A 72,089-nucleotide genomic window follows, 5' to 3' on the forward strand; every position below is an offset into this window, starting at 1 on the left:
TCGGGAAGAATCCGGAATTTAAATAATACCGGAATTGAGAAAAATTCCGGATTTCGAAAAAAAATCCGGATTGTTCCGAATTCCGGAATGAAAACGAAATCAGAAATTTCTAAATTCCGAAGTTTTCCGAATTCCGGAATTATTCCAAAATCGGAATTTTCCGAATTCCGGAATTTGTCCGGTTTTACTTTCGGGAGTCCGGAAAATAATAATTCCGGAATTGGCTATCTCTAGTTTATACACAACCTTTCAGAACACTAAGGTAGTAGTGTCTACAAACAAACAGGTAATGCAAAGCATTTTGTATCCTGCAATACGTCATGTATTAAAATCCGACAGCAGTTTCAGTATCTATCCAGAAATTGCATGTATCTAGTTACTGGAAGCTGAGGTATGAAGAATTGTATTGTGTCTTAACTTTTTGTGTCTTATACAACCCTGCAAACCACTGAATATCTAAACGGCTTTCGTTAAATCCAAGTTGTAGTACTCACAGTTACATCCATTTGTGTCTGTATGATCGTGTTACTAAAGCTTACTATATGACAGCGTTAGTAAGTCTTTCTCTGCTCTCCCGTAAAGTTGTGATACGATCTACTACAGAATAAAGAACCAATTATCAATTTAACGAAGTTGTTGTATTACTACACATCTGCTTCTGTTAACTCTGGTCGATCTCGTTGACTCGACATATTTGCTTTTTTATACCCCTTTCTTCGTTTACTGAACTAAACAGTAACTATTCTGAAATATACTACTGCGCATGCCTGGTAGATAAATATTTCTAATGCCAATAGTTTCCAATTTGTCCAAGGAATGTTCTTTTTCTTATTCCCAGCATGACACTTTTATTACATTATATGAAGAGCATGTAGGTCTAAATACCTCATGTATTACATAGAATGTAGATTTAACTCTTCCAGCAAAGAAGAAACATGTGATCATAGTATACAACCCACAGAAGTGATAGCTGGCAATACAGTGGTCGTAATCCCTAACGACACAGAGAGTGAGCAGTGCCCCGCCCGCTGGTCTAGTGGCTAGCACGTGCGCCTTAGGTGCATGGTGTTCCGGGTTCGATTTCCGGCGGGAGAGCATCTATGATTTTTAACTGTCCTCGATGTTTCTGTGTTCGTGTCCCTGTCGTTATAAGTTATTAGAAAAAGCAAGTTAAACGAGTGAAGCAAGTAAAATTAGCAATAAGTAAGTTACTAAAACACATTCGGTGAGTCAGTTAAAAAAGAAGTGGACTATGAACTGGCTGTTCGCGCCGTCCGTGCGAGTTCGAATCTATCTCGGCTTGAGTTTTTATCCACTTGAGAGAAAGTATTGTTTCTTTTTGCTAAGGTTGTCACTCTTTTCGTATTTTTCGCCGTCGTTCACAATTAAGGTAACTGGCTATTCTTATTCTTTCTACGAATGATGGATCTTCTCTTTGGCTTCATGTCAAACATGCATACGTAATGAAAAGACGCTGTCGATAATAATAATAATAATAATAATAATAATAATAATAATAATAATAATAATAATAATAATAGAAATATTACTAGCTAACTCGTGTGTGTATTTCGACAATAAAATTTTATATTATTATGTGGAAATAAGTAAGGCTGGCTGGCGCCCGCCCCCCTAATTTTTTCGATGCGCCTTATGGGTCCACGGTGTCCAACGTTGGTCCCATCTCACTATCACCTCCTGTTCTCTCGATATAAGTTATCGACATTTTGCCTAAAGAGGGCTCTGCTTGGCTCCATGACTACCCACGGCAATGACTCTTCGTTCATTTTTCATTGAAATCGCTTATTTTTCTGAGTACTATGAGTGCATACTGTCCAACGTTGCTCCCATCACTCAACAGTTTCCCGTTCTCTCGATATAAATTGCTAATATTTTGTTTGTAAGGGAGATATGGCGTTACAATCATTACGTTTGAAGAAGAATTGAGGAAGATATTGCCTTGCCACAGACAACATCTATTATTATTATTATTATTATTATTATTATTATTGTTGTTGTTGTTGTTGTTGTTGTTTTACTTACCACTAATGTTGCCTACCTTTATTTGCAATGCAATGTGTTACTAAAAAGCAAATCAAATAACACTCCTCGCCATTCACGCTCTCTCTGTGTTAGAGGAAAGCACATTTATTATATTATTCTTTCAAATAACACGTTTCACAAGTTACTTCACTTTCAATGTGTAATTTCATATCATCACTAGCAATCATCTTGTTCCGATACGAAAATAACACCCTCCTGCAAAAAAAAAAAGGATCACTAGCGAAAAGGGCGTTAACATTCTTTATGCGATTAATCGGGTCCAATATTTCAATAAGTCTCTGCACACAAATATTTCAGTAAAAGAGGAAAAGTTATTCAAACTTTCTGAATACCTATTTGTGGGCGAAATTTGGTTCCCTTGGAAGTTTTTAAGAGTTTAAAGGGCCGCCATTTTGAACATTTTCGTCTGATTATTCTCGTTAAGGAATTGAAGATATTTCAACTATTAATGTTTGTGCTATGTTTCATCTCAATCCGCTGAAAATTAGGTTGGTTACGGCATTCACAAATAGCGTTATATATATACAGATAGATAGATAAACAGACACACAGATGGAGAGAGAAAAAGTGTTTTGCTCCCTTCTCGCACCTGTGGTGCGTCAGAGCTAAACCGGGCCCCTTTGCAAAACGTATTGACCAGCCTAACCTAAACACAAACCCCTTACTTGCTAACGTAGAAACGTGGTCGGAAGGTGTAAGGCATGTAGAAATTGTATTTTTAATAACCATGAGTATGGTTTACTTCCATGTTTTTCTTTTTACTTTTTGCACCTACATCGGAACGTTCAATTTTTATTCTTTACTAATTGCAAATGGCGTTTACATTCAAACTATGAGGAATTTTGGTGGCATTTGTTCGGATATTCTTCTCTTTTGAAATGAAGAAAAGAATAAAAGCAATACGCAAAGACAAAAAGTATTATCAGTACTAAACCTTACCAATAATAATTGCTACGAAAGACTAAATACGATCTCTTTTACCATCTCTCATGAGCTGCATGTATTATAAACAAAAATTTTTAAAAATGTCCTCACCGAAGATTCGAACTGGCGACCTTTGCATTTGTAAGCCAGCACATTAACCACTACACCAAGATCATGGCATGGTGAACGTTTAGTTTTCGGCGTATTTGTTGTATTTGTGTTTTATGTTCCCACTTCAACAATTTTTACTCTTTTTTCTAAGTTTAACAGCTGTTTCTGGCTTTCTCTTTCGGTGTCGTCCTTTATTTACACTATGCACTCTTCGTATTCACAGCTTGTGTCCCTCTGCAATGTCTTATTCAGATTAAACTTTTCTTTTTGCCTCTCATTAAACATTTGATTGATTTAATTCTCATACTCTCCACGGATGGAGAGCAGGAATGCCAGACTCGAAAAACAGGTGTACATTTACTTTCCTGACAGATAATACCAGCAAAATGTCCGGTGAAAAAAACATTGTAAAAAGACTAACCGCGAAAATAAGTGAAAAGTGTCCTGATGTGAATGAACATTTAATTAAAATATATGTAAGAACTACGATGTTCATTCGCATAAAATACATGAATAATAGAAATAAAATTCTAAAATCAACAAATGCCCATAAAAGAAAATCTCGACTAGGCATGCCTCAGCCACAGTGAGGCCTACAACTAAGCAGAAAAAGGCACGTAGGTTTATTATTTAAAATTATTTATTATTGTTTATTTCCTGTGCAAACCTTGTCTTGTGTTGCTTGTGGCTGTACGTTTCGCTTGTCTTCTCCTCTACACATTCTCGCCATCATAGTAGAGATGGGCATAATCGAACGACCGAAGTCGATTCGTTCGATTTTTCTCATAGTTCGAACGAATCGATTATTAGTTCATAGTTTGGACGATTCGTTCAGATGTTCACAAAAGTGTAGTCGACAAAATTTTTTCTACTATTCATGTGTTCGTTCATATAAACGTTCATTCCTAAATGAACAAATCGTTCGAACGGCTTCTTGTAGAAGAAGAAAAAGACATCAACTCTGTAACTGAACTGTGGTTCGCTCAGCACGTTCTCCTTGCATGTGAATAGGCGGAGCTTAGTAGAAGAGGGAGAAAGTCAATGCAATTCTCATTTTGAACACAGCGCGGGGAGTTCTCGATCAGAGGTTTTTTATTTTTCATTTGGTCCTTGTAATCGCGAGCCCGTCTGCCCCTGTCCCTGTCTTTCTGTTATACTTGTTGCCTGCGAAGAGAAACAGGGAGGGAGGGAGACAAGCAAAATAAATGTGAAGAGTGTCATAAATGGGAGAATAAAATACACCATTCTTTAGCAAGCGTTTGCCTCTTCTTATGCTGAAACCAAACCACGCTCAAAACAAAATCATCTACAGTAATGAAATAAAACATTTCTAACTTAGAAGTGAACTCTGTATTAAATAATGTAATGTATAATTTCTAAGTACATGGTTGTATTAATTTACAACGGTGGAAAGTCGAAAGCCATTTTTTTTAAAATTATACTTTAACATTTCTGCAAAACAATTTTAAAAATTTTAAACTACAGTTTGAGCAGCATCGACATTAGTGTTGCCACGAAACGAGATTTTAGGCTGTCTCGGCACTTCTCTTGAAAACGCTGTCTCGTTTCGAAAATTATTGTCTCGTTTTGTGGCACTGGCATCACTAACCTACAAGAAATCATGTTATGGTACTAGAATGCACACAAAACAAAATTTCTTGATTTTATTGTATTTGATAGGTGATAATTTTTGAGATTGACAATTTTCTCGAAAACGATTTTATTATTTTTTTTAAATAAATAACAGTTTGCTGAAGATACTTGAATATCAATTAGCTGTAATGTGAAAATTAATGATGAAGTGGCGCGACAGGATTTCTTTTTGGCAGGGCTCCGAGAATGGTTCGGAGTACGTAATGCAAATGTTTCTGTGTATTTGCTCCTGCAATTATACTGAGTTTCTTAAAAATTATAAGTTCTGAGGGAGGTCCGGACAGACGTATGCCTTAAATTGAAAAAAAAAATAAAAATCTGACTCAATATGTATGGTAAACTTCGGACTCGTGGAAGGAATTGTTATGATTAGTCTTTAAGAATTGTCTGAAACAGTGAGTTTGACGTGTAGGGGTAATGCAACCGATCAATGCCCCCCCCAAAAAAAAAGAAAAGAAAAAGAAAAAAACTCATTTTCTGGGTGTCACCGTGGTAGAGGGATGTTCCCCTATGGTTCGAGAAATCACTGGCTCGATGCCAGGCCATGCGAGTTCGTGGTGGATGACAATGTGTTCGGAGTTATCTCGAGATTCTCCAGTTCTCTCCCACTTCTCATTCCAACTATTTTTTCACTATCATTCACTTGCAGTTTCATCCGTCTCCATAAGTCATCAGCGGCATACCTGTGGGACTAAAACTTAACTTCAAACGCTGTTTTCAACCCAAAGTATATGCGAAATCATAATAATAAATAGCCAGAAAGAATAATAATAATAAAATACCAGCAGATTCGACAAGACTTTTTCAGCGACTCGCTTCTCTTGCATGTAGTCCCACGAATAATCCCTACAACGTGATATATATATATATATATATATATATATATATATATATATATATATATATATATATATATATATATATATTGAATTTAACAAAAGAAAAAATCAAATTTGATGAATCGATGACATCACGGGCAACCCACATCGCCAGTGGAGTAACTTGAAGCTTCAGTGTCCCACAATCATTATTTATGCACACTTAACTTCCTAAATATTTTCTTTATATTTTGATCCCCTGGAGCTCTGCATTACGGGGGCGCTATTTACGCCTATGCATATCGCAATGACAAGGAACGGACATGAACATGTCACCCGGACATCCGAATCAAACCTAGACCATTCGATAAACATAACAAAGATATGGTCATGCACAAAAAATTAGATGCCATAAACAACAGAGTAAGTCCCTGGGGCCCATTAACACTGTTAGTATAAAGAAAAATGTAGACTCCCAGTGAAATAGCTATTGCATCAACACTATTCATTGGAAAGTCATGGCTTATAGTTCATTTTCTTCAGCATGAAACAAGCTTTATAGAGGTGCTATGTATTAGGGCCCATAACGTACCTGAACAAGGAAAATTTGGAGAATGTCGGGAAAATACCCTCTAGAAATCCCTCCCATCAACTTTGAACCCCGTTTGGAGTGACCCCGGGTAAAAGCACACAATCCAAATGTATCTCGGAAAATACTTTAGGAGCAGTGGCGTAGCAGCTGCCCCCGCAATCCCCGCATTGCGGGGGGCCCCGAAGTCTTGCGATGAATAAAGATTTAAAGAAGTAGAACTTCAACCTTACTTCTATCGGCTTTACAACTAGGGTCCCTTCTCTATACTTTGCAGGGGGGCCCACAAAACCGTGCTACGCCACTGTTTAGGAGATAAGAAATATGTGTACCAAGTTTTGTATTGATAGACAGAATAAGTATAAGGGGTAAGCTTGTATTGGTATAGAAGTTTTTCTGTCATATCTATTCCGCCTATCAATACAAAGCTATGTACACACATTTCTTATCTCCTATAGTATTTTTGAGGTACATCTGGATTGTGTGCTTTTACCCAGAGCCACTCCAGAGGGGTCTTAAGTTGATGGTAGGGATTTCTGGAGGGATTTTCCCGACATTCTCCAAATTTTACCTATTCAAGTACGTTATGGGTCACAATACATAGCACATCTGAAAAGCTTGTTTCATGCTTAAGAGAATGAACTATAAACCATGACTTTCCAATGAACAGTGTTGATGCGATAGGTACTTCACTGCGAAGCTTTACTCCATTGTCCATGAGATCTATTTTTTTGTGAATGAACATATCTTTGTTATATTTATCGAATGGATTAAATTTGGTTCCGGATGACACGTTCATATCCGTTGCTTGTGACATATTTTGTATGTGTGTGAAAGTCTATTTTATATTGCTAATGACGATGTACCTCATTAATATGAATATAGGGTCTAATAGTTCTAGGAAAAGATTTGCATGTTCGGGAAAACAATGAAACAGGTCTCTTTTTTCTAATAAAAATAGCATAGTCCCTTTGGCAGAAGAAGGAAAGGCAGAGGTAGAACGAGCGATCACTTACTTCATCTTCATTGAAGAAAACTTTCTACACAGCACCAACTTCATTCTTTCAATTGTGTCATTATTTTGTTCACGGTGGGTTGAAAGGAGAAGGAAAAAAAAAAAAACGAACAAGGGTTCTCTTCTTCGGCAATAACAGTTTCTTTACCTCTCTCCCTCTTCCACTCATGCCTGGAAATCTGAAAATGGCGCGAACATTTATCAGAAGTAATAAATCCCAATACGGAAGAGCCTACTGGCATAAAGTTGACTCAGAGCGCATGCGCCAGTATCTGTAATCAACTTTAGCCTGACTGGAATATGAACGAATAATCCAGCAGTCGACACAAGAGTCTTTTCCGACGGCATTCTCAAAATGAACAATTTGTTCGAACGATCTGACGAATAGTCGACTGGTCGTTCGACTATACTGATCGTTCGATCATGCACATCTCTACATCATAGCTGCTCCTGCAGTGACGTCATTTCTCCAGCCAATCAGCGTCCCTTTACCGATATAACCCAACCTTATACATTCTATTAACTTTGAATCACTTTACGAAAGAAATACGCAACCGCAGGAGAAGAAGATTGGAAAAATAAAGTTACTTTTCTGAAAGTTTTCGTAAATCATTTCATTAAAACACTGGCAAACAATATAAGGGAAGTATAAGAACAGTGTTAAATTCCTATATAATTAGAATTCACAATGGCTGGTGAGGCGTCTGTTAAGTTGGAATTGATGTGTAAAGAAGAAATTGTTTATGACTTACCTACGGAAGATCCACTCGAAGGGAAAGGTTGGACATACGAACTGATGACTGACAACAAAGAGTTAATATTATCTAGAACGGAAGGAGAGCAAACAATGGACAAGGGTACAGCTATGTATTCTTTGGATGTGAAAGTGACCGTTGATATGCTGAAATCAGAATTTGCAGAATCAGATCCTGCATTAAAAAGTAATATAGAAACGCAAAGAAAAATAGTGGTTCAGGAGACTTGCGCGTCGTACTCTAATGACTCCCAACAATTAACCACAAAAAATTTAAATTCATTTTGGCCAGAAAGGTAATGTTCAATTTTTCATATACTAATTGGTTCAGATTGATAATACGGTTACATGGGTTTGGAAAATTGGTTAAAAGAAATGCTTCACAAGAAGTATTTAATATGGGTGATATCTCGAAGTAAGTAAGGCGAGCTATACACTACGAGATCAATCCTAGAAAATATCTTAGGATTTATCTTAGGAAAAATGTTATGACGTATCTGGTAGGAAATCCTACCCTTTTTGTGCCATACACGTAAAGAGTTTTCCTGTCTGACCGAATGACGTTATCAACATTGTGAAATAGTTCTATTTAATAGAAGTACAAAGTTGAAGAATTACTATGCTAACCATACTGAACATCCCACTGTATTAATACCAGGCGCTATATTATTAAATTGGATAACTCTAAAAGAAAAATGTCAGAAGGGTGCTGGTACACTTTTGGCGCACCACATTTTAAAAGATTTACAAATTAAATTTAATACTTTGCATGAAAAGACATATTTATAAGGATTAAGTTTCTGCAAACAACAGAATTAAATACAAAGTAATACAGCTGTATTTTATGTTTACAATTATAGGGTTGCTAGTGTGAAATCATTATAAATGTTTTAACGACGTATTGGTTAGAGACAATGTTTAGCAGAAAGGATCCAGCTAATTTTTCTAAGAAATGTTACAATTTCGGTAGCTTCTATTTACATTAATTTAGTTTAGGCTGGTTCAGGTTAATTACGGTTATGTTACGTTAGATTGTATTAGTATATGGCTCCAGTTAATTTTCAAAAAGTAATAGAATTTCGCTTACTTCTATTAATATTACGTTAGTTTAAGTTAGTTAATTTCATTAGGTTAGATTTTGTTAGGTTGTTTTAGGTCTAAGTACTTGAATCTTCCATTTCTCCTGTAAATTTTGTATGTTTTGCCTACTTCTGAATCCCTTCTGCGAAACATTTACCTAAGTGAGTGCATATGAAAGATGAGCGGTGATACTATTTTTCACTTTATTTCTGTATAGTTTACAGAAACTATAGTTTATGTTTACAAGTGGAGGGGTACTACCACGATACCATGACAATTGCTATTCAAACTCGTATCATTGCCGAAACCCACTCGTTTTCAATATTTTCACTGACGCGCCTTCTTCCTTCGATCGCACCCCCTGACTGATGCTCGGGCCCGGCTTGGCCCTGATCTGACTCGGTTAGATATGAAAGATGACTCGGTTAGATATGATATCCCGCATTCTTACTTTCCGGAGGCCACCTAGCACAACTTGGTTTGCGTATCTTGCACTATAGTTTTTCTATTATATATCCGGCTCCCGTATTTGTACGCAAATCGTAAAGGAATTGTAGTTTATCATCTATTGCTTTTGGTGGCCCCCTTGAGGGACTTTATCTATGCTATGTGAATAATTTTAATGTTGGTCAACGCAAATTATTTAGGAAACAGTAAGGCACGCTATATACTATAGGATGGGTCCTAGGAAATCTCTTACGATTTGTCCTAGAGTCAAAATCTCAACGTGTATGGCATCAGATCGCATGTCATTTCCTGTGTTCTGAACGATCCTATGAGATTTCTCTTGTTTAGAGCACACACTATTTCGGAAAGAAAATTCGTAAGATTTCGATTTAAGCGACATCAGGTGAGAGAAAGTGAAAACATAATTGATGAAGTATCTTCTGATCGTGCAGGTTTACTTTAGGTGTACCACTCGAAATAATTGTTGAAAAATTATATTTTATCACTGTTTACTAAATGATTTGCGTTGGCAGACATGAAAATTATTCACATAGCATAGATAAAATTCCTCAAGTGGACCATGAAAAGCAATTGTTGTTAAACTACAATTTTTCTGCGATTTGCGTACAAATACGGGGTCCGGATATATAGTATAAAAACTATAGTGCTAAAAACGCAAACCAAGTTTTGCTAGGTGGCCTCTGGAAAGTACGAATGCTATCTAACCCTAGTCAGAACAGGGCGAAGCCGGGGCCCGAGCGTCAGTCAAGGGATGTGAGCGAAGGAAGCAGGCGCGTCAGTGAATGTAGTGAAAACGAGTGGGTTTCGGCAATTATACGAGTTTGAATAGCGATTGTCACGGTATCGTGGTAATAGCGCTCCACTTGTAAACATAAACTATAGATTCTGTAAACTATACAGAAATAAACCGATGGTGGAAAATAGTATCACCGGTGATCTTTCATATGTACTCAGATAGGTAAATGTTTCGCAGAAGGTGTCCAGAAGTAGGCAAAAGATACAAAATTTATAGGAGAAATGAAAGATGGAAGTACTTAGACCTAAAACAACCTAACCAAGTCTAACCTAATGAAATTAACAAATTTAAACTAACCTAATATCAATAGAAGTAAGCAAAATTCTATTACTTTTTGAAAATTAGCTGGAGCCATTTACTAATAAACTCTAACGTAACATAACCGTAACTAACCTGAACCAGCCTAAACTAAACTAATGTAAATAGAAACTACCGAAATTGTAACATTTCTTAGAAAAATTAGCTGGACCCTTTCTGCTAAACATTGTCTCTAACCTATTTTATCCGTCGTCGTTAAACATTTATAATGATTTTACACTAGTAACCCTACAATTGTAAACATAAAATGCAGCTGTATTACTTTGTATTTAATTATGTTGTTTGCAGAAATTTGAACCTTATAAATGTCTTTTCATGCAAAGTATTAAATTGTATTTGTAAATCTTTTAAATTTTATTTGTAAATGTGGTGCGCCAAAAGTATACCAGCACCCTTCTGACATTTTTTTAGAAGTATCCCATTTAACAATATTGCGCCATTTATTAGTATAAGTGGGATGTGCAGTATGGTTAGCATAGTAATTCTTCAACTTTGTACTTTTATTAAATAGAACTATTTCACAATGTTGATAAACGTCATTCGGTCAGACAGGAAAACTTTTCACGTGTATGGCACAAAAATGTGTAGGATTTCCTACAAGATATGTCATAACATTTTTCCTAAGATAAATCCTAAGATATTTCCTAGGATTGATCTCGTACTGTATAGCACCCCTTATAAACTATAATTTTTCAACAATTATTTCGAGTGGTACACCTAAAGTAAACCTGCACGATCATAAGATACCTCATCAGTTGTGTTTTCACTTTCTCTCACCTGATGTCGCTTAAATCGAAATCTTACGAATTTTCTTTCCAAAACAACTTGCTCTAAACAAGATAAATCTCATAGGATCCTTTAGAACAGGAAATTGCATGCGATCTGATGCCATACACGTTGAGATTTTGAGTCTAGGACGAATCGTAAGGGATTTCTTAGGATCTATCCTACAGTATATAGCTCCTATATCCTACAGTATACAGCCTAAATCTACAATTTGGAAATGGCGTGGCACACATACAGTAGCTGTATACCAAATAATAACAAGAAATCGATTTTTTTGTCAAGATATAAAGGAATATATATTTTTAAGATATATACTACTACTCATACAAATCTTATGTAGTTTATATCTTCTTAAAAAAAAAAAGATTCTTTTATTATTGATTACACATTACTCACTAATTGTTGCACATATTTAAAATATAGGTGCTCGACGATATTGTTTTATTTATATAGAGACTTTTGTAAAATATGAAATCGCGAGAATGATACTCATCCTAAAATTTTCCAAATTAAACGTGGAATGTATTGTGTTGGAAAAAATACTATGAACGTTTGTAATTTTACTCAGGATTTAGCTCATTTGGGTCTAGCCTCATTTCTCCGGAGGGCTTAGAACGACATTAGCAAAATACAAAATAAAGAATATTTTTACCAGCAATGGTTGTTCATTAATTGTAGAGGTCCATACACAAATCCATTGCATAGCTGCACTAATTTCTTTCAAAAAAAAGTCGACTTTTTATATTCTCAGAAATCATTTCTAGGGTATGGACCTCCATTTCTCAATATAGGATCATTTTAGGGGCTTAGTAAACGTACATGATATATGAATTATTGTACAAACAACTATAACGAGCATGCGCTAGATGGACAGTAAATAGAAGATTGCTATGCAGATTAGGCATTACGCAGAATGTTGGTAAACTAGGATAGCGCAAAATACTGTATTTAGGATAAACTTACATGGCTTGCGTGTTGAGTGTGTACTTGAACGTTCCTAAGTTTTTTATAGGTAACATTCTGAAATGCGTTCTTTGCTTGCGTATTTGTGTTCCGAAATACCACAATACATTAGGGACGTAATTTCTTAATTATGTGGATTCCTTCATTCCCAAACATTTTTCTAGTCCTGTGTCATGATTTGACACATTGAATTTTGATACTCCATTTCGTTTACAGTGGTTACTAGATACCGTAACACGCGGTTAATCTGCACATCGGTCGTTAGTTTGCACGAAATATGAAAAATATTTCATGGTCCTCTGTCGATACAACCATGAACTGTAAACAGGAAGTTTCAAATAAGCTGTAAGATAGAACATGTAACTGTATTTTGGCTATAATGTTGGGGGTTAGCATCAGTTGTAATTACCAGGAGGGTTTGTTGCAGTGGTATGGAAATCAGTTACTGTAAAAACAGCCTAAATTTAAAAGAATTTCCGTCAAAGTTAAGTTAGTTTCGTAGAATACTAGTGCGTATAATTCGACTTTGATGCAATTGTTGAAATTGAAATGTGAAACGTTTCTTATGTGGGGTTCCTTTCAACAACATCAAAAAGAGTATGTTGAACATACGTTTCTGTGCAATGTTTTCATTTAGTATTTAAACATTTTACACTCTACACAAAACTGCATTCATTTTATTAACATTGATATTATATTGATGGTATCTGTATCAGTACTTACTTTGAATTATCGATATTTGTCAAGGAAATTATGTATTTTCTGGTACCAACTCTGAAACCTCATTCTAATAGTTTAAAATATGTCCCTCAAAAGTGCCAGCTGACGAACAGAAAAAATCAGTTTTGTAAACTGATTTGATTTGGTTATTCCTTTTGTCCAAGAATATGATCCGAACACTAATCAGTTTAAGATTTACGGGGTTTGTAACTTTCAGGCTGAAACCCAGCCAAAATTGCATGATTTTTTTAAACCACAAGTCTGCAATTAGACTCAAACAGTGACTTTAATCGGTTCTTTCAGGTTTAGTCACTTCCTGGAACTGTTTCTGCGTGAGTCACTTGTTGGAATTGTTAGTGCCTTTGGTGTGACGTCTTAGTACAGAGATTGGTGGTAGTTCATATTTTTTCCACTGTCTCTCTGTACACTCATATGGCAGTTTGTTACTGTGACGTCACATATTCTGTCTGCTTGTATGTGTGTGCTGTTGCTAGTGGAATGCGGTGAGCGTGTTATTGAATTTTTGTTTCAGAGAATTTGAACTTGTCGTTTTAAATAAGTTTGTATTTGATTCGGATACTAACTCATATCGCTTTTCAGCACTGTGGTTTAATTGAGTTAGAGAAAGCCTGTGATGGTTGTGGTCGACGCTGAAGATATTCCCGACGTATGGTAAAAGTGGGCGTTTATTGGTTAGTCTTGTTTGGTATAATAACAAGTTTGCTCGCTTTAATAAATCGACGTCTGTGCAGAAACGAACATTTTTCAGTAATATGTAGTTGAGTATTGCGCATGCGTTCCTGCCATTTTACTTTTTCGGGAATCAGAAACTATGAGTTCATTACTCATGAGTGTTCTCGTATGGCCAAACGGCGAGTGCTTTCGTTTTTTAATTGATATTATTTTTATTCTTGATTTGCTTTGCATTTGAGTATTTGGCAAAGTATTTATTTTTCTGCTGGTTGTTCCATTATCTTGGGGAAATGTAATTTATTTTTCCTTGTCATGCTTCACTGATTTATAATTAGTGATAAGTGTTTTTTTAATTTATGTCCTTCTTACGTTAACTTTATAGTAGTGGTTCGACTAAATATTTTTTGGATGTTTTTATGGTACTTGAGTAGTGTGTGGGTGGGGTGGTAATCCCCATATAGATATCAATATTGATAGTCACCACTTCACCTGGATTGATTAAGAATGGTGTTTAGTAACATTTTGGCCCTTGTCTTTATAGTATAATTCTTAGCATTGTACATTATTTTGACTCGGACAGTAACTATAACCGATTCAACTGATCAGGTTCCGGGAGCAAACTGGAGCATTTTGGGAATCATTCCTAAATTGCTTCCGACACCGGATCAGATAAATCGTTGCAGTCACTGTTTGAGTCAAAGTAAAGGTTTGCCTAAAAATCTATTGCTAGTGATTCCTACGTGTATAAGCTGCAAGCCCAGTCCCCAAATATCTAGTGATTTTTTAAAAATAATTTTTAAATGAAGCGCCTCATACTACTTTTCTGGATCTGCCACTGTTCATTATTTGTTTTCTAACAAGCAACCCGTTCCAGCATCTACCTAAATATGAAATTTACCTAAACTGAAAACACAGGAGGCTCCAGTGGTAATAATTTCCTGTCTAAGCGGTATTTTGCACTGGTGCAAATTAACCCTTAGTAAAGGCTTAAACGCCTTCTCTCAGTTTTACTTTTTTTATGACTTTAGAACGTTTCACATTTCAATTTCAACTACTGCATCAAAGTCCCATTCTACATGGTAGTATTCTACGGAACTAATTTAACTTCGACGGAAATTCTAAAGATGATATCTGTTAAATTTTATCATCCTTTACAGTGACTTTGTAGCCTTTACCTCTACTAGAACAAACTTCCCCGGTAATTTGAACTGAATTAACCGCAAACATTATAGCCGAAATACAGTTACATGTTCTATCTTACGGCGGCAATTGAAACTTCCTCTCTACTGTTCATGGTTTTACCGACAGAGTACTGTGAATCTCTTTTCAAATTTTGTGCAAAGTAACCCCGTCTTATGTTACTTCAAGGTAGTTTTATGCAAGATATCATAGTTTTGATTAAACGGTAGGTTATATATCATTATTTTGTTTACCTTAACTTGGGAAAAGGAAGTGTTAAAGATGTTATTAACTAACTCTTTATCTTTCGCTGTCATCACGTTAGGAGGATGAAGCTCAATTCGTATACTAATTTATAACAGCTAGTTAATATACACTTTTAACTAACATTATGGAGTAGGGTACTCTAGACGTGAAAGACCCCAAAATATTAGGAAGAGTAGAGATGAGAAAATGATCAAATAGGGCCGCTATCACTATCGAATCCATAGTCTTCTAGCACAGTAGATGTTTCTCATTGGTATTTATTTTGTTTAATTTTTATAATAATAGTTATTATTATAATTATGATAAAGAATTAGAAATGTACCGGAAAAGACATTAAAATCGCAAGATTGTTGCTCCTCTTATTTATTCTTATCAGTTTCTTATTTCAAAATTATTTGTATGCACATTTTTTGCCTGAAGTTAGTGCTATTTCGCCTGGCGCATGGTAAAATACAAGTTTGTACAGTACTATAATATGAATTTTTACCTAATACTACGGAAAAAATTCGTAATGTGTATCATTTGTTTAACATAACATAAAAAAGATATAGCAAAAAATATATATTAATAATCATAACCTATTGAGTAATCGTGGACAATACATAATGATTCCGTTATGTATAAAAATATTTATAATAATCTTTAAAACATTCAACACTCGAAATCGAAAATGACATCAATAATCATTACATTTTGGAAACACGTCTCAAATAAATAAAAAAGTAAGAAATTGTTTCTGATTCATATCTAGGCCCATTCTTTCTGTAAGGCCCTCGAAAATTTTAGTCATTTCACTTGTCTTTTAAATGTTGTGATTTCAAATTACAACCCCTATGGTGAAAAGCAGACCGGACGCCATTAATAGTTCCAAATTCTAAATATGTTACAAATGAAATGATTGGGTATAATTGTATACCTCTTACCTAGGACATTATTGTCCGTTCCTAGATTGTAGAAAATGATAACTAATTATTTCACTCATCGGGTAGCGATAACGTGAATTGAATTGAAACACCTCCACCTGAGTTCCTCAGAGCGCGTAAATGAGAAGTCAAAATTTAGAGTAGGAAAAAATAGAATAAATTGATGACTTTAGTTTCTCTTATCTACGGAGATAATTGTATGTTTTATATTGTATCATATAGCAACAAATGTGTTTCCCTGAGTTATTACGGATAAGACAATTAAAAATTATATCCTTTGTAGTCCACGTACTTTTAAACCACTAAAAACTTTAAATTTACATGTAAATGGATATTCTATACTTGACTCTACTACTGATATAAACATATTAAATTTTACATGTTATAAACAAATTAGGTTGGGTAACTGCCAGAAGACACATGTCCCACAATTTTGTCAACATTTAGGCATAAATATGTATGTTCACAATATTTGCAAGAAAAATTCTTATCTTTATAATTTTGCATGTAATATTGCCACACGACATTTTTTTCTGCCCATTTCTCGAAATGTCATGCTTTAATTCACATGTAAGTGAAGTCCGAATACCTCTTCAAAAATTCAAGCCAGAGACAGGAGACAGACGTCTATTACTAACATTATTTCAGGGTTTATTAATAGTGCTATACCTCTATTTCTACGTAATTCTACATTATTTTACAAAATGTTTCCTTTTCATCATTTGAAAATTAGTAGTTTGCTATTTTGGCTATTGTTTATCTTTGGTGGACCATCATATGCGCTTACTTTTCGCAATATTCTATTCTGATACGGTTGTTTTATGGCTTCATATGTTAAATTACGTTACCAACATTAAATTCAGACGGCATTGCCGAGCGAGCTTTAGCGAGTGAAGTCGGGATAGAGCCCCGCAGGGCTCTTTGTTTTCTATCTTCGTTACCAGCAATTCATTTCCTTTTCTCACATAAATCATTTCCTCTTACACTTACGGTTTGTGCAAATTCCCTACCGCCCTAGAAAATTGTTTTCGATACTTTCTTGAGTACTTCAACATCACTATCAACTCTTTTGTTCCGTAAATTGTACTACGTTTTGCTAGTTTTTGGCCCCTATACTAAACAATTAGCCTACTTCTTAGTTCAAATGGAAATGGAACCTAAGAAAATCATATTATTAGTTATATAATGTACAGTCAAATAATTTTAGATTTTTTAACGAGCTAATTCTTTAAAAACTAGAAGTAAGTCATAATATATTAAAATAAAGTAATTAGTCATATTGTTCTTATAATTTAGAAGATAAAGTAAAGAAATGGAAATAAATACCTTCCCGGGATTTATAGGCCAGGAAGATAACCCTGGAATATTCAGGGTCTCAAATAAGAAAGTAAGAAATTGTTTGATTCATATCTAGGCCCATTCTTTCTGTAAGGCCCTCGAAAATTTTAGTCATTTCACTTGTCTTTTAAATGGTGTGATTTCAAACTATAACCCCTATGGTGAAAAGCAAAACGCACGCCATTAATAGATCCAAATTCTAAACATGTTACAAATAAAACGATTGGGTATAATTGTATAGCTCTTACCTAGGATATTATTATCCCTTCCTAGATTGTAGAAAATGATAACTAATTATTTCACTCATCGGGTAGCGATAATGTGATTTGAAGTGAAAGAACTCCAACTTAGTCCCTCAGAGCGCGTAAATGAGGTCAAAATTTAGAGTAGGTATAAAAATAGAAGAAATGGATGATTTTATTTTCTGTTATCTACAGACATAATTGTATGTTTTATATTGTATCATATAGCAACAAATGTGTTTCCCTCAGTTATTACGGATAAGAGAATTTCAAATTATATCCTTTGTGTTGAGAAGCGGAAAAAGTATTATTACCAACCACAAGTTTGATAATATTTCAAGAAAAACGATTGGAAATATTTTCCTGACTTCGGATTTCCTTGTTTCAGATTTGTACCTTTTACTTTTCAGCTATTCTACAACCAACTTTACGGAATAAATAATTTATTTATTTTCATTTTCATTTTTAGTAGTTAACTGTAACAAATTAGGAGTGTGATTTCTACAATTTAGAAATTTGTAAGAATATCTTTAGCTGGAAACTACAAAGAAATTTTCAACTCGTTCTATTTCAAGCGCTTTCCAATTCGATTTTTTTTTTTTTTTTGTGGTGCTCTGAGCCTATCGTAGAGGTATATATTTGACATACTGCTGCTCCTAGTATAAGAGCCAAGTAACTCGTCAGTATTTTTTTCAAATGAAGAAGGAAGTATTAATGTCCGTACTGACAAACAATGAAAGAAATTTTGATCGTAGCATTAAACTTGTTTCAAACTTGATCAGAACGGCTCCTACTCTGCAGATGGTATAATTTGAGACCGTTTCGTTTCTTTTAGGCGAGTGAAATGAATTGAGATCTTATTCGAGAATATAGACGAATGTAAGAATAACCCAGGAACGAACTTTGAAAAATTTCCCAACCATTCTATTTGAAACATATTGCGAAATTTATCAGCTATTTCCAGTTATTTTGCTTCTAATTGCAGAGAATGGGATTTAAGATCAAGATATTTCTTATTATTTGATTGAAATAAATTTTGTTACTCTACTTTTAGATTTTAGGCAAGTGAGAATGGCCCAAGATACAAGTCCTGCAGAATTTTGTATTTTTTATTTAAGAAAAGCTTTGGAATAGAAGATTAAGAATAGATTTATCATTACAAAATAACTATGCAAAGTGTGTTTTTTGACAAAATAGAATCTTAGTACCTTTAAAAATGTGCCCAACGTCGGCTTCTTCTTTTTAGTTTTCCTCTAAAGGGAAGTGGTCATTATGACTGCTAATCGATTTCTGAGTAACGTTAGTTTCAGTTTTTGTTAAGGGGCAGCAGCATTTTATCAGATAATGTTCTCGCAATACTTTTGAGAACTGTATTTTATAATGGACTTTTCGTTCTTATATATAGAACTCCTGTAGCCTGACATCATCATTATTATTTAAATTCATTTCAGAACGATGTTAAGTCAAATTTCGTTTTGGATTAATGAGATGTACTCATAAAATGCCAGCGAAGCGTTATTTATTTATTTATTTATAAATTAGCCCTGTACAGTCCAGATTAGGAATATAATTGTAAATACGAAATTATTAAGTACATCCCGCCTTTCGAACAAAATATTTTAGTAGCATAGAAAAATATACTGTCTAAGCTGAATTTCATTCTGGGTTGCAGGTTTACATTAGGAAAGCACGATCATGGTTATGAATCCAAGGTTTTATGAGAGAAATATATAAATTGCTTTAAGAAAAACTATTGTCCACTTTTATTATATTTCTTACACGGGGGAATATATTCCATGATCCAATCGAAAGCGCAGGAACGTGAGAGTACAAGGAACCAAGACTGACGAGAAGGTTATGGTGCTAATGGTTTATAGTTTACTTGTGTATCAGTTTTTTTTATGTATTTTGTGTTTCCACGTATATTTCCCTTTTTTTTAATATGAACCTTTTCTCAATTTTTAAAAGTCTTTTTTCACACTATTTTCGATTGAATTCCACCAAGATATGAGTTTTCTACCATTTTGTCAGTACTTGCGTGTATTGATAGCTTTTATCATACTTCATACTGCCTTTTTGGACAGTTCCATATTTTTTCACTTTAAGATGTAAACGCTGAGCTATTCCATATAAAATCAGGCAGTTTACGAGTGAAGTTTCAAAATTTAGAGTTAAATTTTACATTTCAAGTAGTATTACCAGTTGGCGAAAAAAAGTGGAAGGCTGAGATTTTTTCGAAGTCAGTTTTGAAATTAAAGATACTGATAATTTACCAGCAAAATATTCCATGCTTGACATTTGTTTGATTAGCACTTGCAGAGAGCTCAAAGCTCATAGGATACTAGCAAGTAGCAACATAGCACTTGCAACATAGATATTTTCTATTTTGTATGCAAGTAGTATGAGAATCGTCAAAGTAATTTAAATGATATTTTTATAACTTGTTTATGGTAATGAACAATTTGTTAATCAAGTATTTTATATTTTAACTGAGTGTGACGTGAAAAGTCACGAAATATCAAAACTGTATGCAAGGTGGCAATAATATCATGATAGGACAGCTTATGATTTGGGTACTACTTTCGTAATGTCATCATTAGCACAGGTGCGGAACTATTTCCAAACAAGCAAACGGAGTGAAATGAATTGTATATACTCAGTCAGAAATGTCCAGTATATACTGTATTCGCATCAATAGTAATTGTATTTAAGCGCAGAACTAAACTTTAACAAACTTGAAACCAGAAACTTAATGAAACGACATAATGATCTTACCTTCCTCCAGACACTATTATGTTTGGACCTTGAATTTACCAGGAAACCATTGCCTCCAAGAGGCTTAGAAACACACAAATCTTGAGAGATAAGGTTGGTAGCTACTCTTTACATTTCTTATATGGTACAGCTTCTATACACTATTCATACAGTATACGGTACAGCTTCTACACAATATTCATCTTACCTTCTTCTTTCAAAAAAAAAAAAAAAAAAAAAAAAAAACAGCGAAATGATAGCTATTTCACAATAAGTTACTAGGTTCGGAAACACACCTGCTCGAAACACAGGTACCATAGTGAGTCATCAAAATTGGCAGAAGGCAATTTTATATACACATCCAGGATAACAATGCTACCAACTTGAAATGTGCAAAATATAGCTACAGAACCAAATATTTAAACATGTACAAATTTTAGCATGAATTCCAAATTGAAAAGTTGAATATAATTCAAAGATAGAGTAGTCACATAGATTGATTATTTTATATCTGTGGAATCAAACTTCAGAAAAACGATCATGTGGCATTTCATTATATTTGACCCAGAACTCGTTGATTGTAGGGAGCGTAAACCCATGGCCGATAGGTTAGTTCGGCGTTTGGTCTACCATGCAGTAACATGTTAGTCATATTTGATGTTTAATCTTCTAGTATAAAAATTACAGGATGCATGATCTGTAACAATTTCCATCGTTTCTTTGTGTAATTCTCTTTTACCTTTCTTAATTTTAATAGTCGGAATGTATTATTTCAATTTTTCCTTTTATGGTTAATTTTCACCATGTTCTGCATTTTCTTTTGATAATTGTTTTTAGCTACATTACTAATCGGAATTTTTAGAATTAATTCTTAAATGTTCACCTATTTCTTTTTAATCCAATTTTTTATTACTTGTCCTAGTCAGCTAACCATTAACATTTAAGGAGGCTGGCGTTCTAAGAAATAGTAGCTCCTTAATCCAGGTGAATTGTTTCAGTGTATGTCTTATAGCTGGACACCGACCATGACACGCAAGGATATTTCTCCAATTGGAGCAAGAAAGAATTAATATTTCGGCATCACTTAGAGAAGCACTAGATAGATAGGATAAATTACATTTACGTTGAGTTCTAAGAGATGAAAATTAATGCAAACAAAATGAATATAATAATGTGCATCATGTTGAGACAGAGAAAGATGGACAAAACAACAACATTTTAACTCTTAAGCATTCACAGTCTGGATTTCTCTCCTGTCCCATCTTTCTGTTTGGGTTTTTCTTTTTCCTTACGGAATAAATCGCTTTTAGAATCAATAGCGAACATAATTTACAATGCTTAATTCATTGAAAAACAAACTGTAGGCGAATGGAACGGAGAATATTTAGAATGAGTCTCACAAGCTGTCCAAATAGAGGAACAATCTAAGGCGTATGTTCAAAACAGCCATATAACTGCACACTGCCATATAGTTGCCCACGGTTCCATTTCAATTTTTAATTTTATTTACGGTTTTTAGATGTCTATGGCTAAACATATGGCTTCAGAAAGAAAACCTTGGATCTGTAGATCAAGATCAGGCAAATGTTAATCCACAATCTTCAGAACTTACTGTTGCGTCTACATATATGTAGGATTAATCGAGGTCTTGCATTGAGAAAAGCTAATCTATCCGATAGAAGCACTTCAAATTTGGTATTGGCGCACAATGTTGCGTATAACATGGACCGAAAAAAAAAATAAATGAGCAAGGACTAAGGGACGCTAATGAAGGACAACAGATCATGAAAATAATAGTAAAAAAAAAAAAAAAAAGGAAAAGCATGCTTTTCTACCTTATTCGGCACTCCGATTTTATCACCATGCTGATAGCGGGAAATGCAATAGGAATTCCGGGAGAACGAAGACCAAGGATATAGTATGTAGACAGTTACGAAGAAGAGACGTTATCAAATTTTAAAACTGATCTTCCATGGTAGAAAAAAAAATTCATAATTTCCATGTTTCCCACCTACCTATGGTAGGGGGAACAGGAAGGAACCGATGATTTGAAGAGTGATCTCCCAAATTTACGATATTCACACTACTTGCTTAAGGATGATTAGAAAGTTGATTTCATAAATCTACGAAGCCAGTTCTACCTCTACAAGGAGGTGTCTTCACCAATAATCCATGCGGGAACGACATTTCGTAGCTTTGTTAGGTAATGTTCGTGCAATGTAAATAAAACTACGAAAATAATATGCGCAAGCTCTCGCAGGAATACATCGGAACTATGTCGTGTTATTTTTAAAATGACACGCGTTCAAATATCGCGTGGTACAAGCTATATTTTACTCTCAAAACATATTGTTTTGTTATTAATAACTTTTTTTCTGCATTTCTTGTAGATATCTTAATTTTTTTTACCAGTGGTTAGTGGAGGCTAGTTTTGGTCAAATATCTTTACAGTTCTATTTCTTTCTTTTGACTCCATGGGTTATACCTGTGGCCGTGAAATCGTGTTTTTTGTCGTTGTTAGAATCTTGTAAATATAATCGTAACGTTCATATTGATTTTCACCTTTTCCCAAACGTTTTCACATCCCTCTCTCTCTCTCTCTCTCTCTCTCTCTCTCTCTCTCTCTCTCTGTCACTTGTTTATTCCGTTTATCCCAGCTTTGATCAAATTGAGCTCAGATATTAAAAAACAAATTATCTTGCGGTGCAAATCACAAAACCTGGTTAAACTGTATAGAAAATTAATAATACTGAATGTAATTCATAAAAATTAAAAGAACATCAAAAGGTTAAAAATGCACAAGTAACTTTTACTGTATATGTTTACGACCGCTTCGACTTCTTTATTTCCACCTTTATCTTATTTTTTCTTTTAATACAGATGGCCGTATGGCACAATTGATAAATTAAGATTTCACGTACTCACAATAATCTTCGACCGGTCAACTCCTTCAGGGGCGTTGCAGTTATAACAATCTCAGACGTTCCACGTCGGATAATCCCAAGGATCGTCTGGAGTCCTCTGCTGATAGTAATAACCGATCGTCCAAGCCGGCACAATTATTCCTTCCTTTTCAATGATTTGGAGCCAGAGTTTGCCTCACAAAACTGAAATTAGAAACGAATGTTAAGGTGCTAACACATATGTACTAGTCACTTCACTACTGATTTCTGCACAATATTAGAAAAAATATTTTACACGAAGGAGTATGCAAATATCGTACAATCACTGATGATAAACTAAAAAAAAATCGGCTCTCACGTATGCAAACGGCAATTTAGCTTGCGAAGCTCAATCCGTACAAGTGGAGAACTCACAAGAGTATAACGTGTGTTTACTTTAGAACAATGCACCCCACTCGCCTTCGTGTGTGCCCTTCCGAGCGACGACCAGGTGTTCGTGCAAAGCACTCAAGGTTCTTTTAGCAAACCAAAGCTTGTATATGGTCAGCCGGGAATATCCCGATTTTCACTCCTAGCATCGGGACCGGAATTATCGTCCTATTAGCTTTTAGTTATAGCAATGCGTAGATGGAGGGTGATTGTCACGAAAGTCAGATATAAAGAAACAGTCACCAGAAATGCAGCTCTCACGTGTTCAGTGTCCTCCTCCATATTCGAAGCTTCGTTAATAAATTTTAAAATTAACATATTCCAAAACTGGTGTCGAATCTGGCGTAATATCACGACTTTTTTTTTTTAACTGTATACATCTCAAATACGGAAGTAGTTCAAATTTACTATTATATCCAATTTCATTATTTATTTTATTAGAGGAAGAGTGCTAAAATCTATCACGTTGCAGTCGTTTGTAATCGATTCTGCATTCAAATAGTATGTTCATTTTTTCCGTTGAAATTCAATTCCAACTGGACATGGTTAAAATTATCCGTCTCCGGTTTCAACATTTATCGCTATAAAACGAAAATAATAACAGGTATGTAGCAGCTGTTGTTTTGTAAGTGATTAGTAATCCTGTTATCGGATTTTCATGGAGAAAAACTGTATAAGCTGTCGAGCAGCTCTTCTGCGATCGGGTCAGCTTCCCAACGATACGTTCTGTCTTCTTCCTTAGCTTTCTATTGAGATTAGAAGTGCTTCAAATTAACAAGTTTTTTCAACATTTATCTCTATAGAAATGAAAGAATAACGGATAACTAGTAATAGATATTTGAGATAGATCTAGCGTCCAAGGAACAGATTCCTTCTTCGATCTTGTTAATACATGGGAACATATTGTTACAGATGTACTACCTCATGTTTGAATATTGAATTCGCATAATTTGGAAGTCGATTGTGAAACGATATTCACTTGTTTAATTTGGATATTGTATAAAATGTTTAATAAACCCCACCAGGTTGATACTTTTAACCATGCATAAAAAAGTTGTAGCTACGTAACAGATATTTGGCAGAAGTTACGTGAATGATTAATAAAAAAGTGTGACACCTTCACACTTTCTTTTTTACTGGCATGAATTTTAACCTTTATCCTGATTTGAAATATTATTTTAGTACTAGGCACTGCTGTTATTTGTTCGTTTTCGAGCCAATATTGTATGTTTTAACCAGTACAAGATTTTACCATTCCGACATTTACGTTGGTAAATTCACACATTCCGCTAACACCGTATCAGTTGTTCATAAACACAGATATTTTACGAATTTTGTAACTTTTTGAACTTCTTCATTATAGTTACCTTAGTGTAAACATAATGTTCAGCCGGCATTGTATATGTTGGTGATTCTACCTACCTGCACAATTGTGTATGTCAGTGCTGAAAGAGTTAAAGATGGTTATTAACAATCGGGAAAAAGACGTTAAATTTTGAATAACTTACGTAGCGTGAGATGAACAAAAAGAAATTTTACGTGCTATATATTTAGTTAACAATTACAATAAGAAACATCACATTTTTACACAAATAATGAAATCGATATGTCTACGATAGGCGGGTCACGTCGCTTGCGTCACTAATATGCTTGTGAACTGTAAAATTTTTGTGAAATTTTGGTGTGTCAAAAAGGAAAAGATAATACTATAGGATACGATACTCTAAGAGTGGGCAATAATGATGGAAGTTGGCATGGTTTTGTATAGTATGATACCCAGTCGAGAAGTTAAATTTATGAGGAGTGGGACTTCGGGTTTGGTTAATCACTGGGTGAATGAGTTTCGCATATTCTTGAATTTATAGTAAAAGTTAAAGTGAAATATATATTTTACTTTTTAAGCTATTACTGCTAATAGTACACATTGAAAATTACTATGAAAACTTCAAATGAAGGTCACATTTCTTGCAATTGAGTTACTCTTTCGGCCTTCATTTACAATTTCGCGAACGTATGTTCAGTATGTTGTACTTTTTTGTAACCAGCGAAACAAACACCTGATCACGAGGGTGCTACCTCTGCAACAAAGTGTGCAGAAAACCAATGCTTAACTTCAACTTTGAAATTTCACAGATAGTACAGTAAATACAACCAGAACCAAGCTTACGCTTATTGTCCCTGGTTCAGGATTTGTGCAGGAACTTGATTTTAACTCGTACTTTATTGAGATGCGGACTTGTTTCAACACGCATTTATGCGAATAAAACAAATTTTGACTGAAATAGTATAAACAAAATGTATACTTTCTTCGAAATGCGATGGTAAAGTCGGGAAAAGATTTTCTTAAAAATTTATTTCATATGCTAATTATTATTATTATTTTGTTGTTTTTACGTTGTAAGTGTTTATAAATGTCTAGTGTTCGTTACAACATTAGTCATATAGTATTACGTGATTCTATTCCACCAAGTGTATGTTTAAAGAAGTTATATTATGTAAGATGCCGTTAAAGGTACGTAGATATACTTTGTAAAGAGTGTCCGTAAGTGTTCTTCCCTGGGTATTGTATTGTAGTAGCGCGGGAATGAAACAAGAAATATTACTGTGAATTATCGAGGAAAAAATTGTGATTCTTCGATATTTTTTCCCAAGTAGGTAGAAATACTTCTCCATATAAGTAAATTGCTCCATATAAGTAAAGAAAAACGTTCGTAAATGATAAAGGCGTTGTTTGAATGAGAAATGATGAAAATACTTTGTTTCGGAGTAATTTTTTAAAGTCGTATACAACAAGCCTTTTTGCTGTTTTTGGCGTTGCTCTTGTTAAAACATCTAAAGAAGTCTATAAGTTGATTTGAAGTTCACAGCTTAATTTCACAACATCCCCTTGAAATTGTAGTTTTTCTACGTTTTTTTATTCTAGCAAAATTGTGATCACTTGAGTGCATCAGACAAAGCGTGATGAAGTTCTGTAAATTGCATATTCATTTTATATCATATGGTAAATTTATGTATTATGAGATCTGCGCAAAATTGTCCGTTTTCATCTCGTAAGTTGTATATAACATGCTCACTGGTATAGAGTAAAGATTTTTCATGATAAATTTCACCTCCCAAGCATAATACACTCATCAGATACTGTGCTTTTAGCTTAAGATTTATAGCTTTTCTTTTATTCGTAGGATATTCATTCTAGAGTCAGTAACGTAAGAAAAAATAAAAAGTTTTCTAAATGAGATACATCATACATGTCTGGCTAATTCCAGACATGTAAAATTTAATTTCAATCTATTCAGCCATTTCTGTTGTTAATACCAGATTAGGTTGATGTCAATTTTTTTGTACTGAGGTATAATATGCAGATTGTTCGTCTTCTCATTCTTGAATGTTGTAATTCCGAGAACATTGCTGCTCGCTACAATTTTTTAAAAGTAAGAAAGCTATTGTGCCAACTGTCCTTTCTCTAACAGGAGAGACCAGTTAGATTATAAGAATTGACGTACGAATTTAATCCTCTTCCCGTCTTTATGATTCCCATTTGAATGAACGTAACGTAATAAAATGCCACTTAAATGTAGACGCTCAACATATTAAATTATTTATTTCAAACCGTTCAGCAGCCTGTATTTTATAATGTGATGCATAACAAATTTCTTCAATTTTTCGCTATTCAGAGTGTAGCATTTATCTTCGTACGCCCTATTTACTTTTAAAGTGAAAAACAATAACGACTTGAGTGTTTCACGATGCTAATAACACTCGAGAGGAATTGTTTGCAAAAACCCTGTAATAACAAGATTCCAAACCCAATATATATTTCGATTTGTGCGAATGACATTACACCAGGTTATGATAAATTTAAATTCTATCTTTACACCACAAAGATAAAAGGACTATTAATAATTTAGGAGTAACGAAGGTTTTAATGGTTGTCCACATGATCTTAACGTGGAATTCTGGAATCGTTATATCATGTATTTCAAATAAGTAGATAAAAATTACAAGAAATTGAAAACTCTATGCTTCTCAAAAGTTTTTATTTAATAAGAACGTATCAGATGTAACTACGTTGCTACATATCAATATACGCAAAATTTTACTATCTCAAGCTATCAGACTTTATAAAATCGCAACTAGAAATTTGTATAGTTAAGGAAATCACGTATCTTGTGCAAAATTTTAAAAGTTGTTATATTGTCCCTTTGTTTCTTTGTAATCATAGCGACAGTTTTTTGTAGCTGCAATTGCAACAAGTTCTTCCGATTTTTAAATTTTCTGACACAAAAAGTAATGATATATAATTAATGTTAGTGACAACGGGTCTCTATTTTCACTTATAATAATGAAATGTTTATTCCACATAGCACAAAATAAGTATTTTGGTATGTACCAGGTTAACTCTGATATCGTATATATCGTGACGGACATAAGTCTTTGACCACGTAATGGCGACTGCTTTGAAACAAATGCAGCTTATGAGAATTAGGTCTTTCATATCTGTATTTTCATGTGCACAAGAAACATACTTCTGGGTTATGATCGCAATGGTTCATGGTGAGTGGTGGATCGTAGTGTGTCATGATGGTGGTGGGTCGCAGTGGGTGATATGCTGTTGACCCACGACCGACTGACCAACCGATTCAATAAACAACTCCAACTGTGGCACTTCCCGGAATATCCGTACAGATTCTGGAAAAGTTCCAAACAATATGTAATGGTTACATTTTAGGTTAAGATATTGCTAGTCTACTGTTTCATCTTTGAATAGAATTGCGATTCGCCGTGGCTTTTTTCTACATATTTTTTCGTGAGAAAACGTTAATGAGCAATAGAAAATACAACTTTTTCGATTCGGATCGGTTTGGGTTAACAGCTTGAAATTAAAATCCTTTAATGTCCAACGATTATGCCTGTTAGGTTAAGGAAGACTATGATTAAAGCAAGTGAATTATGATAGACAAATTGGTGAAATGAGAAAGTGGGAGTAGCCCGAGAAAACCCACGAGCACGATGTCAGTCTCAACCTTGCTTGCCTTGCGAACGAACCACGCATCCTACACATCAGATTGTTTATTAGACTGGGTCTCACTTTCGATTCCCGATGGGAAAGCCTTTTAAATATTAAATGTTCTCGATGTATCTGTGTTCGTGTCCAGGTCGTTCAAAGTTATTGGAAACACCTGGAAAACAAGAATAACCAAATACAATAGAGATAAGTTACGGAGATACTTTGGGTCTTTTTTAAATTTAATCTTGAATTCACTGTACTACACTATGTTATCTTGAGCAAAATCAGTGATTAATGTTTAATAAAAAATTGGAATCGTAAACGTTTGCAATTCGCTACATAGCAACTCTTACATAAAAGAGCAATTCGCAACTCTTACTTAAAAGAGCGGTCTTAGGGTAGTGGCTTGATCATTCGCTTTGTGTGTTAGAGGTCCGCGGTTCGATTCTCTTCGAAGATATTCAGAAAAAAATATAATTTAGAATGTTAGTATTTCTGATGTATAATAAAATGAAGAATTGTCAATTTCTCTTGTTCTTACAAGTTAGAGTTGAAACGACTTCTTTCACAGGGAAAACTAATTACATGACGTCACAATCTCGATTCCTACTGTCTGAAAACTTCGCTTGTTTCGAAAACAATTCATGAATACAAATGGGTCATCCTTCAGGTCTATGAGTCAGAAAATTGCCTGAATTGTTACTAACTGTTCTTCTACTCTCACTAGAATCAATAATAATGTTTTCCTTCTCCACTTTCAACACGTTCCATATATTCGTTCAAGAAAAATTGATAAATAGTAACTATTGTTTTTGGTATGTTTTGATGATATTTCAATATAACGCAACCATAATCCAACGTCTTTTACCCAAATAAAGGGTGTTACTTCGAAAGGGTATCGTGAAGACAAATCCTACTTAGATTCTGTTAAGGCATCCGAAGTTTCGAATTTCATATTGTCCAGTAGCTGACACCTTTTTCCTCTCTTTGCAAAGTATCTCTTATAACTCAATTCCTCCTTATAGTGTGTCCAAAGAATTTATTTTCATTTTCGTAATTTCAGTATGCTTATTTGCATCGCAGTAGGACGCAATATTGAGGTATCAAATATTCAGTAATAATAATAATAAAAATATAGATAAGAAATTCCGTACGAGGACACATTGTACTAAGCCTGTAAAATCACCCGTAGCGTTAGCCGGAAGTTACAATGTAGTCGGGATTAAAGAGAAGTGTTAGGACTATCAGGACATACCCTCCCCATACGTCCCTACAACTAGCTAAATGTTATAACGGAAAGTTTCGAGACAAATTTCGTGTAGAAAGTAGGGATTCTGAATTCACAAGACCCGTAAGAAAATTTGTTTTTAAGTAATGGTTAGGCCGGCTAAGCTACAGAAGACGTCGATGATGAGAACGAAAGAAGTATTCGAATAAAGAAAGTGGGAAGAAGCGGAACACGGAAAAAACCGAAACACACTGTGTTTGTTCAGCACAATACTCACTAGGCGGGAGTTGGGTGAAACAGGTTGAACCATTAAATTTAGAACACTTCAGCAATAATAATAATAATAATAATGGTATTAAATGTTTTAAAGTTGCTCTAAAATTTGGCAAAACTTACTTAAACATAGAGGTTTCGGGGAAGGGGTTCCGTACCTTCGTGAGACATTTCTCCAGCTACTCAAATTTAATCGAAAATTTTCCGCTAAAGTTTCCTGTAGAAAATATTCTATTGTACGTTTTGAGGAAAATAACTGTAATAAAAAGAACTGAATATCATTGAACACTAAGGGTTATAATAAACTAACATGTGCAGTTTGCACATGTAATTCTATAAGCTTTGCTACAAAAATATATACACCGACCATAATTTAGTGTGCACTGAAATACAAGGTAACAAAATAATATATAAGATTCAGTCTACAGAGCAATTGTTACCTAAAGAGCAGCATATACTCTTTCGAGAATCGAGATGAGACGAGCAATGTTTACGATACTTTTCGTCTCGTCTCGATTCTCATCTCCAAAGCGTGACGATATTTTGAGTTAGCCTTGTCCCGTCTCGAATTAAAATGTTAAGCCTCATCCCGATTTTGTTCGGTATGTTTTAGAATCGAGATGAGAAATTCCCCTTTTAATGGGCAACATTACACAAAACCGAAATATTTTTTTTTTTGGCTAATGTCACGTTCTGCTTCTAATGGTATGACCCGTGCGATAATAAGTTTTTCTTGTTTAAATATTTCACGAGATAATTATTATTATTACTAGTATTATTCCTGAAAATTTGATAGTTCAAGCATTGAAACAAACGAGTATTCAAATATTTGAATGCAATAAAACGTGTGTCATTGCCGATCAATCGCAATCAAAGTTCCTAAAGTAGAGAAAAAAGTGTACTGGACGTGTATTTGGTGGAAGAACCTCCAGATTACTGATCAAGCTTCTAGACCACTAAACCACGAACACTATTCTGTAAACGATTCGTCTTTAGTCTGGTTACGTTAAGTCTCTCTGCCTCAGCTTGTAAAGTTGTATGTTACTTTTTTCTTCGTTTCAGAACGCCTTTGTTTTCCACTTATGATGATATAAGTGAACAAACTTCGGTACAGTTTTTAATAATAAGTTGAGTTGTTCTTAAACCTTTGGTTCCCAACTTTGTTTTTTCTTCACACGAAACTGCAGATATGACAGATTTAATTCTGATACTCTCCATTTGTTTCAAAGGAGTCGCCATTACATGATCAAAGACTTATGACCGCCACGATATAAATTATTGTTCAATTTGATATAATGAAAAAAACTACAGCCTCTTATTTTGAAAGTAGAGAGATATGGAGACTTCTCAGTCGTACTCCATTTCATATTTGTACAATATTTCATGTAATAAAACAAATTGAGCGTAATTTTATCATGAAATATAGCGAATGAATACTTTTTTTTGGCTACTTAATCATTATCTCCAATCACATTTCGTTGTTTGTTGAATACGTTACAGGCCCGATAACGTATTTGCTTCCCACGGAGAAGAGAATACGTTTACTATATTAAAGAAAGCCATTTCTCATTCAGATGAAGAATCTCATACTTCGACGCAGTTTGGCAAAAAATTTCATCGATCACGTTTGTCAAGACGTATGCTGACACAGGAAAGTGAAAAGCGTCATACGTACCAAAACAGTGATAAACGCTTTAGTCAAAGTTCAAATTTGTCAAGCGGTAAGATAGTTCATACAGGTGAGAAAACCCACATCTGCGGAGTATGTGGAAAGGAATTTCGTGTATGCTCAAGTTTGGCAAAGCCCATGTTAATCCACACGCGAGAAATTCATCACACATGCGAAGTGTGTGGTCATAGATTTAAACATCGTTCAAGTTTGGTTACACACATGTTAATCCACACAGGAGAAAAAGCTCACATTTGCCAAGAGTGTGGTAAGTCATTTACTCGACGTTCAAGTTTGACTACACACATGTTAATCCACACAGGAGAAAAACCTTACAGCTGCCAAGAGTGTTTTAAGGCATTTAATCAACGTTCAACTTTGGCTAAACACATGTTAATCCACACAGGAGAAAAACATCACACTTGCCAAGAGTGTGGTAAGGCATTTAGTCGACGTTCAAGGTTGACTACACACATGTTAATCCACACAGGAGAAAAACCTTACAGCTGCCAAGAGTGTTTTAAGGCATTTAATCAACGTTCAACTTTGGCTAAACACATGTTAATCCACACAGGAGAAAAACATCACACTTGCCAAGAGTGTGGTAGGGCATTTAATCGACGTTCAAGTTTGGCTACACACATGCTAATCCACACAGGAGAAAAACATCACACTTGCCAAGAGTGTGGTAAGGCATTTAATCGACGTTCAAATTTGGCTACACACATGTTAATCCACACAGGAGAAGAACATTACAAATGCCAAGAGTGTGCTAAGGCATGTAGTCTACGTTCAAATTTGGCTAGACACATTTTAATCCACACAGGAGAAAAAGATCACATTTGCCAAGAGTGTGGTAAGGCATTTAGTCGACGTTCAAATTTGGTTAGACACATGTTAATCCACACAGCACAATAATCACAAGTGCGAAGAGTGTAGAAAGGCATTTACTGGCAGTTCACATTTGGCAAATGAAAATATTAAAACACATTTCAATAACCTAAAACATGCAAATGGTGGTGCATAGGATTTAGTTTGGAATCATCTTTGGCAAAACATGTAACTAGACATATGATATAGAAAGAGATTTGACGCACTCACAAGATGTTAAGTTTTGAGAAAAAAATCTTAAATTCACGATAGATATCTTACAAATCAGGTTTGCAATAATATTAAATATTAAAGGAAACAATAAGTCCTTCAAATGATATACCTCCCCTTTGTAAAGGAATGTGTTTTGGTAGACAAGTTTTAAGTTCGTAATTTTGGGGCAGATATTACGGCAAATTGGTTCCGCATCTACCATACGAGCTGCGCTTCTGCCTTCCCCTCACAGGGATTGCAGCATAGTGAAAAAGAGGCTGACGCCATGGAAGATTCGAGTGACGATTCCTCAATTGAATGCTTATCTGAAAATAATGACTCCAAATATACCCCTTCTTAAGTCTTCATATATGTAATGGAGTTAAGGGTAACAAGTTTAAGCGACATCGATAATAAGGGGCACCTTCCTCATCAGCTACAAGTGAATATCCAGCGGATAAACATGTTCCATGTCTATTCCAACACTAGGACCTTCTGGACCATCTGCGATTTGGCCGCATCTCGCTGGCCGATACATAGTTGCGCATGTCCGTTTTCACCGCATTATTTCGCAAGATATTTTTTCATGCTTACTGACGGAAACTGGGCAAATCGAAGAAAAGTAGTTGTCAAAAATCAAGTCCTCCTCCCTTCCACATGGGTCAAATTGATCAGACGAACTTCGCGCAAAAATCGTATTAAGGTTGTATGTGTCAAAAGAAGACTCACTAATAATAGTGAACATGATTTCACTCCAGTTGTTAACGTCTTTGATTTTAAAGCAACTTTAACGGCATTCTTATCTAAAGTGTTAATGACGTTAACGGAATTCGTTGTGTATGTTCGGAAAGAGTTTGTGTACCAAAATTTCGGTACACAGTATCTTCCACTCTTTTTCGCTCACTGTCGTTTCTGAAGCGCGAGATGATGTAAAGTGAATGTGCATGTGGGTTGTTAAAAATAAAGTTCCTAGCTATGTGTCGTATTCCTTACCTATTCTTTATTGTGTACTCAGAAGTTGTTGAGTATACTGACTTACCAACTTTTCACTCGTTTTATAAGAAAAGTTCTTAAATCAGGTGTAAACTTTATTCAAGAACGTTGTTTACCTTATAAGTATCTGGTACTGTAAGACATCGCATACCTGTCAAAACGAACCAGCACACAATTTTAGATTATTGAATTGATATATCGCTATTAAACATATTTCTATAAAATTTAAAGCGTGATCCTGTAAAATCTAGCAATAATGAGTTAGCAACTTCTGTTTCTAGTGCGTCATTTGATTCGCGTTCAAGCTTGGCAAGACAAATTTTAATATACACAAGTGGAAAACTTTACAGATACGACGAGTTTAGAAAAGTATTTGGTGTATGTTCAAGTTTGGCAGGACATTTTAATACACAGATGAAAATTTCACACGCATGGTAACACACAGTTGAAAAGAAGATATATATATATATATATATATATATATATATATATATATATGGAGCTCACATTTTGCAATACATATGTTAAAACACACAGGAGAAAACATATTAAAAACAAAAGTGTTCTAAGTGTGTAGAAATGACATAATTAAAGTTTATATTTCGCAACAGATATATTAATACAGATGGGGAGGATCTGCTCGTGTGAAGACTATGAAGAATGGTATAATCGAAGTTCAATTGTGGGGGAAACATGCTATCTCATACAGGTAAAAGATGGCTATGCGAATTGTGAAAACCGTTTACATGAAGTCCACATTTTGTTAGTAAAAGATATTGTAAGATATGTGAAACGATTTACTGAAAAATAATGTTTGTACATAAAATGGTATTGTCAAGTTACACACGTGATAAAGTATACAAATGCGAAACATCTTAGTTGTCAAATTTCGCGATAAAATTCGTTAAACACCTCGTTCCTTACCTTGATCCGCTCGCGTACTGCCAATTCACGTTTCCGCTCGCGACGACGTCAATTCGGCCGTCATCGATTAATCACATTTTTCAGCACTGTGCATGATGCAAAGGGTATGTTTTGGCGCATTTAGATTTAGTAAATTAAGACAAATAATTGTTGACAAAAAGTATACTTTTAATTTAAATTAAATTACAACACTGCTAAATATGAGTGAACACACTGAACAAAACACAAAAGAACAGAATACAACCTAATCAACATCCATGTCACTGAAGTAGCTGTGATAATGTTGATATTTATTGCAGGGAGCAGTAATCATTGAATGCTTCTTGCACATGTGTTTCCACAATATGTAGATTCAAGGCGGGTTAAAAGTTAATCAACATCCACGTCACTGCCCTCTTTCTGAGATTGCTGGCATGTATTGAAAGTAGTAGTAATTGTTGACTGCCTCCTGAACACGTTTTCCCCACAATCATTACATTCAAGGCAAGTTCTGTTTTCCCTTGATCCGGAGATGTAGCAAATATCTCTTCGGATTGGTTAGACCGGTTCGTCATCTGTAGTTTGAATTCTGTATAATGCCAAGAACAGCAGTTTTTTTTTTTTTTTAAATTGAGATTTCAGAACGAGCTTTCAGGTTTTCATTTATTAGTTCTAATGCTAACTCATACAGATATGGTCTTCTTTTATTATTTTTGATGTTAGGGATGTTAAAAATGAAACAGCGACTGAAAAATAATGAAAGTTTTACTTACATTTTATGTAAATGGAAACAAACAAAAATCACGTTTTGGCTCTCTCTCACGGCAGATGGGCCGTCCACCCTCCAATACCAACTTTAAGATTGTACTGAACCGGAAGTAATGTCTTTGATAATTTTCTCGTACAGGGCTGATATGTTTTAGAGTAGCGAGATATTGCTTTAGGATGACACATAACTCTCTAATTCAGATTTATAAATGGGAGAAACGTGTTGTTTTCCAAGAACAGGAAAAACAGGTTTCCCTGAAACATCTATAAAAATGAGCGAAAGTGGAAAAGAAATAACAGATGACGTCGAACGCAGAAATGTTTAGCTTATATTGTCCTGGCCAGAGGTTCTCAGGCCGGAGAGAAAATAAAAGTAACTCATCCTTTGGAGGAGTGATAGATAAATGAGATAAAGTAGACGAGCAAGCGGATTGAACAGGGAAGTATGTTGACTATGCAGTTTAGAATTTATTACAAAATAATTCATTAAAATTTTCTATTCTTCCCTCAACCTCTGCACCTGTTGCATCATTGTACATTACAAGAGGTATCCTACAAGTTTTAGACCTAATACCAAAATTGTTTAATGTTGATGCTGGTGTCTGATTTTTTTAAAAAATATAGTCTAGGTATTTGCTGCATCTCAATATCTTTTTTATATGAAGTCCTATATCAGAAATTCTTTTAAAGATATGTGTTCATTTGGAAATGCATACCATAGTTCCTAAAGCTTTTTCTTATTTCGGAATGTGTGGCGACTCGGTTCGCCGTGCCTTGTTGGAAATTTCATTGTTTTTACTATTTTGAACAGTACAAAGTATTTATTGTTGCATTAAAAACGTCGGCGAAAGAACCCACTGTCTCGTCTATTGTTCCATCTAGTTAAAGTGTCCACTGTAACACCATAGTACTTTACAAATTTCATCCAAAGGCGCCTACTTCAGGCAGGCACAAACTTTCTTTTTGAGTTGGATTGCTGGCTTCTGGGATTGGGAGTAAGACATGGAACGGGGAAATCGCGGTCTGGGAGAAGCAACTCTTTATATGAAATGACACATTCTGTCGGAAAAATAGAGATGACATAACCTAAGCTGTTATTTTTACGCGCGTTATGAACATTGTATTATCCCAAATCGATTCCTTGAATAGAATTGTCGACAAAAAGATGTCATTTGTGTCTGATGTTATCCCATGTTTACTGTCGATCGATATCTAAGCCCAAGTTATAGTCACCAAAATGAGCAACTGTGTCACCCTATGATGGCAACTGGAAGTGATTCGTGGCATTTTTCAAGTAAACTTTGAGGACTGTTTCCATATGGTCTGCAGAAACACCCGACGAAGTTTGTGTTTTTGGACAGACTTACCTCAGCTCAAATAATTTCACACTTACGTACGAGATGATTCTGTGCTCTGCTGCCCCATTTATACTACGAACACTCCGCCCCTATGGTCTTGTGGTCGTTTATGTATTTAGAGAATTGGTTGAGAAACGACATTCCACTGTTCCTTACCGATTCTTTCAAACATGTTTCACTCACCACTAAACATCCATATCCCGGCAACAAACTAATATTCATAGCACAGTCCGTAAAATTGTTTTTAACGCTTTGTGTATTTTGGTATTATACTTTAAACGTGGTTTTCTGTTCACTGCACTTTTGATAAGATTCTTCTGTACATCACCACATTAAGCACAGAATATGGAGCACCTGATTTGGCACACTTCTCTAGCGTGCGATCACGTTGTCCAAGTCACTCTCACTTTTTTCTTGGCATCTGTGTTGAACACTGTAAATTATATTAATTGAGTGTTATGTAGCAATAAGAGTTAACGGTATTTCACTGCATTTCCAGCTGGAGATGCTGTCAAACGCAGACTCTAGCCGTAAGCTTAATACTGGATTCACAATGGAAATGATAAAGCACAGAGAAAACACAAAAAATTTTTGCGAAACAGGAGCACGAACCTCTATTTTCTACAGTTTGATGCCATCTTTTTGAACTTTATTCATAGACGATCCTAAGTACATTCAAAGTTTTCTTAGTGCCGAACACAGATTTCCGGTGTGGATAGCCGCATCATCCAAAATCTATCAAAAACTTTTGATCCTCTAACCATAAGTTTTCCACATAGGTTTCCTTGTCCGATTACCTAGCCCCACTCTGGAGTTATACCAACGCATAACTTTCCCCATATTACAGTACCATATCGAAAAAACAATCTAACCTATATCAACAAACGCTTCCAAGCTCAGCATCCTTTATTCATGCAGTATCTAGTATCTCACTTTAGACCCCACACCAAATCGCTATCAGCATATCCCTTTTCCCTAATGTTTACGCTCTGTCAGTACACCTTACCCTCCTGAGATTCATCGTTCTTAACCCTACAGTTGTAATGTGGAAAAAAAATTCATGAATGATAACATTTTGCCACCTGGACCGAGAAACAGTTTTTGCCTGATAAGATGTGAACTAGGATTTAAATTTTTATTATATTTACAATATTAAATACAAAATACACCAGACAGTGGATACACTTTAAGCGAAACTGTACATTCATTTCATTGAAGCAATATCTTTCTTGTTATAATAAGCTCGATAACTATGTGACTATTTTATTGCTTAAATACCGGCACTCAAAATAAAATATTTATTAACTAGAAAGAAGTAAACCAGTATTTCTCCTAATAGCGGTGTATTACACATAGGGAAATTCACGTTTCAATTCTACAGCAGTCTCCACACATCATTTTTGCGTGCCTTAGGCAAATCCACTTACAACACTTTGGCAAAAGTATCTCCTCTTTCTGTGTTTACACATGTAACGTCGTCGTCGTTTTCCTAGTTGAGGAGGTACAGGAGCATCTTCTTCTAGAATCAATCCAGAAAACCTTGCCTCCGATTTTCGAAGCTCTGTGGGATTTCATTTACTCAGTGCTCTCTTTTTCATCAAACTTTTCCCAGTTCCTTTAAGTATTTTCGCTCTTAGGTATATTCGCTCTTTTTGCTGAATGTATAACTTTACCATTGATCGCTTCTACATTTAAGAAGTCATAAAATAACGCCATTGGGCATCGTCTAGTGTTTCTGTCTTCGTCATATTCAGTACGTATCTGGTCTATTGTGTCCACCCACCTTTAGTTTCATTGTAAAGTGTGACGATCTCTGGCTTCCCCTTATCTCCGGTACTCTCGTCTAATTTGCTGTGATTATGCATACTTGAGCTGAGCACTACACACCGATATTTCTTAGGTGCGTAGGAAACAATGGTGCAGTTCTAATGAAAACCAAACACACTCCTGTATTCTTTTTTTTTGGCATTCACAAAGATGGGGGCAACTCTTCCTTGTTTTTAGGATTTGTCGCTATAATTGTTAACTTATTGTCCCATTCCATTGATTTAACTAAATTGTAGCTTGTAAACCAATAATTGTCAAAGGTCACGTTGCGAGATGAACCATAAATCGGTTCTCACAATCTCTTCACTACTTCCTCAGGTTTGTTATCTATCTGGAACGAACCTTCTGGTTCTGTCCCCACATACGCTTCCATATTTGTTGTGTAGTATAAAGTTTCCCCAACAAGGCTAAACATTTTAATTCCATATTTTGCGAGTCTTTTGGCTATATAATACGAAATCCACATCTTCCCCGGAAACAGACAAGTGTCTCGTCCAAAGTTGCTAAGATACCAATTAAGAAAACTGTTGTTGCAGTTGTTCAAAAATAATTAAAAGAAAAGTCACGAATTGGGGCTAATCTGGGCTGAAGGTTATATCTGGTTATTTTATTCATTAGCATCTTCCACTCTTTGATCCAACGTATCCACTTGTCATCATTCACTTGTCTGATTAAAATACCCATGTGTTGTCTTGTGCTTCGCACCTCCCCACATTCTCCATCCTCGCTATCACTTTACAAATTTTTCATTTTCTCTAGTTGTATTTTATTTATATTGAATTAATCTGTCTATATTAAGTTGTGTGTTATATATGTTTACTTCCTTTATAATGCTAAGGATCAAAGTTCCTTATGCCCAATTTTTTGTTTTTCTTTTTGATTTTTGTTAGATGTTATACCGTATAATTGTAAAATTTCGATACAACACAGACCAGCACTTACACTTTGCACGTAATTTCCTTTTCAGCACTCACGTTACAGAGGGCGTAACCTTCTCATAGGTTGCTATCCATTTTGACTGGCCGGTAGAAAGTAGTTCATTCGCAAACTTTCCCAGCTGGATTACATGTAGTGAGGCGTAGTTGCCAAGTCTAGGCTGTGTTTATTGCACTCGTGTGGGTGCACGGTGTTGCTGACACATTAACAGGCGAGAGGTTGCAAGAAATTGAGAGCTTTCACGAGCGGAAGCTAGCTCGAGTATACAAGTAGTATGATTCTTGATCATCATTATGACCGTTTTCATTCTTATACTGATCTCATCTCATAGTTTTGGATATTGCTTCAGTTCGGTTATTTTATCCCATATGATAATTGACGATGGACAGTCTTTTACGCGTCCTTTGAAGATAAACAGGAAGCGGAGAAATCGACGAGACAGAGCATACACTGTACCAAGTTATCAGAGTTCTCATTCTCCTATCAGTGCCAACCACCAAGCATCATCAACGAGTTCACCACCATTTAAGCATACAAATGCACATAGCATCTCGAGCTCTGACTCTCACTCCGACCGGCTTATCGTTCTCTGCACCATGTCTACAGCTTCCTACTGCAAAACTACAATCCAAAGTACTTGAGTTCGAAGTTTTACTTCTGTAACTTCTCCAGTATCGGCAACGCGAACATATTTCGCAAATGGTAGGAAAAAAAATGGATTTTCATCATTAAATCACAGTCGGCTAACTTCGCAAAATAATTCTTGACAATACATTTTGAAATGTTCAGAAAAACTGTAATTTTAACTTCTCTTAACAACATCCGACACTAGCAACCTCAGCCACATACCATGTCAATAGTAGTACGAGGGGTCCCTCCATCTATAACACATGACGATATATAAGCTGAACTACTGAAGTGAGATGTAGCTTTAAAAATGCATCCGTATTCGGAACAATCAGGGACCAACGAACATAGTTCGAATTATGAGAACATCACAGGATACTATCAACGACCGTTTGCATAAACAAATCTTCGTTTTCAAGAAGAGACGCCGATCTGAACCATCCTGCTCATTACGACCACTTCCTCTCCGAGGTAAACGCTGTCAAGAATACAAAGAACGTCCTATTAACAGGTGTATCCTATGAACTTGTTATCCTACTAAGAAGTACACACTTTTTCTCTTCCTATCAAAAGCTGTCCGAATCTCTAACCTACAACACTTGGTATCAATTCCCGCCTCCGACATACAGCTAGAAGTGTAAGTCTTGGCTTGCTCCAGAAGAATTGAAGCCGAAACTTGTAGTACCACTATTGACTCATTATGTTAAAATCGAAAAGGTAAGACTTCACGAGAGACTAATAAATTTCTTTATATTCATAAACTATTAACATTTGTCACCGACACTCCTCAAACGTTCATCTTTTGTACAACCATTAATATTACAACATGTTCAACACACAGCTCGCAACATTCTTCACCTTGATCTTCATGCCACTTACAATGGTTCGTACGTGCACTTTCATGTATCTTCACTCGAAACAATTATTTTACCTCATAGTGATCATATACCTAGGTATTTTACTATGACTTTTATTTCTATTTCTCAACATTCTCTTGTACTTACCTCATATACTCATATTTGAACAACTATTACACGAGGAACAATTTCACACATTACTTATCAGTAAAACGCATCTCACTCCTAAACTTAGTTAAAAATTTACCTGCTATCAACTCATTCGACACGATAAGAAGCTTCCGGGTTGACGCGCCACCAGCGGCGTGGCATAGTATTTTATCCTTACACATGCTATAGTATTGACTCCCCACCCAATTTTCCAGAACATCTAATCATAACTATTTATTACAAATCTTTATGTGTCACAATGACAGTCATCTATGTTCGACCAGGTCGTCCTATTCGTCTCCCATTCCAATATATGTCTAATGATTTCCGACATTGCTGATATCTTCTGATATTAACATCCATAGCCGCTCAGACCGAGAGAAACAGCTTTTAACAATTTTATTACTGCCTCCACTACAGGCTTCATTCACCCATTACCAGAACCAATCCGTTCCTGATCTAACACTACTCCTGACATAATGATCACTTCATTTCTCGCCCACAGTATTTTTATTTACATCCTAGATCTCCTGGGTAGTGAACTTGCCCATTACACTCACTCTAGAAGTTTTCACTACTTCCTCCTCTGTCTCACAACCCCCTTTTCTCATACTTCGCTACTAAACTTACTAAACTCATACACTCTCATCGTCGTATCCCTCTTTTACTGAAAATGAATTTAACCCTTCGAATACCAAGACAGGGTCAATTTGGCCCATATGTTCTTTTATAAAGAAATGCTATAATATCAAAGAGAGGTAGTGGGCTAATATTTTAGGTATTCCTCCATTAACAACCATTTTTACTTTTGGAAATCGAAAATCATATAAACACAAAATACCCAAAAAATGACAGAAAAGGTAGCTAGGTCATTTTGACCTAGCCTGGGTACCCTGTGGTACGGCACACAAAAATAATATATTTTATTATTATTATTATTATTATTATTATTATTATGCTTATTGAAACGGTATTTTTTCTTTTACCTGCAACAATCACTTCCTCGTTCTACCGAGCTTTGATTGGGGTGAGATTAGTAGAAAGTTTTATCAAATACTTTTTTCCACTCTTTCCCCCCATCCCATCCGCACTACACATTTCTTTCTCAGCAATTGTTATATTTTTGTTCAGTTCACTAAAATATCTGGTTTTATTTTTAGCAAGACATGTGATTCTTCACACTTCAAAAGCCTGTAAAATGTCACAAGCTTGTTTGCAAAGCGCATTGCACCAGCAAACCGCTTGCACGGACTGTCAGATGTAATTAAAATACAATGTGCGACAGAATTTATTCCTAATAAAGACAGTGTATTTTTGTGTATACATTTCTAATTTTACAGTACTATAATTCAGGTATTGTTTGAAAAATCACGAGCCGCCACTTACAGTGTATACAGCGTATGTAATTTACTGGAATATAAAGAACGATCAGGTACATTGCCCTTTTCATTGTACGTTAGAAATTTTAACTCCCTGAATGAAACTTGACATTTTTTTTTAACAAGAAGCAGGAATGGGTCAAAATTACCCACGCTTAGTACTTTACCTAACATTGTAGGCTTGGTACTCTAAGAGTTAATCAACGCTAATCTCTACCAGCATTCATTCAACTCGCAACCGAGCAGTTCATCCCTCAAACTGCATATATATCACCTCATCATCCTAAAATTCCTCCGCGCTAATTTCGTCTAGTTAATCACTCACCTCGAAACTATACAGAATATGTTTGCTCAGGTAACCGCGAAGCTCTTGAGCATCGTAGAGCCCTCCACCGAACAGTGTGTAATTATCTTAGAGTATACAAATTACGACAGTGGATTAAAACCTGAGACACAATTTCTGACATATCACACCCTTCGCAATATTAGATGCGTTTCAACGCATTAGCTAGTAAACCTCTTATCCTCTCTTACACCAAGATCACACATTGCACAGAGACCAAGAAAAAGCTAAAACCTTTGCTTCCTAATTATAGGAGATTTTCACACTCCTATCATTCACTTAGCATTTTATTTATCTTCCTGTAGACGATTTCAACTTCAATTCACCACATATTCATCTTCAACCCAACATGGCGCACAACATATCTACTCACAAAGCACTCACTGCCTCCATTTCTACCACACAAATCACTAATGTAATCTATCATAAACGTTATAATGCCCCTGGAATCAATAACATCTATCGACATGTAAGACAATCCACCAATACTGCTCAATCATCTTGGTCATATTTATTCCACGGAACAATTATGTACCAGCTCATTACAAAATAATCCAAATTTCTCTTGTTCCTTAAAATCAAGAACACAGTCTGATACAGCTCAACAGAATCTTCACCAAAATCCTAGGAAAAAATATCGTCAAATGACTTCATGCTCATCTTTCTCATTACCATCTTTACCACACCATCAAGCAGGCTCCCGCCCACAAATCAGCATCAACGATCAGCTTCTGCGTCTCCTCAACTGCATCCGTAAGCAGCATAATACCATCTAGCTATCCTGTCAGGTACTCTTTGATTTAGAGAAGGCATTTTATGTGGTGTAGTGTTAGGGTTCGCTTCTAAAACTCCTACATTTTCGCCTTCTTATCGCATATATCCGTTTTATTTACAATTTCTTGTTTGGCCACCGTACTTACGAATACATTAATCAACAGTTATATCAAACTATATTTATGCACACAGGCGTATCTATGGCTCTTTACGATTACCCTTATTCCCTTATTATATCTACTTTATGTTGTTGACATGCCTCTTCCCCCACAAAATGTTCAGTTATTTAAATACGCTGATGATACAGCTTTTCTTGCAATTTGCCGTATTACACACTAAGTAAACAACGCCTTACAACCAACAACACACACTTTTGTTCTGCGGTGCAATAAACGGCGATTGAAATCCAATGCTGCCAAAACCCAAAACTACAGTATTTCTGCCTCCTAAGAAACGCTCCAGATTTCACAGTAATACACACTTACTTCCATCACTGTTAACGACAACCGTCTTAGAATCTCCAAAACCGTTAATACTTAGGACTGGCCATAGATAGACACCTAAGATAGAAGACTAATGTCCAGGACATCAACAAAAAGGCATACAATTGACTCAATCTATTAAAACGAATTAGTGGCATAACCAGGAGTATTTATGCAAAGCTACTCTTAAACACTTATATAGTCTTCCTTCGACCTGTGCTTAGTTATGGCCATACCGCTAGGACTCGGCAGCTACCCCCTTTGATCAAAAACTTAAGGTTCTCGAACATCACACACTCAGAATTCCATACCACATCAAACCCCCGAGCTCTGCTCCAAAGCTCTATGCTGGCGTGACTTTTCCGTACATTTGGTTCTATGTAGAAGAATTTTGCCGCAAATACTTCCGGAACGCTCAATCCCCATCATCCACTCCTCTTCGATTCCATCAACGACCATATCTACTTTTATATCGTTCACAGCATCAGTCATTCTACCTCTTCCTCCTCTTTTCAATGTATCATTATTCCTTACCACCGAATCATCAAGATCTTCCGCTCATCAGAAAGTTTCTTCTCTATCACCCTCCACACAATATCATACATATTCTACACAATAATTCCTTTGTCACTAACAGAGCTTCCCATCCCTTTGAATAATGCTTGAAGCAGTCCCCAAGGGAGAAGAATAGCCTATATCCGTCACAATACAATATCCCATTTGTCTCGTCCAAATGCACCTCATCTCATAGATATTTCACTCATCAACGCAATATCATGAAATGTAAATCCAAATACTTTAATCATGATGACTATAATTCATTGTACAATTTCTTTTCTCCACTGTCATTATGATTACGATTGTAAAGACCGTAATGTCCTATTTGCTTACGTTATTTAGGACATAAAGTTATTAAAAATGTTGGAAATCCTTTAGACCATGTCTAACTCCTTTCTCGCACTACCCTTGATTTCTCTTTCTCAATGGAGGGCATAACCCTCGAGCGGGTGGTTAGCTAAAACTAACGCGCCATACCTTTACGTTATAATTTCACTTATAATGTTATTTCTAAAGGGTGTTTTATAGGTAATTTATGTCTTGAAGCAGCGTAGAGATCTTTGTTTTATAACTTTATCAAAAGACAAAGGCACTGTGAGACCGAAAGTAAACTTTTGCCCAAATATGTACCCCATTGGCACTTTCAGATAATGATTTTTTAATAAAGCTCCGTACCAGGATAGTGCTATATCTCTATTGTGATTTGTGTTAAGCCATAGTGGTTGCTAGCAGATGTGGTGGCAACACTTAAAAAGCATTGCTACCAGGTTCTGAATGTGCACAAGTTTTAAGAAGTAAAGTCAAATTTTCCTTCATCGCTGATAACTATCATGTGAGATTTATATTATAAAAATATTTGACAATATGAAGAGGTAGTAGAGGATTTAATATAAGAGTAGAGAGTTAGGTATTGAAAGTATATTTAGAACATTTTTGTATGATTCTAATACCAGAGTTCGTAGCTTTATAGTGACAGTAGTAAAAGTGGGTATACACGGAGGATTACGACATGATGAATTGAGGAGGATTGGGACACTGCCCTACTCCTTTCTACTCACAAGTGTGAAAACATTAGGTAGCTTTATTATAATTCCTGTGTTTCCACTTGGCTAACGCTATATTTATTTAGTATTTTTCACATCAGTGTTTCAGAAAAATGTCACGCAACTGGAAGAAAATATGTTATCAACGAGATTGAAAACTGGGCTGTATCATACTTTCTAATTATTTATCAATATGTTTGTGTATATATTTTTATTACTTACAGTTCAACTTCATTTCAACACCTACGCTACTAGGCTATATGGAAGTAGATCTACAAACAACAGTACCTGCCACCGGAAATCGAACCCGGCTCCTGCAAGAACAGCAAAGTTCTAAGCACTTAGCCACAAAGAGTCCCATCAATATATGTTTGATTTTGTCAACAACATATTTCCATCCTTTATTTCTTTGCTTAATGATTTAATAATAATAATAATAATAATAATAATAATAATAATAATAATAATAATTCCTCTAAAGACGATAAAGAGGAGCACGCCAGCATTTTTTTAAAAAAATTAATATGTAAACCAAAAATTTCAGTAGATTTATAGCACGTATGGTTTTAGTAAAGAGGTTCGAGTCGAGATGGTATATTATTCTCGGAACACAATTGATTACAGAAAATAGCTTCTTCCTATTTATTACCGTTTTTACCTGATAGTGATCAACGTTTAAACCGGAAGTAATTGATTTATGCCACTTCTGGTTTGAACAAAGTGTTAAGAGAGAGTAAGTGAACTATTCTTAGAGCGCTAAGTCGAATCTTAGGAAATCGCTTCTCGCTTTTTTTTATTGATTTTCCTCTGTGTAGATTAATATTCAAACCGGAAGTCGTGCTGGAATTTTACCACTTCCGGTTTTAATACAGTATTAAGGATGGACATGGAAATTACTCTTGGAACGCTTAATCGATTGAAGAAACCCCTTCTCGCTATCTTATACGGCTTTCACTCTATAATGGCAACATTAAAACCGGAAATGGTTGATTTCTACCACGTTCCGTTCATGAATTGCCTCCATTAACTAACTTGGACCAGATACCATAATAGCTCAACATATCTGTTGCAAAAACATAATATAAAAAAATGGAATTTGTTCAAGATTTATCGTGCGAGTAACGGACGGACGTACTAATAGTACAATATTATAAGTTCCGGTACGTGATAATAATAATAATAATAATAATAATAATAATAATAATAATATTAATACTAATAATAATAATAGATCCGGAAATGATTCTTTTGGCATTAGAGGTCTGGCTGAAAACCTGATGATCAATATAAGTGACTAATATTAAAATAACAAAACATAATAAACGACTAGGCAATGTTGGGTTTACCACCAGACCCGGGATTGCGGCGCAGTTTGAACGAAAATTTAATAAGCAAGAAATTATAACGAAGAAAAGTGCAAAAGTTGAATAATAATAACAATAATAACTGAAGTCAAATTAAACAGTCTCAAAATAATAATTGATTTAGTAAGTCTATTGGCTTCAATCATTGGTCGTCGAAGGTAAATGGAATTTTAATGTTGTACTTGCAGTGGACAGTATCGAAGAGTCGGTTGAGTATGATGTACTTCACTTCCTCCGCACCCCTTCTGCGGATATGCCCCTCAACACATTGTCATAATATCAATCTAGATAAATTTCAACAATCCGATTATTTTAGTCATTTTAATGAAGTTTTTAGTGTTTTCAAAGTATTCCGGATGAAAATTCAAAACGAATTCATTTCATTATTGCACCAACGCATATTGTAAAACTCAAACTCATAATTCTCTGTAACTTTATTTAAAACAACAAAAAAGATCAAGAATTTGTAGCAATTTAAGTCTTCCTTCACAGCATATGCAAAATTAAAATTCATTAAAATTCATACAAATACGAAATAAAGGAATGCATAAAATGAGCTTTTCTTATCATTATTGCTGTCTACTGTGTTAAAAATTTCCGCTGTTGGGGAGCGGATAAAAATCTTCGTCTAAATCAAGTGTGCTTGTTTCGTCTGATTTTTTTTCTTTTTACTTACATTGACAGTCACTGCAGTGTCCCCATTCGAAAGCCAGAATTTAAAGTAATGTTTTCCTCGAGTGATGGAGCCAGAGTTACTCAAGATAGTTGGACGAGAGCGGTCAGTGACGGCAACTGCAGTTGCTTCGTGGTGCTCCACGGCGACGTGCCACTCAGTGTCTTCGTCTGAAAATGACATTAGGGACACACCTGGTATAACTTCGGTGCGGAAGATGACGTAAACCTACGAACAAATCAATGAAAAACTAACCTGTGCTAGTTCAGCTGTGAAGGTATTCTCCAACTAACCTAGAAGTCAGTATAGGGACGACTATTTCTCCAAAGGCTAGAGAACAACCTATTATTCAAGCTCAAATTTCACTTTCACCTTCGAAATTTATTACTCTCCCCTCCAATTGGAATTCTGTTCTCCAAATTTATAACTTTGTCCCCTCTCTAAATGTTCTTTTCTCCTCCAAATTTATCCTTCACTAGGATTGCCAGATTTTGTAAACGAAAAACCGGGACACCAATCTCAGGCTATATATAAGGTCAGAGTTCCTACTCATTTAGTCAGAATCAATTAATTACCTGTGGTTTTCAGGTTACTCACAATTTTCCACTTCATTCTATACGCAGTTAACACAAATGAAGCTAAACAAGGGATGTATAAAAATGTAAAAAGGTAACACAAGAAGAGCTGCTTGGCGTCCCTTATTCCAAATTCTGATTTATTGTGTTTAACATGTCCTAAATATTGGGCCAATTACGATTCACCCTTCCACTTATGATTGAAGAGTGTTCTGTCATAGAATTTATTTGTTCAGAGAAAAAATTAGCCTACGTGCTGTATGTATTTTATACAAGTGATGCTGTCATAAGTGTTTACTAGCTGGCTACCTTATTTGTTGATTGAAGTACTTGATGGTGCTGCCCTCTACGATCTTTCGTGGTTGTGTAGCAAACCTTCCCTCTTTACTTGGAAGAACCATGTAAGGAGCGAATGACTACCTTTATATTTCTTAGTAGTCACATTATCATATAGAGCAAGTTATTATTAGATATTATTATTTTGTGCCTCGATACAAAGTTCGTATAGTGTGAAATTAAAGTGAAATGAAAATTGAATGAAATTTGTGTAATGAAGAACAACAGAAATTTTGTGGTGGAAAAGTTCTATCAATCCAGTTTGACCAGAAAGGCGTATATTTGAAAAATGAAATGAAATGAAATCTTTGAGTTTTACGTCCCACGGTTATGCCGGTTAGGCTAAAGGAGACGGTGAATATGAGAAATGAATGAAATGGTGGAATGAAGAAAGTGGGAGGAGACGGGAGAACCCCGAGAAAACCCACGCACACGGTGTTTGTCCACCATTAAGTTCACTTAGCGGGGGCTGGGATCGAACCCGGGACCCCAAGCACCAGAGGTGAACGCTCTACCACTGAGCCACCGCGGCCCCGGCGGATATTTGAATTGGACTACCTATTTGTTAAGTTAGCTGAACTTTGGTATGTATGTTTTTCGTTATTCTTTGCATGGAAAAGAACACTGATTTTACAATTGGGGAAAAAATTTCCACGAATGAGAATATGCTCTAGAGACTTTAAAATTACCCATTATTATTATATTCTCGCGGATAGTCGAATTTGTTTGAAAGTGAAACTCAATCTATATTTTATTCTTTTTTCGTTAAATTAACATTCACTCGAGGACAACCCCCACGCCTGTACATGAATCTCGTCTAGTTCCGAGGTATGATAAAGCGAATTCGCCTCATTTCCGGGAAGACCTAGAACATTCTATTTCTAGCATAAAGCCTCCAACTACTGAAACTGAACTTGTTTCCTGTCTTTCTATTATTACTACAGCAATTCAAACCAGTGTCCATCAGCACATTCCGACGCAGCAAGTACAGCCTTATAAACCGGCCCTACCACAATCATATCTTACGCTCATCCAGAAAGCCCGACATCATCTTCGGGATTATTATCGGACCAGGAATGAGGCATGCCTTCAGCAGCATCTCCAATGGCAATGAGCTGTTCATAGCTACCTTGTTGCATATAAATGCCGCAATTGGATCAAAACATGTAACACCTTATCCGAGGAAGCGCATCCATGTCGTTACTGGAAGCGATTTAATCAACTGACTGACAAGAACACCACAATAACCTACCCGTTAGTTGCAGATGGCATTCCTCTGTTCTCCGACGAAGAAAAGCAAACGCCTTTCCGTTACAGCTCTAGATAGTTTTTACACCAGCATCAGCCTCTAAACGCTATGAACGAAAAGGCCTCTCTTGCATTCCCGCTTTAAAACCTTCAACAAGTCATGCCATTGATCCGGAGCATCCACTCACTGCACCCATTACTACAAATGAACCCCATACTGCACTGAAGAGGAAGAAGAACACAGCGCCTGGGATTGACAATATCTCTTACTGACACATAAAAGAAGCTCCATACTCATTTCTGCTCATCCTGGCAACAATATATACTTTCATATTTCAAACTGATTTCTACCTCCCTGACTGGAAAGTTTCAAAAGTTTGTGTTTCATAAACCAAATAAACCTTTACATTCTGTTTCTTTATATAGACCAATCCAACTCACCTCTGTATTCAGCAAGCTCTTGGAAAAAAATTCTTGCCTGCCGACTTCATAAATACCTTGAAACTACTAGACTCCTACCTATTCGTCAAGCAGGATTTCGGCCTAGATTCTCCGTCCATGATCATCTCCTACGTCTCAGCACCATAATTACAAATCAGTTTAACAAAGGCTCTCCTTCTTGCCTCATTCTAATGGACTTGGAGAAGGCTTTTGATAAAGTTTGTCACTACGGTCTAATTCAAAAACTGCAGCCATTTAAACTTCCCATCTGCTATTTAAGGATAATCTACTCTTTCATTACAAATCGGATTGTGTATGTCGCAGTTGGTAATACACTCTCTTTTCCTGCATTTCCACTTACTGGAGTTCCACAGGGATCTGCACTCAGCCCATTATTATATATTCTTTACACTTCTGACATTACTTCAGTACCACGTAACGTTTTCACTTTCCAATATGCAGAGATACAGCTTTTATTACACTTGGCAACACTGTCCAGCATGTTAGCTGTGCTCTACGAACAACTCTCGATAACTTCATCAAGTGGTGCCAGAGATGGCATTTAACTATCAACAACGAGAAAACGCAAGCACTGGTCTTCCTACCACCTAACAGACGTTCGAGAGTCTACGGAATCCGACACCCTTGCAAGTAACTGTCGATGCGCATCTTGTACGCCCTACCAACACTGCTACGTACTGGGACGTCGTCTTCGATTCACAACTGATTTGGAATGCACACTTGCAAAAACTGAGATCAAAGAATACTATTCGATTAAATCTTTTACGTCGTCTTACAGGCACATCTTGGGGCCTCAAACCCGACCCTGTCTTACTCCATACTTATAAGATGTTTCTCCGACCTATTCTCACTTTCGGACATACGGCTTGGTGCAATGCTTCTACTTCCTTCTACGAAAGACTTAACATATTGGAGCGTCATGCTATTCGACTAGCTCTTCGAATTAAACTTCCGAATTCTACGTGGCTCACGTATGAATATATCGATTTTCGAAGATCACAGACCATATTACACAACTTCGTAATCGGTACATTACATCTCGCATTGAAACGAGCCATCCACTATTCTTGGATATTCTTCGAACTGATGCTCTCACAGATGCCGCATATAGTTACAAGCATACCCCCATTGAATATACTCATTTCCTTATATGTCTGCCATGCAAACCTCACAGTAGCAGAACGCGACACTTACGCCATTTATATCATTCATGCTCATATTCTTCATGTTTTTCCATCTTAACAAAGAGATCCTCACAACTTACACGGGCTTCCCCTTGTGATCATTAGTCCCGAGTCGCCCCGGGACAAGATTTAACCTGCATCTGTCTGACTAATTTCTATCTGTTTGTGATGTGACGGCACTTCATCTCATCTTTCATTTCCATTATTGTACATTTTCACTCAAGCACTATCTCACAATATATATATTTGGTATTCTTGCATATTTGCGCCCATTTTGCTCTCAATTACATTTCGCTCTTCACATGATAACCTGTATTTATTATTTTTTTTCCTTATTTATTTTATTTATCCTTCATTGTATATTCACATGTCGTATTTTCATTTTACTAACTTCTTTTGTGTACGTTATCATAAAGATATAAAGGAAAATAAAATGTAAAAAATAAAAAATAAAATAAAAAGGATCCTACACCCCATTCCAAAACTGATGCACAAATACCGATGTTAATAAGAAACTTAACTTAGCCCATTCCTTTCTTTTCAAAATTACATTTGTACAGAAAATCACATGCCACAGAGAGGGCGTAACCCTCTGAGAGGCAGGAGAAGTATATAATTTTCTAGAAACATATTGCATACATATAAGTCAATTTTCCTATCCTCCTTTAAAAAATTATGATGTTATCAAAAACTAAAAGAAATTATTTGGTTAGAATTTATTGTTTTTCTGTTTCTGAAATATTTAAATAAAATTTGTTATTTTTGTTTAGTTGAAAAAAAATCACATGTTTGCTTTTGCATCTAGTCCTTCTGAGAATACACCACTAAACATCGTATCCAAGCGGTTCTTTATAAACTTTCATAAGAACCTGCAACAAGAGATACTTTTTTTTTTCTGTTTCGTCATCGCCTGAGTCACTAACACTATCTTAAAAGAAATACAAATTTAATATTTAGCAACAAAGAAGATACATTTACGCTAAATTCAGAACGATAAACAAAAAGTGAATGTATTTAAAGTTATACAGAGGCTCTCCAAAAGTTCGGTAGTAATAAATCCGGTATCAAAATTAAACAAGATACATACCTTTATGTGTTTTACTGCCATTTATTGTGCTAGAGTAAGTTGTTAAGGAACTTTAACCTGAAAATTACTGAAAATAAGTTTCACTCTACACCGAGAAAGAAATTCATTTCATTTCACTTGCAAAGGTATGTATACACTGGCAGGGGCGGACTGGCAACCATAGGGCCCACCCTGCTAAACTGAAAGGAGGGCCCACTGTATAAAAATGTAAAAAATGAACTTGGCATTCTTCATATTTATTACATATAAAAGTCCATCTTCGAACCCGTATGAGTATCCCATATATTCATACGAAAGCAAAACATTAATTACAAAAAATCTGAAGTAGGAACATTTTAATAGTAACTCATACAGTGTGTAATTGGCATTATCATTTTTTATTGTAAACACACACAATATCGGAATTGGTGCTTTCAGTTATTTATATAGTGCTATTGTTTTTTTATGTAATGAATTTAAACCATTTATTTAAACAAATGAGTGTCATGTTTTAGAAAACCCAAAATATATACATGCGCAATAAGTAAAAACTAATCTCAAGTCAACTTTGAAAAACTAAATAATTAAAGCACTGACAGAAATAATGTAAGTTTCTTTCCTCATAAATCAGTTCTAATATCAAATTGGTTGAAATTTTCTACTGAATTGCATACTGTAACCTTATATAATATAATATTAATATGAACGCCAGAAATGTATTCTAATATTAATATCTTCATTATGCCACAGTTACACTCACAATTTCAAATATCTACCTAATTCTTTGGAGCCAGATACAAGATCGTCAATCACTTTGTCGTAATCAAACGTATATGATCTTTCTATGTATAAAAGAATAAAGTCTTCCAACAAATCTTGTCCAAGCGATGAACGTAACGGATTTTTGATCACTTTCATAATCGAGAAAATTTATGTTCAGGAATGCGATGATTCATCGTTGCACAGCCCGATTTACACATGACGGAAAAAGTTTTTCAATGGAATAAGGGCATGTAGCCTATTCAGGGCCGGCGGAGAATGAACAACAGATTTTTTAAAAATATAAGCTAGTTAATTTTGACATGATTTTACCCATGTCTGCTGGAAATCCCAAAATAAAGACTGGTGTTTCAGAAAATGCCATTAGATTAAAAAAAAAAAAAAAAAGCAGTAGAGGAGATATAGACATTTGGGAAACGTTAATTAATTTTGAGGCAATTTTTATTGTGTTTTCATGGAAAATAACATATCTGAAACTTTTTTTTTAAGTAACCAAACCTGCAACCACCCTACTCCCCTCCCCCTTGATGCGTAAAAAATATCACTTACTTCAGTCGGGAGTCTGCTCGCGAATGTGCCGCAATCTCTCTCTGTACCTGTCTTTTTGGCGAGAAAAAAATGTTGTAACCCACATACACAATCTCGTCTAAATATTGCTGTATAATCTCGAGGAAGTACGCCCCGCTCTTAGCAGACAACTGCTCCTTCCCAAGCGTGTCAGGTGAGACAACAGACATGGCGTCAGTGTTGGAAACTTGAAAAAGCTGTAACTTTGTGGCCTCAATGCAACACAAAGAATGTGATTGGGGGTAAATTTGCGATAGATTTCAAAACGCAAGATTTTCCTTGACATAAGTAAGTCATAATATCATATCTTCATGTCGCAGAAAGATTAGATACCGTCTATCGTCTAGTATAGTCCGCCCATTCTTCAGCTGACCCCAACTTCTCTTTTCATATGAATACCTACTTTGCACGTCACAAATAATTTTTACATTTTACTACACTTTTATTTTAAATTAACTTTAAATAACTAAAGGGAAGTTAACATTTACACGATATACACACTGATTTGACTGGCAGCATAAGTGTTCAGCATTTTAAAAGTTACACCAACGCTTACTGAGCCCAGTGCCGGCAGCTAGTGCTCTCAAACGGGTCAGGTCAGGCTTCATCGGGTCAGGGCTCGAGTCGAACCTCCTTGAATCAGGTCGGGTCAGGGCTGCTCTAGCCACGGGTCGGCTCGGGTCAACCTTCTTATGCGTCGTTTCGACTAAAACCTATTCGGGTCATGAGTCGGGTCGGGTCGACGTTCAACTTGACCCGGCCCTCTCGACCCGAGAAGGATTTGGCCGAAACGGCGCATAAGAAAGTTGACCCGAGCCAACCCATGGCTAGAGCAGCCCTAACCCTAGCATAGGTGACCTGACCCGACTCGTGTCTCAAGCAGGCTTGACTCGACCTCTGGCTCATGAAAGCCTGATCTGATCCGTTTGAAAGCACCACGCGGCAGCAAACAGTTCAGTTAATTTCGTGTTCGCCTGTTAAAGTTGTGTAATTTCAAGTAAAAATAGCCATAAAAGATAAGCTACAATTGACTGAAATCATCCAAAGACGTGGTGTATACATTATAATTTATAAACACCTTAGACAGAAAAAAAAATACCTGGCAACTGTCCTGCAGTACTCGAATGAGTCACATCACGCTCATTTGTTTCTTGGGGCTTCACAGATTCAAATAGTCTACGTTGTTTTGGGTCAGATGCATCTTTTTGTAAATCACATCTTCGTTTGTGTTCTCGCTTTTTAGCACCACTTTAAACTTTTTCTTTACAGTAATCTTACAATCACTCCTACCATCCATACTGACACAACCACATCTGTCTTTCACGACAAACGACACGTAACTGGTGTTCCAATAATTGAATTGCTGCAATCGGACTTGCTCTTCGATTTAATATGAAAATAAAACACGAGCCGAGGGCAGCATCTTCATAGTATATTGTTTGAGGTTTGTATAAAACAATCGTTGATGGTGGCGACTAATTTCTTTTCGCTTTACCGCACTGAAAAAAAAAAAAAAACGAAGCCTGATCCTATTTCTTTCTTCGAAGCTTGTTCTGAGGACAATGCAGTTCAAAAGCGTTCCGGCTCCACCTCCACTTTCCACAATAACAATATCTACGAAACTATTGTTTCTTTAAAACATCGCCACTCGCCGGCTTGTAAAAGGACCGGAGTAGGCAATGGTATCCAAATCCAATAACAGCCTGAAATCTACTATGTTTCTTACTGTATTTAAAAAAAGTAGTAGTTAACGTGCTCGTTTTTAATAGCTGCTGTATCACAAACCCCGCAATGTTTCAGGGCCTGATTGTCTCATAGACGGAACCTTTTTAGTCGATAAACGTGAAAAAGAGTAAGGTCTTTTCATGAAAGTTTAACTTTACGTCATTTTTATGCAAAACACAAGTTTGCGGGAGTTACCCTGCCATATTTTTGATGCTGGTAGGTTTAATTGAGCACATCTTTTTAAAATTGGTGGAGGGGGCCCACCTGTTTGGGGGCCTACCCTGCATTTGCAGGGTAGCAGGGTGGGCCAGTCCGCCCCTGTACACTGGATAAAACACTTGATTGCATAATTCATTAGAATTCAGCATACAAGGCGAAATAGTTTAAATGTGGTTAAAGTGCAGCGACTGAGAGCTGTATCGCTGTTGTTGATTCAAGTTCAAACAATGAAGCAGTTCTGCGCTGCCGATTGAAGTATAAAATAAGTATTAGCTAAAGCCAATCACCGGGGAAAAGACTTCCTTCTCCATTGAAAGTGATATTTAAGATATTATTGCTTAAACATATGCCCCTTTTGAATATTTTTTAAAACCTTTTTTCCCTCTGGAAATTAAAAAAAAAAAATCATAAGACGAAGAGTGGATATGATTTTCAAACTCCTTGTTTGTTTCGTCAAATTAAATAGCTATAAAAATCTTCCGAACACCTTACGTTTTTAGGTGAAACATAATAGTCCTTGCAGGTTGATTCTTTTTTTTTTTTTTTTTTGAACTGAAGAACGAAAACCGAAAGAAACAAACTTCACCAGTTTGATCGGTTAATTTCAATGAAAATACTATGTTCTCGAAAATGTTTTCATTAACGTATTCAGTTCTCCAGAACCGACTGTTGGAACTCGTGATGATAACAATTTCATAGAATAAGAACAATGTTATGGTTACCAATGTTGAAAATAAAAATCTTCTACAGTTCACGTAGAGGCCTACCTCTTTGTATATGGGTGTAGTTAATAGAAGAGAATCTAAAATACCATTTAGAATGCCTTAATAGACAGAGTGCATGGTCGATATTTAAATATTTGTAGACCTATAGTTTAAATGAGGGTAATAGATGGCAGCACACATTCATACTACAGTCTATGGTTGGATCTCATTAATATTATACAAAATTTATCATAATTTTTTAGCAGTAAGTTTCTTGTAAAATACGTATTTAAACAACTTAGTCAAACTAGACATATATGAAAACACTTATATCAGCTAAGTCTGAAATTTCAAATTTTCATTATGAAGAAAATGAAGAACTTGGATTGGGGTTCGAACAAGGTGGTACTCATCGACAGCATGACATCTTTACCTTTGAGCAGAACCCAGCCTCTCTTATAACTGTTAATCTGTTAGCGAGGATCAGGTGTAGCACACGCACTTGTGAGCATCACAGACGTACGTTATTTAGAGGATTGACGAGAGCTGACGCTTTCGGAGGGTCGCTTATATTTTTGGACTATTGTCATCATCATCTTCATTTCTCACTTTTGCCTAATTACGCGGTTAGGTTGTGCTGGTCCTCGGACCAATGCACAGGAACCTACCCCCGTATGTGGGGCCACCGGCTCCTGGTCCTTCTGAAGTAGACCGTGAAAATGTGTCTCGTTCCGGTCGTACCAGGCATCTTTCGTGGGGCAGTCAAATCAGTTTGCGAGCAACTAGACCCAGAGATTGTACAGATTCTGGTGACTCCACTCATTCCAGTAAACGGCCTCGCGATAGATCTCGATCTCCTGTTCTAACTACTAACCTAGACTCTGCAATGGACACGGCTTCCGCTTCATCTTCTAATATCTACAACGCCAAGGAACCAATATATACGTTTCTACTTACCGATTTCGACACCAAATACACCCATCCTAAGATGGTGTTTCTGCAGATTATAAAGTACCTACCACGAGCCAGTATGGAAAATATCATTAAAACACGCAATGGATTTATCATTCGTTCGAAGGACCCAAATTTCGGCACAACACTCCGAAACAAAGCTTCTTATGAGATCTTCGGCAAAACTGCGAAACTAACAAAACAATCCGATAGGAAAACAAAACAACCACCACCTCCTCGAAAACCACCCATGTTCTCAGTTGTTATCAGAGGAGTGATACCAGAAATAAGTGACGAAGAGGTTCTAGAAGAACTCAAACAAGAGGGAATTGACGTTAACAAATGCATTCGCATTAAAAATAGTAATGGCCCCACTTACATGGTTCGCGTTCTCTCTCAAAATCAAACTTCATTAGACTATCTCTTAGCTCATGGAGCTCCCATCTATAAAAAACTCCATCGTGTTGAACCTTCTAAGACGACAGGGCCTCTACCACTCCGGTGTGAGAAATGTCAAACATACAACTCACACTTTACACACCAGTGTCCAAACGCATCTAAATGCGGGTATTGTAGTGGACCTCATGATACAAAATCCTGTAAAAATCAGCAACAACCACCAACTTGTTCTGTGTGTAACGACAATCATCCAACCTACAGTTACCGATGTAAGGGTAAACCCCAAGCACAACCAGAACGCCCAGAACTCACAGTACCAATACAAAGCTTCGATAAAACCACACCACCCACTCAGTCTATCGCTCAGCCTCTCACTGTCGAAGATCTTCTTCGTTACATTACAATAGTACTCCAAAATGTGTTTCCATTCCAACGCGAGCACATTCTTCGTATTGCCATTTCAATGGCAAAATCTCTGTTCAATCTACACTTTACTGCAACATACTCTGGTAATTTTGTCCATTTTCACATCGCACCTCTAGAAACAGCAGTCTAAAACCAACATGGCAGTATACATAATGGCTTTGACTTTACTCTTTGTTAACATCAGATCATTTCCTCAACATAAAGTACATCTAGAGCCTCTCTTGCTAGAAGAAAAAGTTGATATAGTACTTCTGAATGAGACAGCTTTAAAACCAGCCATTTCTGCGCGACTTTCCGGCTATCAACTTCAACGTTGTGATTACCATTATGCACGTGCGCGCGCTCAAGGAGGAGTATTGATTGGCTTTTCACCAAGACTTCCTTATCGGCAATACAATCCTCCTGTGTTTGCAAATCTACCTGAACATCTTTTCTTCTCTATTTATTATCCTTCTCTCACAGTTAATGTCGCTACCATCTATATCCGCCCTGGTCATCCAATTCCGTTCTCGTTTTTCGATTATATAGCACATAATTTTAAAAACATAATCATCATGGCTGACATAAATATTCATAGCAGAAGTGCCAGGGAAAAAGAACGCTTTAAGGAATTTATTTCCACTACTTTAGAGCTTTATATTCACAATCTTCCGGCTCCCACTAGACCAGCCAGTCAAACATCCCCGGATGTAGTAATCACTTCCTTATCGATTGCAAATGACTGTGAGCTGCAGGTTCTTGATACGATTGGAAGTGATCATTGTCCAATCAAACTGTCCATTACGAAGGCTCGCCCATCTATACAACAGCTAGAACCTCATATTATTCACCGTTATGATAAAGCCGACTGGCCTCAATTCCGGCAGTTCGTTCATAACCAGGTCTCCACTCTTCATCCACCAACTTCTGAACAAGAAATGTATTCCACAGTCAATCACATCACAGACATCTTACATGCCAGTGCTCAACAAACCATCCCTGAGGAAAAAGTTTATCCTTCTAAACCTAAATTGCCTCCACAATATCTGTCTTTAATACAAAAATCACGGCAACATTTTCGTGAATACAAACTAACTGGAAACGAGGAGTGTCTTCGTTATCACCGGAGATGGCATCGCACAGTAACTAATTATCTCATAGCCTATAAACGTCGAACTTGGATCAGTGCATGTAATAAACTAAATGACGAAGCATCTCCCAGTCGGTATTGGAAATCTTTCCACAGGCTCACAGGCAGAAGTACCAAAATTTCGTATCCTTTGTTAGACAATGGTGTTCCTCTCTTTACTGACCTACATAAGGCCAACGCTTTTGCAACAGAATTACAGGCAGTTTTCACGCCTAGGATATCACCTCATTCTCATGACAATATAGACTTAGCTACTATTCCCGCTCTACAACCATCACTTTCACACATCATTGATGATGAAGATCCTCTTACGTCACCCATCACTACACATGAACTCCAACGTACACTTCAGAAGAAACGCAACACCGCGCCAGGGATTGATCGAATTTCCTATCGGCTACTAAAAGAGGCTCCGCTTTCTTTACTCACGTTACTTGTCGCAGTTTACAACTTTATTCTCCGCACCGGTTTTTACCCACTGGATTGGAAGATTTCCAAAATATGCATGTTTCTTAAACCTCATAAACCGGCAGGAGACGTAAGTTCTTATCGCCCTATACAGCTCACAACAGTCTTTAGTAAACTGTTTGAAAAAATACTGGTACAAAGGCTTCATCTACATATCCAAGAACATAATTTATTACCCGTACATCAAGCAGGTTTCAGGCCAGCATTTTCAATTAATGACCAATTACTTCGTCTGTCAACACTGATCACCAATCAGTTTAACAAAGGCCTTCCATCTTGTCTCGTCTTAATGGATCTCGAAAAAGCTTTCGACAAAGTTTGGCACTACGGGCTCATTCGAAAGTTGCAGAAATTAAACCTACCGACCAGTTATTTACGTTTCATATATACCTTTTTAACTAATCGGATCGGATATGTCTACATTGGATCTGCTGTCTCACACCCTATTTTTCCCTATTCTGGTGTTCCTCAGGGTTCCGCGCTCAGTCCACTGCTCTATATACTGTACGCCTCCGATATACCTCAACCCACGCAGAATGTATACTTATTCCAGTACGCTGACGACACAGCCTTTCTAGCTCTGGGCAAGACCATGCATCAGATCAGCACACGTTTACAGTCAACTCTCGATCATTTTATGCAATGGTGCAACACATGGCGATTAAGTTTAAACGCCGCCAAAACGCAAGCACTAATCTTTCTACCTCCTAAACGCCGCTCGAAAGTTCATCGTAACCCACGGAACCTTAATGTTACTCTGCAAGATCATCAACTTCGTCCAGCTCCTACGGCTACATATCTCGGGGTAGTTTTTGACTCTAAATTAAGTTGGAAAGCCCATCTAGAGAAAATAACGCAAAAGGCTAATTTACGGCTCAACCTTTTACGGCGTCTCACAGGAACCACTTGGGGATTACACGCACCTCTCTTAATTAATACATATAAAATGTTCCTCAGGCCCATTTTAACTTTTGGCCATATTGCTTGGTGCAATGCTCCAACAAAGTTCTACGACAGATTATCCATACTAGAACGACATGCCATTAGAACTGCATATCGCATAAAGTTGCCATATCCGAACTTCCTAACTTATGAACACATAAATTTTCCTCACCTTATCCATCACCTTGCCGACATTCGCTTGAAATACATAGTCTCTCGCCTGCCAGTCTCTCATCCATTACTTCTTGATACCTTACAAGCTGATGCCGAAACTGACGCACCGTATAAATATTTGCATACAACGTTAAACGTTCTTATCACGTTATATATCAAAAACGCAAATCCTACAGCTGAAGAACACGACATCTTTCATATATATTATATACCTGATCACCTTCCTCATTTATTTCCATTTTAGCACAATGTCTCAGTTCAATACTAACTTTGGGCTTTCCCCTTGTTGCCATCAGTCTCGAGTCGCCCCGAGACAGAAGAACTAAACTGCATTCGTTTATCTAACACTATGTTTGTGACTGTGGCGTGTAAGCACTGCATTTCATTTTACATCATCATGTTTATTTCATAAAGCACAACACACTCCTTCTATACCAGTTCCCTTTATATTTGCACTATTTAGATTTGTATTTTGTTTTCTTGTATCCATATGTATATTTATTCACTCACCTGATATTTTTGTTGTTATTGTTTGTTACTTTTCAGTACTATTTGTTCATAAAACTGCACTTAGACCATCATATATAATTTAAAACAACAATATCTACAATTCTGTGCCCAAGAGAGGGCGTAACCCTCTAATGGCTAGGGCCAGGAGTCATACACCGAATCATCTAATTTTGAAAATGAAAATGAAAATCGATGAATAAAGTACCACCTGAAACTCCCTGACCCTTCACCCTTAAAAAAAAAAAAAATACTCATCGATCTGGCGTGGGTGGAGTACATCCGATCAAACACACATCTTTACTTTCGATGATAATTATTTTTAGAGAAGCAAGTTATGGGTGATTTATACTCTTGCTTCATTTTCCTTATTTATATTAGTGATGGGAAATTTCGTCCTATTCTCGGATTCCGTTCCTTTCATTCTAGTTATCTGAATTATTGGTTAAAAAGAAAGAATCTTTTCGAGCATTTCATTCCGGATCGATTTCTGTAGTTTGCTTCTTTCTTTCACCCATCTCATTCAATTTCCAATTCCATTCCGCGCATCGTTTTGTCTCGGAAATAGTCGTACTTCCTCGGGCTGTCCAACCATAAACATGCACCAGTAGTAGAAAATGGATCGATCTGGAACAGACCTGAGCCACTTTTGATCAACTCACAAGCCCCTGGGAAAATGACCACCTTGCACCGTGAGACCACGGTCTTTTACGACCTCCATTTTAGGGGTGAATTCGTTCCCTTTTATGAGCACTTTTAAGAGGGTGACCTCGTTCTCTTTTACGACCTCCATTTTAGGGGTGAATTCGTTCCCTTTTATGAGCATATTTTTCAACCCCTATGAACATCAGACTACGTAACATAACGAACATACAGAAGAGCAAATTGAACTCGTTCTCTTTCATGAGCACTTTTTCAACATAGCAGAAATTACATAGCACATGAAACATAGAAGGGGTGTATTCGTTCTCTTTTATGAGCATATTTTCCAACCCCTATTTTAAGATAACAGAAATTACATACGATTACGAACACATAGAAGAGCAGATAACACATAAGAGTACGTAACACACAAGGGTGAACTCGTTCTCTTTTATGAGCATATTTTTCAACCCCTATTTTAACATAGGAGATAACACATAAGATTACGAACACATACAATAGAAGATAACACATAACACTACGTAACACACAGCAGAACAGATAATACATAGCACAGCTAATAAAAGAACATGGCATATTTTCCAACTCTTATTTTAAGATAACAGAAATTACACTGAGACATGAACACACAACAGAGCATAAGAGTACGTAACACACAAGGGTGTATTCATTCTCTTTTATGAGCATATTTTCCAACCCCTATTTCAACATGACAGAGACTACGAAACATGGCGGACCTAGCACAGGGGGTGTATTCATTTTCTCCACCCCTAATTGAACATAGCAGAAATTACACTGAGAGTACGTAACACACAAAAACCTCCATTTTAGGGGTGGACTCGTTCTCAATTACTTTTCCAACCCCTATTTTAACATAGCAGAAATTACACTGAGACTATGAACATACAGCAGAGCAGATAACAAACACAACCACCTCCATTTTAGGGGTGTATTCATTCCCTTTTATGAGCATATTTTTCAACCCCCTATTATAACATAGTACAGATTACATAGCAGAGCTAATACAAGAGTATGGCTTATTTTTCAACCCTTATTTTACCATCACAGAGACTAGGAAACATACCGGACATAGCACAGAGGGTGTATTCATTTTCTCCACCCCTAATTGAACATAGCAGAAATTACACTGAGACTACGAACACACAGCAGACTAGAGAATACATCAAATTCATTCCCTTTTATGAGTACATTTTAAGGGTGTACTCGTTTTTCAACCCCTATTTTAAGACAATGAATACCTATGTAACATAGCGATTCGATACGCTCTTTGAACCGTTTTGGATGAAACTCAGCATATGGGGGTTTTCGACCATGCTGATTACAAATATCATACTTATTTTTACCTGGGTCTGATAGTTTATGTGGCATACGCCCTTTCTATGACACTTAAAACCTAATAACTCAAAAACGAAGCAACGTATTGAGATGGTATTTCCACATTTAGCAATTGGACATCAACTACTACAAGTTTCAAAAATAATGACCATCGAGGTCAAAGGTCAACATACTTAAAACCTAATAACACGAAAACTGAGCCACATATTGAGGTGCTGTTTCCAAATCTAGTAATTGGTCATCAGGTACCACATGTCCCAAAATAGTGGCCATCGAGGTCAAAGGTCAACATACTTAAAACCTAATAACTCTACAACTGAGCCATATATTGAGATGCTGTTTCCAAATCTAGTAATTGGTCATCAGGTACCACATGTCCCAAAATAGTGGTCATCGAGGTCAAAGGTCAACATACTTAAAACCTAATAACTCGAAAATGGATCCACATATTGAGGTGCTCTTTCCACATTTAGCAATAGGTCATCAGGTACTACAAGTTCCAAAATAGTGGCCATCGAGGTCAAAGGTCAACATACTTAAAACCTAATCACTCGAAAATGGATCCACATATTGAGGTGCTGTTTCCACATTTAGCAATTGGTCATCAGGTACTACAAGTTCCAAAATAGCGGTCATCGAGGTCAAAGGTCAACATACTTAAAACCTAATATCTCGAAAACGGAGCCACATATTGAGGTCGTGTTTCCACATTTAGTAATTGGTCATCAAATACTACAAGTTCCAAAATAATGACCATCGAGGTCAAAGGTCAACATACTTAAAACCTAATAACTCGAAAACGGAGCCAAATATTGAGATGCTGTTTCCAAATCTAGTAATCGGTCACCAAAGACCACATGTCTCAAAAGTGTCAACCATCGAGGTCAAACTCGAAAACGGAGCCAAATATTGAGGTGGTGTTTCCACATTTAGTAATAGTTCATCAATCACTGCAAGTTCCAAAATAATGACTATCGAGAGCTTGTAAACGGAGCAACGGATAAATTTTGTACAAAGCAGAAAAAGTGAAGGAGGAATAAATTTGAGTGACCTATTGAATTTTGTACCAACGAGAAATGCCATTTTAACTAGCTGAGAATTATATGTCTTCTTGTACTAATTAAATAAACGAAGGAATATTGTACCAATGAAAAATGCCATTTTTTCTAGACCATGTTCTAATATTTAAACAAACGAAGGGGTGAATTTGAGTGACCTATTCAATTTTGCACCAACGAGAAATAATTGCGTATTTTAAACAAACAATCGAATAAATTTAACCGGCTCAGAAGTTCAATACTATTTTGTACTCTTGAGTGAGCTTTCCAATTTTGTAGCAAGAAGGACCATTTTTTAAACTAACTCAGAATTTCATTTCATTTTGTAATACTCAAATTTGGATGGAGTGTTTAGTTTTGTACAAACTAGAAACATTTGATTGGATTATTTCCTTATGTACCAACTGGAAAAAGTGAAGGGCCATTATTCAAATAAACGAAGGAATACCAACTAGAAAAAAAAGAAGTGAAGAATTAATAAAATTTAGGTGGACTATTTTCTTTTGTACCAACTGGAAAAGAGAAGAAGAGCTACTTTAACTAGCTCATTATGTAAGAATAATTTCGATGTTCTACTTTTTATACCAACGAGAAAAAAATGAACTAGCTGAATATTTAAATATACGAAAGAATAAATTTAAGTGACCTATTCAATTTTGTTTGCAATTAAAAAAAACGGAGAAGGTCTATTTTATGTACATTTTGTACTACTCAAATAAACAAAGAAATACCATATTCTGCTACTCAAACAAACGACGGAATAAGCTCAGAATTTCTATACCTTTTTGTGTTATTCAAATAAACGAAGGAACAAATTTGTGTGACTTATACCAACCATGAAGGTCCATTATACCATTTTGTATTACGAGTGGTCTATTTCATTTTTGTAACAATCAGAAGAAAACAGCTCAGAATTTAATACAAAATGTAGCACCACAAAGGTATAAAATTCTGAGCTGTTTTCTTCTGATTGTTACAAAAATGAAATAGACCACTCGTAATACAAAATGGTATAATGGACCTTCATGGTTGGTATAAGTCACACAAATTTGTTCCTTCGTTTATTTGAATAACACAAAAAGGTATAGAAATTCTGAGCTTATTCCGTCGTTTGTTTGAGTAGCAGAATATGGTATTTCTTTGTTTATTTGAGTAGTACAAAATGTACATAAAATAGACCTTCTCCGTTTTTTTTTAATTGCAAACAAAATTGAATAGGTCACTTAAATTTATTCTTTCGTATATTTAAATATTCAGCTAGTTCATTTTTTTCTCGTTGGTATAAAAAGTAGAACATCGAAATTATTCTTACATAATGAGCTAGTTAAAGTAGCTCTTCTTCTCTTTTCCAGTTGGTACAAAAGAAAATAGTCCACCTAAATTTTATTAATTCTTCACTTCTTTTTTTTTCTAGTTGGTATTCCTTCGTTTATTTGAATAATGGCCCTTCACTTTTTCCAGTTGGTACATAAGGAAATAATCCAATCAAATGTTTCTAGTTTGTACAAAACTAAACACTCCATCCAAATTTGAGTATTACAAAATGAAATGAAATTCTGAGTTAGTTTAAAAAATGGTCCTTCTTGCTACAAAATTGGAAAGCTCACTCAAGAGTACAAAATAGTATTGAACTTCTGAGCCGGTTAAATTTATTCGATTGTTTGTTTAAAATACGCAATTATTTCTCGTTGGTGCAAAATTGAATAGGTCACTCAAATTCACCCCTTCGTTTGTTTAAATATTAGAACATGGTCTAGAAAAAATGGCATTTTTCATTGGTACAATATTCCTTCGTTTATTTAATTAGTACAAGAAGACATATAATTCTCAGCTAGTTAAAATGGCATTTCTCGTTGGTACAAAATTCAATAGGTCACTCAAATTTATTCCTCCTTCACTTTTTCTGCTTTGTACAAAATTTATCCGTTGCTCCGTTTACAAGCTCTCGATAGTCATTATTTTGGAACTTGCAGTGATTGATGAACTATTACTAAATGTGGAAACACCACCTCAATATTTGGCTCCGTTTTCGAGTTTGACCTCGATGGTTGACACTTTTGAGACATGTGGTCTTTGGTGACCGATTACTAGATTTGGAAACAGCATCTCAATATTTGGCTCCGTTTTCGAGTTATTAGGTTTTAAGTATGTTGACCTTTGACCTCGATGGTCATTATTTTGGAACTTGTAGTATTTGATGACCAATTACTAAATGTGGAAACACGACCTCAATATGTGGCTCCGTTTTCGAGATATTAGGTTTTAAGTATGTTGACCTTTGACCTCGATGACCGCTATTTTGGAACTTGTAGTACCTGATGACCAATTGCTAAATGTGGAAACAGCACCTCAATATGTGGATCCATTTTCGAGTGATTAGGTTTTAAGTATGTTGACCTTTGACCTCGATGGCCACTATTTTGGAACTTGTAGTACCTGATGACCTATTGCTAAATGTGGAAAGAGCACCTCAATATGTGGATCCATTTTCGAGTTATTAGGTTTTAAGTATGTTGACCTTTGACCTCGATGACCACTATTTTGGGACATGTGGTACCTGATGACCAATTACTAGATTTGGAAACAGCATCTCAATATATGGCTCAGTTGTAGAGTTATTAGGTTTTAAGTATGTTGACCTTTGACCTCGATGGCCACTATTTTGGGACATGTGGTACCTGATGACCAATTACTAGATTTGGAAACAGCACCTCAATATGTGGCTCAGTTTTCGTGTTATTAGGTTTTAAGTATGTTGACCTTTGACCTCGATGGTCATTATTTTTGAAACTTGTAGTAGTTGATGTCCAATTGCTAAATGTGGAAATACCATCTCAATACGTTGCTTCGTTTTTGAGTTATTAGGTTTTAAGTGTCATAGAAAGGGCGTATGCCACATAAACTATCAGACCCAGGTAAAAATAAGTATGATATTTGTAATCAGCATGGTCGAAAACCCCCATATGCTGAGTTTCATCCAAAACGGTTCAAAGAGCGTATCGAATCGCTATGTTACATAGGTATTCATTGTCTTAAAATAGGGGTTGAAAAACGAGTACACCCTTAAAATGTACTCATAAAAGGGAATGAATTTGATGTATTCTCTAGTCTGCTGTGTGTTCGTAGTCTCAGTGTAATTTCTGCTATGTTCAATTAGGGGTGGAGAAAATGAATACACCCTCTGTGCTATGTCCGGTATGTTTCCTAGTCTCTGTGATGGTAAAATAAGGGTTGAAAAATAAGCCATACTCTTGTATTAGCTCTGCTATGTAATCTGTACTATGTTATAATAGGGGGTTGAAAAATATGCTCATAAAAGGGAATGAATACACCCCTAAAATGGAGGTGGTTGTGTTTGTTATCTGCTCTGCTGTATGTTCATAGTCTCAGTGTAATTTCTGCTATGTTAAAATAGGGGTTGGAAAAGTAATTGAGAACGAGTCCACCCCTAAAATGGAGGTTTTTGTGTGTTACGTACTCTCAGTGTAATTTCTGCTATGTTCAATTAGGGGTGGAGAAAATGAATACACCCCCTGTGCTAGGTCCGCCATGTTTCGTAGTCTCTGTCATGTTGAAATAGGGGTTGGAAAATATGCTCATAAAAGAGAATGAATACACCCTTGTGTGTTACGTACTCTTATGCTCTGTTGTGTGTTCATGTCTCAGTGTAATTTCTGTTATCTTAAAATAAGAGTTGGAAAATATGCCATGTTCTTTTATTAGCTGTGCTATGTATTATCTGTTCTGCTGTGTGTTACGTAGTGTTATGTGTTATCTTCTATTGTATGTGTTCGTAATCTTATGTGTTATCTCCTATGTTAAAATAGGGGTTGAAAAATATGCTCATAAAAGAGAACGAGTTCACCCTTGTGTGTTACGTACTCTTATGTGTTATCTGCTCTTCTATGTGTTCGTAATCGTATGTAATTTCTGTTATCTTAAAATAGGGGTTGGAAAATATGCTCATAAAAGAGAACGAATACACCCCTTCTATGTTTCATGTGCTATGTAATTTCTGCTATGTTGAAAAAGTGCTCATGAAAGAGAACGAGTTCAATTTGCTCTTCTGTATGTTCGTTATGTTACGTAGTCTGATGTTCATAGGGGTTGAAAAATATGCTCATAAAAGGGAACGAATTCACCCCTAAAATGGAGGTCGTAAAAGAGAACGAGGTCACCCTCTTAAAAGTGCTCATAAAAGGGAACGAATTCACCCCTAAAATGGAGGTCGTAAAAGACCGTGGTCTCACGGTGCAAGGTGGTCATTTTCCCAGGGGCTTGTGAGTTGATCAAAAGTGGCTCAGGTCTGTTCCAGATCGATCCATTTTCTACTACTTGCACCCATAGTTTTCTGTAATTTTTGTATGTGTTTGCGCGTGTGAGAATAGTCTGGTGGAAGAGCAAGAGAACCTTGCATTTTGGGGTGACCAAGGTTTTTTGATGTTTTCTTATAGATTTTGATGTGCTGAATCCAAAACTGCCGGGTGCAACGCTGGCACCCTTGAGCATTTCCCACAAAACTCACTAACGATTTCCCCTCCACCCTTTTTATTAAAAAATCCTTGACTTCGGGGAAATTATCTGTAACTTCTACAGTATTTAACGTAGAATAACGGTTCAGACTTTGTTATGCTTCTATCGGAACAGTCTTTCCAACTATGTTAATCACTTGGGCTGCGACGAACAGAAAAGGGAAATAAAATGGGAAATTTTGGAAAATTCCCTCCCAAAGCATCTTTCAGCTCTTAAAGTACAAAAGGGGTGGGGTGTATCTCCTTCCGATAGAAATATTTTCAATTTTCATGAACTTTCTACCTTCACCATTTCCCATTAAACTCATGATTTCCGATCATCTATATTAAAAATGGTTCATTGCGGGAAATGTACCTTGAACTTCTATACAAATTAACAAAGAATAATGTTTCCTCCCTTTCGGCTTCTGTTCGAATACTCTTTCCAACGATATCAGGCCTTAGGGCAACATTTGCAATTTCGAGACATTTTTATTAAGTACGAATGTAATGTGTTTAGACTGTTCCCAAATTTTCTATTATCAGTAAAGTGTATTAATAAATCGTACGTTTAAAAAAAAATTTTTATAACTTTCTTCGATTTTTATGATTTTGATTAAAATGTAGCACCTGTAATTCGAGAGGTTTCGCACACTTAGGAAATGAATGTTCTAGTGGTATTCTAAAAGCCACACTTATCTGTAAAGAAAATGGTCATTTAAGATAAACTTACATAATGACTTAAGTATGTCATGTTTATTTGTAATATTATTTCTCACCACTTTCTTCACTCTCGTCAGCGTCGTTATGTGAGCATGTGTTTAGTTTGTTGTAGCATCTACCATCAAAGCATTTACAAAACATTGTACAAGGTAGTTTACCTACACAACTACATCTTCTTGTTGAACAAGATTTTTCTGACGAATAAGAAAATTTGATGAGGTGAAGTACATCGGCAGGAGCTGGCTCAACATTTGGAGGAAGCATAACTGGCCTTAACGATTTGTTTGTTTCATCACGTGTCCATCCATAACAAGTTGAATCAATATTTGGTGGGTCTGCCCTGTCTGCACTCAGCCAAATTAGCATTTGTAGATGTTCGGGCTTTACATTTAGTTTAAAAGCTTCCGACGTCGGTGGAAGAGAGCAAAGTAGTGTGGCTCTTGTGTGAGCAGATGCAGTTTTTTTCTTTCAAACGTTAATACCAACTTCTATCATAGACTTCACACTTGCTACACCATAGCACGCAGCTACAAAGTCAGTTGCTTCTTGTTCTATATCACTGGTTATATCTTCCTGAGACCCCAATTTTTTCAAGCTAACTCCTTTTAACACTTGTTTAATGGCTGTTGATTTTCTTGTATTATAGCCACCATATTCAGGAGTGACTTCAGGACTCCTAATGATCGACTTTAAAAACTCGAAATCTATTCTCTGTGCTGTGTACACTGAATAAACTTGAGATGCAAGTAATGCTAGAGTTGGCACTTCTTTTACTGAGAAATGTTGGGGCATTGGTGGCTTTTTTGGCCTTGTGTACCGGTGTACAGGCACTCCACTAGTCACACGTTCCTTCATTTCTTCCTTTGTAATGCGACAAATTTTGTTACTGTTGCAACTCCATGACTTCTCCACATGAGTTATCAGCAGAGCCATACTGTGAGTTTGACGTAGGCCTTTTTGAGATGAAATAGACGTGTCGAAGTTGTCACCAACAGCTTGCACAAATCCGTCTGTTGAGGGATTAAGTCCTTGCAAAGTTGGTGCTTTGCTGGCTTCTGCTGCAGCTGACGCTTTAAATCTTAGGGTGTCACTGTAACTACAAGTGATTCCAAACTTATAGAATTCGTCAATGAGACGTTTGCTGTTCAGAAGCATAGCAAGAGCAATCTGGAGAATAGTTGGCTGCTTTGTCAATGCTGCAGTTACGATATTGCAGGTAGTTTCCAATGAGTATTGCAGATAGCTCAGTAATTCCAAACATCTCTAATAGGGAAAGTAAAGTTTCACTAACATTATTTTTAATATTGTCTTCAGAGAGGGTAGTTTCGTAACTTTTCAATCTATCATCAGGCTTCTTCACTTCATTCATTATCTTTGTACTTAGTTCTTTTATTGTTTCTCCATCATCGTCGTCATCTTCGGTAATATTCATGGCAAGAGCAGCTTGATTTTTAAAGGCAAGAATGCTGAATACACCAGGAGAGGACAATACTAGAGGGTTTTTACCTATTCTTTCCTGAACATCTCTTATAATTGCAAGACGATCAGTTCTAGATCCACCGTTCTGTTGATAAAGATGGTAAACTTCGATGGAGTTCCAAATACGAGAGGCGTCCTCTTTTAAAGCTGTCGTGAATGCGTTGATTCCATCTCCGTCACTTCCTTTATTTATGCTGTGTTTCAGTGAACAAATTTTAGCTGACTTACTGTGCAAAAATTGATAGTAACAGTCTTTGTGGTAACGAGCGTCTGCCACATGTAGATCTCCAACAGCTCCATTTACAAGCACTCGAACAGCTTCGGATAATTCGTCATTTCTAACATCACATATTT

General features: G+C 36.1%; 1 protein-coding gene across 1 annotated transcript; it reads left to right on the forward strand.

Moving 5' to 3' along the window:
* Window positions 1-7,647: 7,647 nt before the first annotated feature.
* On the forward strand, window positions 7,648-37,479 carry LOC145669614 (uncharacterized). Its single transcript, XM_081737847.1, has 2 exons — window positions 7,648-8,224; window positions 31,797-37,479. Exons 1-2 carry the CDS (start codon window positions 7,863-7,865, stop codon window positions 32,881-32,883), a joined length of 1,449 nt encoding a protein of 482 aa, XP_081593973.1. The 5' UTR covers window positions 7,648-7,862; the 3' UTR covers window positions 32,884-37,479.
* The last annotated feature ends 34,610 nt before the right edge of the window (window positions 37,480-72,089 follow it).

This window comes from Thermobia domestica, chromosome 14 (genome assembly GCF_964235325.1).
Source record: "Thermobia domestica chromosome 14, izTheDome1.hap1.1, whole genome shotgun sequence".
Lineage (NCBI taxonomy): Eukaryota > Metazoa > Arthropoda > Insecta > Zygentoma > Lepismatidae > Thermobia > Thermobia domestica.

Excerpts from the sequence above, each read along its gene's own strand:
- LOC145669614 (XM_081737847.1), top strand. The coding sequence starts at position 7,863 with ATGGCTGGTGAGGCGTCTGTTAAGTTGGAATTGATGTGTAAAGAAGAA. Across the intron at positions 8,225-31,796 it reads AATTCATTTTGGCCAGAAAG|GCCCGATAACGTATTTGCTT; the intron begins GTAATGTTCAAT and ends AATACGTTACAG.